This window comes from Sapajus apella, unplaced genomic scaffold (genome assembly GCF_009761245.1).
Source record: "Sapajus apella isolate SASKATOON/1434 unplaced genomic scaffold, GSC_monkey_1.0 scaffold41, whole genome shotgun sequence".
Taxonomy (NCBI): Eukaryota; Metazoa; Chordata; class Mammalia; order Primates; family Cebidae; genus Sapajus; species Sapajus apella.
Genome location: NW_022436981.1, coordinates 8431564 through 8503652, shown reverse-complemented (window position 1 = coordinate 8503652; position 72089 = coordinate 8431564). Strand labels below are relative to the sequence as shown.

The window sequence follows — 72089 nt, the reverse complement described above, 5'->3', positions numbered from 1 at the left end:
CTTTGGAGGTTCTGGGAGAGAACCTATTCCATGCATCTCTCCTAGCTTCTGGTGACTGTCATACCCTGGCTTGAAAACACAGCAGTTTAATTTCTGCCTCTGTCTTCTCACAGCTTCTCTTTTTGTGTCTCTGTGTATCTTCTTTTCTGTTTCTTTTAAGGATACCCACTATTGAATTCAGGGCCTACCCAAATCCCAGACGATCTCATCTTAAGATCCTTACCTTAATTATTTCCACAAGACTCTTTTTAAGAGAAAAAAAAAAAAAAAAAAAAAAAAAAAATCGGATCACCTTCACAGGTGCCAAAAGTTAAGACTTAAACATATATTTTGAAGGACAAAATTTAACCTGCTCCAGCTAAGGAATAAAACATATAAAGGTGCTTTTGCTTTCCCAGCTTTGGCTTTTTATGCAACTGTAACCAAAGCAATTTATGTCCCTCTTCTCTCACATACAAAATACAGAATAGGGTTCCTTTTTATTTTTCATTTCACGTGAGGTACTATGTTAATTAATGAAAAAATCCAGGCTCCTAGTAAACTAACATTTATAGCACTGAAACCAAACACTTTTTCATATATTAATTATATTAACCATCATAGCAATTCTAGGAGGCAAGTATAAAATGATACTTCCATTTTATAAATGAATAAACTAAGACACAGTCCCTTAAAGCCACGAGTAGTTAATAATTGAATTTAAAGTAAACTCACCTGTCTCTAATTACCCAGTACTTCTTACTTGAAGATTCATGCCTTTCCCTTCTTTTACTTGGGTACATTGGCATGCATAAACCTGGAATGTTAGGCCTCTGTTTTCATGATTTCATTACAACAACAACAACAAAAAGTAGCCTTTCTAGGAACTAAGGATTATCTCTGCTAAGCTGATGAATGCCAGACTTGCTTTGAGTAAAGACAAAGCTGGCACTCAAGGAAACAAATATGTAAGAAGAAATTTAAAAAGCATGGATGAAAGGATGGATGGTAGAGGGAAGAGAAGGAAAAGAGAAGGGAAGGGAAAGTAACTTAGCTTTAAATTACACATTATTTTTTATTTCTATTCAACTTATCCATCTTAAGAAACAGCATTGCCTTCCTTAGCTCAATTCTGTGTTATTTCGGATCTACAAAGCTGTGTCTCTTCACCTTGTTATCCTCTACAGAGGCTACTGCACTGACCTCTATATAGTAGAGTTTAGTATGTTGAAATTAATTGAATCATTTGCTCAGCCTTATAAAAATATGTACCAGCAAGACATAAAGTTTTATGAATCTTTCTCTAGGGTTTGGAATTTCTCTTTTGTTTAGAAAAACCATTGCTCTCTAAATCCATCATCTGACTATATATCTGAGATTTATACCTTTGAGAAAAGATCAGAAAGGCTGCTTTAGAGTAGACTACCTTATTACATATATCACATTTACTAAGATATATCTAGAAATAACGTTTGTTCATATGCAATTACATGAATATAACCAGGTGTAAATTGTAAAATACCTCTTTAGAGTCTTTGGTGACTCCATTCATTTTTGGTTTAGTGGTAATTCCACCACATTATCTAAAACACAAAGAATATTTTATTGTGAATACAGACCCTATACCCTTTATATTTTGACAGAAAATTATTCATACTAATGTGCTGTTTTACCTGTAGATTTGTGCTTTAAAAATCTTTATTTGTAATAGAGAACTGAAAAACTTTGCCTCACGTTAAGAGAATTTCTGGCATCAAGAATCAGGTAGAAGAGATATTTAGAGTGAAGGAAACCTTTTTTTGTCTCAAATTCATGTTAAATATCTAATTGAGTCCATTTAAACATAATCTTTTAGGGTCCCAAAATTAGCCTTCAGTCAGAAAAAAGTGGTATTACCAGCTGTTTCACTTACTTTCCCACTTGTTAATCTATTCTTTCCTTTATTTCTCCAATCTGTCCTATCTTGCTTTCTTCCCCATCCTCATATTCCCTTCCTACATTCCACATTTGGACAATCGTTTAACATATTCTTTGTCTTTTTATGCTGTTAAATCCTGGTGATTAAATGCCAGAAAACAGAAATCTTTCTAAAACTCAATGCCCTCTCTTCATCTTGTAGTACTACCCTTTACTTTATATATATATATATACCCTACCCCCAGAAACCAGAGAGTTGGAAACAAACTTACCATTCATCAGAAGACACCGGGTCATCAGGAACACTATAGAAGTAGCATTAGAATTGGGCCCCTTATATACCCCTTTAAAAATATGCTAATTCATATATACACAGCTTTTTAAAATATGTTAATTCATTCTTTCATGGACCACCTAAATTATTGTAGTCGAATTGATAAATGTGCATTTTCTATCATGATTTAGGGGACTCTGGTGTGGCAGGATATCCAATGGCAATTAGAAGACTTCCATAGGGTCAGGTTAAATCTCTTTAGTTGCTTATTGCTGAACAAGACTATTAACTTTCCTTAACAGCCCTGTGCTTAACTGATTCTAAGTAGTTCATAATATATTAGATAAATTGTTATGGGGAATTAAATAAAATATATGAAGGCACACTATAAGCTGTAAAAAAGCTAAACAAATTTAAACTATTGTTTTAATTATATTTTTCAACAAAAGATTTTTCTTCAAGTTCACTCAAGGACCCAATCAAATATGCAGTTCTGCAAATATCAATTAGAAGAAAAAACACAGTCTCAAATTGAATGATAAAATTTCAAGATACTAAAAGTTCACTGGATATCCTCTATGTATATCCTGGGACCCCTCATCTGAAAATGAAGATCTGGTTGGCTCAGTGATCTTTTTAAGTGAGGGAGAGGAAGAAGGAAATGGAGATCTATCTATATATTCAGAGAGATAGAGAGAGAGAGCGTGTGTGTGTCTTGGTTCCACTTACTAAATCTCTATCAAAAAGAAGAGGAGAGAAGGAGGAGAAAAAAGAAGACTATAAAACACAATATTCCTGCATCTGGCACTACTGACTAAACACTCTGAGGATTTCTTATAAAAGGGACCCAATTCTAATGCTACTTCTACAATGTTCCTGATGACCCAGTGTCTTCTGATGAATGTTAACTTTTAAGTTGCTTGGTTTTTTTTCTCCTAAACAAAGAGGCCAAATGCATTGCCAGTGCTTCGCTTTCTTTAATGCCACTATTATGCAGGGATTCACTCAGCACTAGGGGGATAACATGTGGGTGTTGAATACAAAGAGGCAGCAGATTTCAAATGCAGCCTCCAAAAAAACAAGGATGTCTCCACACTGCATGGCATGGAATGAAACTGTGTTTTGTCCAAAATTTAAAAGCCTGGCCTGTGGGTCCTTAGAGGAGAAAAAGACTTCCTGCAAAGGTAACATCTGGATTATCTCCTTGCTTCGGCTGCTACTGCTGTTTTTACCACCATTTTCTATATTCCCATTTATTTGCTGCAACTGTCAAATTTTAAGTTTTAAAACATTTTACTTTGCCCTCTTGCATGAAATAGTTGGAGGAAGGAAAAGCTTACGACTTTCAAACAGATATAGTCATCTTATTGTAAAAGGCCCCACCATTTCTTCCAGAAATTTTAATAAGCATATAGAAATAGCCAGCTGGCTAATCCTAGGAATATCCCTCCTCCCTGTTCATTTTATAGAAAGATCCTGTGGTCAGGAAATATAAAGCTTTCAACACATTGACCACAGCTAGGATTATAGTCTCATATGGTTGAGCTTTTTCCCACTGTCTTTTTCAGGGTGTTGCCAATATCCAGCCGTTCTCTCAGGGGTGTTGAAGTCACCTTCACCCTTCTCACCAGGGAGAACTTCAAGATTGACTGCACTAATGAGGGAGTCTGGAATTGAGACATTACATGTAAATCCATCACTGTGATTAAACTTAGCATGCACACTGTGTGTGCTTGGTAGTTTCAAAGAGCCTGGCTATTAAATGGCTTCATATTTTTATACCTTTTGGCACCCTCATAAAAGGACTTAAGGAAACAGAATTTTTCCTCCACTACTACAGCTGGACTAAGGCGAGTCTATGTTAAGAAGCTATAAAATAATTTGAAATGTCTTAGGTGCATAGATAAATCAAGTCAGTAGCTCTGCAGAATACTGTTAAATGTATAAAAACATATATATTAATAAAGTTATACATGTATGTAAAGACAGGTATATGGGGCAACACCTATTAAATTGCAAATAAAGTAAAACCTCATTAATTCAGACTCACTTAAATCGAAATTCCTGATCTACTGAAAGTCTGGCTAAGCAGAAGTTTGCCTTTACCATATCAATGGAAAAAAGACTTGCTGAAAAAATCCGTAGTGTAAATAAAGTTTACAGGGAGAGTATATAGACTGTTTAAGAGAATACACTGTTGTTAGCATCCTCAAGCACTTGAGGAGCATCCATTTACACACAGATAATTGAGAGTATAATTACAAAGCATTCTTAAGTATTAACCAAAGTAGATACTCTAAGGACCTCTAAAAGGAATCTTTAATTATTGCAGGTCCGCTTCTTTTACATACTTGAAAGAGGTAAAGCTTCATTCTTTGAAAAATATTCGATAGTTCAAATTTCTCACAAATGTGAGCACATCTTTCTCTAGCTAATGCAAATTAATAAGCTGTTAAAACATATATTATGATATAATACATTAATGTTCTAAATTTTTTGTTTTTCCTTTTCAAGTACTTTAGAAAAACTTGGTATTTGCGTATATATGTGATGCCTATGGATGCATACTTAAATTTATGGCAGCATGGGATGACAGAAAGAGCACTGAACTTATCAGCTCTCCTATTAGCTTGCAAGATGAGCTTGAATATCAACTTAAGCCTAAGCTTTCTCATCTGTAAAATCAAGAGAAGTGCTTTGGTAACCATCCTACATCTCAGACTTGGTACAAGGATCAAATCAGATGATGTTATTTAAACTAATCAAAGTACTTCATAAAGTGAAAGGCAAGTAAATTATAATTATTTTCTCTACATAATGGGGACTCATTTTTTGATTTAGAAGGAATTGAAGATGATGCATAGCATATTGAAATAACTAGATGTACATTTTATGTTCATTATTACCCAAAAAGTATACTGTGTTCTACTTGGAGTATAACTAAAATTGAAGCAATCTACGAACATCTACTCATTCTAGTTACCATTTAGAGTGCAGAGGTAGGCACTGAAACCATAAGAATTTTTTAGCAATTTGTAGAAATCTTTTTAGATTTTAAAAATCTTTGTAATTTAATGTGTCAAGTAAGTGGCATTTAAATGAAAATCTTACAAACATACAAGTTTTAGAAAACACAGAATGGGTCAGTCCTAAGGACAGATAAAACAGTATGCCCAAATGGAGACCTCTGCAGCTTGGTTCATCTGCCATCTTGTAGCCAATACCTAGCACAGTGGCTAGCACACAGGAAGCACTTAACAATTATTTTTTCTACTGTGATGCCTCTTGGTAAGCTATTAGCTAACCCTAGATAGATTTGCAAATGGAAGGACAATATACTTACCCTCAAGGACAAATTACTGTAAATTTCATAAGGATAAAGGACCAGGTCGGTCTTATTTTCTGATATAGCCCCAGATTGTAGAACTTGGTGATTGTTCAGTAGAATGTGTTGGGGATTTTTAAAAATAACTCATTTAATGAGCCAGCAACTCCTATAGGCTATGTCTTATGTAAGTTGACTAAGACTTGGTCTTCATATTCAAAGTTTATTATATGAAATAACCAGGCTGGGCGCGGTGGCTCACGCCTATAATCCTAGCACTTTGGGAGGCTGAGGGTGGCGGATCACCTGCGATCAGGAGTTTGAGACCAGCCGGGCCAAGACGGTGAAATCCCATCTCTACTAAAAATACAAAAATTAGCCAGGCATGTTGGTGGGGACCTGTAATCCCAGCTATTTGGGAGGTTGAGGTAGGAGAATTGCTTGAACCCAGGAGGCAGAGGTTGCAGTGAGCTGACATCGTGCCATTGTACTCTAGCCTGGACAACAGAATGAGACTCTATCTCAAAAGAAAAAAAAAAAAAAAAAAAAAGAAAGGAAGAAATAATCAGGGAGACAGAATTTTATAGAACTATGGGACAACAGAGTAAGTGTCAAATTATGAAATAAAGAGCTCTGAAACATATAGCACTGTTTTGCTATGCTAGTTGCACATTAGAATCATCTGGGGATTTTTTGAAGCAATATTAGTGTCCAGATCAAATAAAGCAGAGGATGGGGCTTGGGCGTTAGTATTTTTTTTTTTTTAACTAGGTGATTTTAATGTGCAACCAGCAACAGAATAGTTGATAGAGAAGTTAAAATGAAGTAATTATAACACATAAAGGAGTTAGGAAAGGACATTTTCTCAGGTGAAGCCTGTTTGTCTCTATGATTCATGAGTACAGAAAAAATGCCAAATTTTTCCCCTTCCAAATTTTCAACAGATCTCATCTAAATGGATTATGAAGACCAGTTCTTCCAATGTGCTGCTCTTCACAACCCTGTGAAGTTCTAAATCCCAAAGATTTAAAGTGGTATCAGAGAATATTAAAAGTCCTAGCTCACAACTTACTTGGGAACAAGATTCAATATCTGTATCAATTCAAGATATTGAATTGATCAAGATTCAATTCAACCTAGAGCAAGGTTAGAAAAAAAAAAAAAAAGGAGAACAAGGACCTTGTGGTTCTCAAGTGAATTAATATTTCATATATATCTAATTTTCTTCACTTCAAGAGTTCTTCACATGTGAGCAAACCCAAGGGTGTGGAGTTTCATGATTTAATCAGGGCTAGTATGACTTGAGAAGTCAAAGCATTATCTTTATCTGTCATAAGTTTCAATCATGTTCATACTTAGTTATGATAACTTACACTCACTTATTTATAACAATAAGCAAACAACTTGGTCCACCATATTGAGAAGGCAAACAACAGGGTTCTTTAACTTATTACCCTAACTTTCCAATACCAACCAAGTTGGAGGAAAAATTTTTCCCTCTTCTTGCAAGTAAGGCCAAAAATTGTGTACCAGAAGAGTATCCATTGTAAAAAATATGCTTTAAAAATAATGTACTCAGGAGTAAACAGACAATCTATAGAATGGGAGAAAATATTCACAAATATACATCCAAGAAAGATCCAATATTCAGAATCGATGAGGAACTTAAACAATTTAATAAGCAAAAAATAAATAGCCCCATTAAAACTTAGCAAAGGACATGAACAGATACTTCTCAAAGAAGACATACATGCAGCCAATGAACATATGAAAAAAATTCTCAATACCACTAATCATCAGGCACATGCAAATCAAAACCAAAATGAGATGTCATCTCATAGCAATCAGAATGGGTATTACGAAAAAGTAAAAAAATAACAGATGTTGGTGAGGCTATGGAGAAAAGGAAACACTTATACACTGTTGATGAGAATTTAAATTAGTTCAGCCTCCATGGAAAGCAGTTTGGAGATTTCTCAAAGAACTAAAAATAGAACTACCATTTGGTCAAGCAATCTCATTACTGGATACATACCCAAAGGAAAAATAAATCATTCTATGAAAAATACACATGTCCCTGTATGTTCATCACAGCACATTAATCACAATAGCAAAGACATGGAGTCAACATAGATACCTGTCAACGGTGATTGAATAAAGAAAATGTGGTACATATACACCATGGAATATTATGCAGCAATAAAAAAGAACAAAATCATGTCCTTTGCAACAATGTGGATGCACCTAGAGGCCATTATTCTAACTGAATTAACATAGAAACAGAAAACCAAATACACTTCATATTCTCACTTACAAGTGAGAGCTAAATATTGGGTATACATGTACATAAAGATGAGAACAGTAAACACTGAGGACTATAAGAGTGGGGACAGAGGGAATGCCGGGCATTGTAGCTCCTGGCTATCTATTACTTTTGATGAGTATAAGGTGGATCACTTGAGTTCAGGAGTTTGAGACCAGCATAGCCAACATGTGGAAGCCTGCCTCTACTAAAAATACAAAAATTACCCGGGTGTGGAGGAGGGTGCCTATAATCTTCACTACTCAGAAGGCTCAAGCAGGAGAATTGCTTGAACCCAGGAGGCAGAAGCTGCAGTGAGCTGAGATTGTACCACTGCACTTTAGCCTAGGTGACAGAGCAACACTCCACTTCAAAAAAAAAAAGGAGTGGGCAGGTAAAGGTTGAAAAACTTCCTGCTGGGAATTATGCTTACTATTTGGGTGATGGATTCAGTCATACCCTAAACCTCAACATTTTGCAATATACCTACATAACAAACCTGCACATTTAACCCATAATCTAAGATAAAAGTTGAAATTTTAAAAATAAAAAATTAAAAGTAAAAACTTCTAAGTTTAAAAATACTGTACTCCAGTCCAATGCGATCAGAATTTTTTAAGCTCTCTTTCTTCAAAACTATAGATATGTAGAAAAAAATTGACACTAATAACTAAAATAGAAACCTAAGCTCTAACATCTATTGTAGACGAAAGTGCACTTTGAAACTAAAGTTGTATTTGCAGTTCTGCCAAGAGTTACATGTATGAGGTTGGACAAGCCATTCTTTAATATCTTATAATGTTAAAAGAACCCTTTCCAAGGTAATGTTACATCCCATTTTAAATTCGACTTATTGATATTTTCCAAATACATCCAAAGCAAATGTATTAGTCTGTTCTCACATTGCTAATAAAGATATACCCAAGACTGGGTAATTTATAAAGGAAAGAGGTATAATGGACTCAGTTCACTATGGCTGAGGAGACCTCACAATCATGGCAGAAGGCAAAGGAGAAGTAAAGGCACATCTTACATTGCACAGGTAAGAGAGCTCATGCAGGAGGACTCCCCTTTATAAAACCGTCAGATGTTGTGACACTTATTCACCACCACCAGAACTGTATGGGGAAAACCACCCCCATGATTCAGTTATCTCTACCTGGCCCTGCCCTTGACACATGGGCATCATTACAATTCAAGGTGAGATTTGGGTGGAAACACAGCCAAACTATATCAGCAAGCAACTGAATATCCTGAGGTAAAAAAGTTTAACATCCCTCTAATGCTTTTGACATTTGTTTACAGATGCCAATATTAAAAATCACTTGAAATCTAGTTTCACCATGACCACCTTTGAACAGGAGCTTTTACAAGTCATTCTAAGTATCTTAGCACCCAGGCCGTTCTACCTGGCCAAGTTACAAAGAATCCTGGAAGATCATATGTATTGCTTTTTTTTTTGAGACAAGAGTATTATTATATTGCCCAGGCTGGTCTTGAACTCTTGAGCTCAAGCAACCCTCCTGCCTCAGCCTCCAGAGTATTTAGAATTATAGGGGTGTGTCACCATGCCCAGCTATATATTACTTTTGATGGGTATAGGTAGCCCGTGTGCACTTGGTTGGTCATCAGAAACCTTTCCCTACACAGCTATTACTCACCTAAATAAAAGAGCCATAGCTCCTGCACTCTATTTCTCTGCCTAAGTAAGGCTGTGTGTGGATAAAATGTTACTAGGCAGTGGAAGAAAACATTAAAAGGGTACTGTTATCATTGCAGTTTTAAGTTCCAACATACTTATTCAAGAACTATAAAGCAATGGATTAAAAGGATGCATGAGTAGAATGAATGACAGGACAGATCAGTCCTAGAGATACCATACTTTCAGGGCTGCCACCAATAGATCCAACAAGTGTATTCAATTCAACTATACACTTACAGACCTAACCAGAACCTGAGAAGACCACGGTTGCCTGTGTACATTGAGAAAAGGTGCTTCTACTCCCTCCATCCATATATATTTCATAAGTTCTTCTTTCATATTAATAGGACCTTAAATATTACCTATAGAGTCCACAAACCCCTTGCTATATGTCTTTGTGAGGCTAGCGGTGCTTATGGACCCAAAGACTTGTCAAGGAATCAGCTGGATAGAAAAGGAATATAACATGTGTTTGATTGGCATGATGAATTATATTATTAAAACAACCCAGGGTATGGATGATGGCAGGTCCAAAGGAGAATTAAAATCACCCACATCTTCCCTATAGCTGAGAAGGGCCGCAAAGGACTTAACTGATTGTAAGGTTAGACATTACATTTTCAAGTTCCCATCTGGAGGCATGTTTGTTTCTTGCTGTTTAAGTTTGCTCCCGAGTTCTTCAATGGCCTGTTTGAAAGGGTGCGACTGAAACAAATGCCTCTGTCTTAAGGACTTGAAAAAAAAAATCACTGAAAACAATGTAGGGATATAAATGTCTGTGCCCACAGCCAAGATAAAAAATGCAAAGTCTGGGCCACCTTGCCTTTAATTTTCTAACTGCTGTTTTGTAAGGCTGTGTCATGCTTCTCAGTTCAAACACGCTTTGGCTCTTTATTATTCATGGACCTTTTTCTCAGTCAGTGGTGTTGAATAATAAAACAGCCCAGGATCAAATGGGCCAATTCTCCATGCCTGACACCAACTGCTACTGTTCGCTGGGCTCTGCCAAGCGTTGCCTCTGATAATGAGTGGGATTTGGTTAAACAGTAAATTAATGAATAATGAAATATCCAGGTTGATCAGTTAGAGAGCACGCTTGCTTTGCCCTGGGCTAAACGCTTGGGGCAGAAATTACTCTCAAACGGCACTTGCCTGGCTGCTGGTCTGGATAACTATTTTACAGCCTATTGCTTGACAGAATGCTGGGGAGGGGGAGTCAGTGAGGGAGAGAAAAGGAAGGACAGTGTTATTAACAGCAAAAAAAAAAAAAAAAAGAAAGAAAGAAAGAAAAGAAAAGAAAAAAAGGAAAAAAAAAACGGGAGAGAGGAAGAATAACCTAGTTATCACCTTGTAGGTTTCCAAACTGCATGTGTAAGAACAAAGTCACAAATATGATCTGGAGAAGTCAGAGTTCCAAATCCCCAACACATGTTTAACATCAAGGAGAAATGATGAGTGGAAACAGTCATCTATGTGTGCACATATGTGATTAAATGTAGAATGATTCAACTGCAAACTCATGTTTCTGTATCCACGTTAAAGTGATGACATGCAGGGAAGCTATCCAGTATCCAGTTGACAGGAAAACTCCACCCTCATTTTAAGGTTTCACACTCTGGTTACTAGACACATCCCCTTCTACAAATTTTAAACATTAAAAATAGAATGGCTTTTCTAAATGACCTCCATTAGGAAAAAAGTTTCACTGCAATTGTGATTCCAAGAGATACATGTAGAAAGACAGAAAGAGATATTTTGTCACTTTTCCACCTAAACTTGACCCAAAAGTTTCAAATTGTTATGTAGTTTTCTGCATGCATATGTAATAGGTTTGCTTTGGATCATCAAAAATCCACAGCAGAGTGCCACAAGGACAACACGTACTGAGGAAATGCGCTATTTCACTCTTGACATTTATTTTGGAGATAAATTTCTCTAATTGGTTATCTCTGGAATATCTTATTCTTTCAGATCTTTGACCCTTTCAAATGGGCTTGAGATTAGTTGACTCTGCAGTTTTACACACTAAAGATTGAAACACTTTTCAAAAAATTGACAAACATGTAGTGAGTATTAGTGTTTGTCAAGGATGAGGTTTGGTTTGATTTTAGTTTGTTTTTAGGTAGATGAAAGAGGGAAGTGCCTTCACAAAATTGGAGAGAGTGAGAATGTATTCAGGAACCTAATTTAATAGTCTTCACATCTGAAAGTAAATCCCAAACAAGACTGAAGAGAGGCAGACTTTGTCTTCTGTTCCTGGTGTATAGGTGACATATGATAGGATTGTTTTTTAAATGCCCACAGATAATAAAGATGGGGAAGAAACGTATGAATTACCTAGAGCTTCAGAGTACATCATTAGTACACTCCATTCCTCAGGGCCTGAGAAGCAGCAAAGCTTAGTGGATGTTATTCCGCTAGTTTCATCCTGAAAAACAGTGTTATAGACAAGGATTTAACCTCTGCACACTGGCACCCAACTGCCCTTCCCCAAGAAAAAATAAAATGCTCTAATTGTCTTTATTACTTTCAGACATTGGCTCCAAACACAGATGTTCATTACTGAGAATTAAGGAAGGGTAAAAGGTCACAGGGACCAAGATCAGCTTAATCCTTCTGTAGATTATTTGACCCCATTGTCTTGAATGGTCTTCATCTTTGAGGAAGAAAAGAATATTTAGACTGAACATAAAGGTGAGCGCATCATTCAGGGGGCTCATTTCATGGGGCAGGCTCATGCCTGTGGTCCCCTCTCCTGCCTCCCTAAACATAGCAAAAGGAAAAGCCCCTGAAACAACCTATTTTTTAAAAGCCTTACTTTTGCCTGAGTCTTGATAGTTCCCCAACTTTAGAATTCCCTGGACAAAAGAATTCTATTGAAACAAGAGAAGCAAGAGCCTTAAAACCTAAGCAATGAAAAAAAAAAAAAAAACCAAAATAATTTATTCTGTTTAATACATGGGACTCTCATGGCAAAGAAATTTCACATTGGCAAACACTACTTTGTTGTAGTTGAGTTTTATTTAGTCCGGATATTGGGGCGTTCCCATGTTTTGATACTGTGTGTATAAGTGTAAGTAGCCCTAACTACAATCCCCCAAAAGGGCCTTTCACCTAGTCACTTTGCAAATCATGTATCAGAGAGGATAACATTTACACAAAATTCTTCCTGGTCCAAGATTGATGCTTTAATCGCAAAAGTTAGCACTGGCATTGTGTGTGTGTGTGTGTGTGTGTGTGTGTGTGTGTGTGTGTGTGTGTCTGTGTGTTTTATTTGTTTGGCAAGGACTAACTAATGGAGCACTGAGGTTTGATTTGGCTTTATACTTGTTTTCCTTGCTTTGACTGGTACTTTCTTAGCCATTTTGTACAACACCTACCTGACCCTTTTCAAACTTAGAACAAGCGGCTGACCATTGAAGTAAAATCCAATGCTGTGTAGAAACTGTCTTAAAAATCGTATTTTCTAAATCCGAGAAACTCGAGTTTGGAGTTGGACTCTCTTTGCCCAAGCAACCGCCACCAGCCTTCCTCGTAATCAGATGCTTCTGAGCTGCCGGGCATCTGATCAAGAGTCTGGACACTGAATTTCCAGTGTTCAGGACCATATGGTTCACATAGCAAGTGCTAGGGCTCAGTGGCTGGACTCGATCCGCCAACCAATTCTTCGCAGTAGACCTGTCTGGTTTGGAGAGTTTCCACCCTAGAGAAGACTTGCATGACTTGCATGTTCAGTCCCAGTCTCAGAGAAGCTCTGCTTTCCACTTCTCTGTACCCCACTGCTCAGGTGCCAGCTTTTCTCCAGCCATTTGATAAATGTCTGCACATTTCGGGACATTTGGCTGTTACGGAGAACAAACTGCGACACCCCTCCTTCCCCCAAATTCTACGCCTATGCGCTGTGGCCTTGCCCTCCTCTCAGTTAGGCAAATGGCTGGGTGAGCAGGCATTGGCTAATGACATCTGACAGCCACATCCTTGAAACGTTTGCTAGTATCTCCGCGAACAGGCACGTTCGGGACGTTAACTGGTCGAGTTACAGATGACTGCCAGAGCTGCCCTCCGTGCAGCCTGGGCAAGTCACGCTTTGTTAAGTCCACTGGCCATTATGCTGATTTAAAAAAAAAAAAAATTAAAGAGCATTTTTATGCAGAAGACTCTCTTGGTAGCAGGTGTGACCCCTCTTTGGGCCCTGAACGCCTCTCGCCTGAGTCAGCTCCAGAAGACTGCAGCCCTTCGGAGGGAAAAGAAAAAGCGAAGAGCAGGGTGGGCAGGAACCAATAGGTTTTCGAACAAGTGGGCGAAAAATCACTGACCTTGCTAGCTTGTGACCAGCGTGAAACGTGTTGAACCTGTGTGGGAAAACTGCTTCATCAATCTGAGTATACGCAGTTTACAAAAAAAATTAAAGGCTCCCCACGCTGCAGCCCCTTCAAACTCCAGTGCCCTGATCCCGAGGGCGCGCACCACAAACTCTAGCGGGCGAGCTGCGCGCCCTGGGCAGTACTGGCGGCTGGGGTTACGCCTGGGGGCGCCAGGGCGCGTGCGCCTGCGTGGGCATCCGCGCGTGCGCGTTTGTTGACACCCTGCCTGGCAACGCAGAGAGCGCGCCTAGACGCGGGCAGCGGGCGCAGCGTGCGTCGTCTCGACGCAGGCTGGAGCGGCGCACGCGCGATTCGTTAGCCCGCGGTTCTCGTGCCCAGAGCGGGTGTATTACCCAGTCTCCCAGCTGGTGTCGGCTATTGAGCTCTGGAAACCTGAGGGAAAGACAGTGGGAGCGCGCCAACATGTGACCTAGGGGAGGGGCATGGCGGGACCCAAGCGGAGAAAGTGGACCAGGGGAGACGTTTGACTGACCTCATCCTGAGGAAGCCCATGGGGTTATTTATGAGGCCTGATTTAAAGTAGTGGCTGCCAGGAAAGTGAAAAAGGAGCTCACCTCAAGCTATGAGAGGAGCTACAGTGGCAAGAATGCTGTTTATGACGATATAAATCACCGCGGATCGTGTGATAGGAAATATGGAAACTGCGAGTTTGGGATAGAAACAAGGAAACAAAGTCAAGAAGGAAAAATGAGTTTTCGCCCCCTTTTCTATCCACCCCCTCCGCTCGTGCGCAGTTCCTCCCTCCCCTGGGAGGCCGCGATCCCAGCGGGGAGAAACCGGAGGAGAGAGCATCCCCCATCCCCACAGCCCCCAGTCGCGGGTCGGGTCTGCCCGAGTCTTCCCCAAGTTTACGTGAGGATCGTTAGGGAGCCAGGGAATACATGTAAATAAACAATTTGGAAGATTTATGGGAAGGAGTTCAATTTTATAGGACTGTATTTATAGAGCAAGCGCTGGCTCCCTCATAAATAGATTAATGGGAAGCTAAAATTAATGGACTTGTGAACTGCAGGTTTATTTTCTGAGGCTTTGACATGACAGACAACCGCCCTCGAAGTCCACGCGTGGGAGGCAGCTTGTCTCGGGAAGCCGTGAGCGCCCTCGGGAAGGGACGCGTCCTACAGGGCCAACAACTCTCAGGTGGCCCCTAACTCCGGCGCCCGGGGTCCCTGGGGAGAGACCCTACGGAACTGTTACTTGCAAATGAAGAAAATGAATGTGGCTTCATTAAAAAAAAAAAAAAAAAAAAAAATCCGGTCTTCCTTCCAGCACTATTTTTAATCAAGTCCTTAAACCCGCTAACTCAGGCCGGCGGGTGCGTTCTGGGGCACCGTAAGCCGCCTATCGGATCTGATGGTCTCTTGGCAGTCAGCGGCGGCAGCGACCCCTCCTCCAGAGTCACCCAGGGTCCCCGCGCTGGGCTGGTCCATGAGCTAGAGGTTCTAACTAGTGCTCTTTCCTTACTCCCTCCACAGCCTCTTAACACGGTAACAAAGGGGCCGGGAGCTGTGACACTCAGTCCAGGGCTGTCTTATGAGGCAAAGCTGTCTCCAGCTTCCAATCCCTTTTCTTTCCTTTTCTGGTTCTTCTTGCCAGTTCTTTTCATGCTCCTCAAAATCTTGAGTTTTACTTGCTATAGATGATTGTCTCAGACCCTCTCCTTGCCAAATGGTGCTGGTGGGTTTGGGTAGCCTGGAGCTTACCTGTGGGATAATAGATTGCAGGTCGGTTTATCAAGGGCTGGTGCAAAACTTGGGAGGGAAAAAATTGCCATAGGATATGGAAATTACCCACCACCTGCTTTGTATAATCCCAGTGGTAACCAAGCCCCACCCTCTTTAAAGCAAATGAAAAGGACACTCAATGTAACGACTGAACCAGAGACTAAGACATATCTATTTTTTTTCTAGGTAGATGTATGTCCTCATAATCATATATCCCTTGGTTTTCTCTGTTTCCTTTTATTCCCCCCCACACACACACACACTTGTTTTTTGTTTGTTTTGCTTTTCTTTGAGTCCACTGTTTACAGTTCTAGCCATGATCTCCAGCTTTTAATTAATAGGACAGGAAAGCAAAATCTCACATACAGTGGATTCCACTGTTCCTTCTACCTTTCCCTACAGGGAAGTCCAATTGAAAAAGATTCACCTTTAAAAACAAAATTGGTATGAGAGGCATATTAACTGAAAACAAACTATATGCTAAGCACTCATATAATCTGGGATCATCAAGATTTAACATTTCCAATTCTCTTTAAATTCACATACAGGTTAATATTTCTGCTTTTTATAATTAAACTAGACAATATTAATGAAGTAGAGGAACTTAGGAAGTCCATATTTATTTTTACAGATAAAGACCTTGAGGCACAAAAAGGAACAGTGACTCATCCAAACTGTATAACATCGTGGATGATTTTGCTTTCCTGGCTTCAGGGAAGACACCTAAGCCTCGGAATAGAATACAGATTGAGATTATGTTTGATCACTGCAGCCCATTAGGGCCAGGCTGAAGCCTATTAACCCAGGTGTGAAAAGCTCTGACTTCTCTAGGCAGCCTCTGAGCCTAAAAGTCATCTTCCTAAGACATGTACACCTTTTTCCTCCTCTTGGTTGAGGAAAGTTTTTCCTCCTTTGTTTATGGAGGGCCTTGCGCTGCTAATGAGATCAGGGTTGGGTTCAATCCTGAAATGGGTGTTAACTCCTTCAGATCCCAAGTTGAGGGGTACAGGAGCCCACACCCAGTCCTGAAGCCTTCTCCTGTACTGTGCACCATCTCCTTCTTAGAACACCATACCAGAATGCCACTGTACGAGCAGTCGGAAGGGAGCATCATCTTTGACAGGGACCCAGAGTCCTTTAGTTACCTGGGAAGTAAATTCAACTCCTCAATTTGTAAAGGGCAAAATAAACCAAAAGATTCAGTTAACATTAGCTTTTATTGCAAATCTGGTTAGAAATAGGAGAGAAGAATGTGAATTTGGAATTTTAAAAAATCAAAAACACTTCCTAGTGAAAAAAAAAAGTGTTCATTCTTCTGAGAAGCAAAATTTATTCTATTTCTGTTGTAATGAAAACACTGTGGGTGCTTTGATGAGAGGTAACAGAAAAAAGCTTGTTGCTATAGTTTTCCTCTGTCTGTAGAGTTAAACACTGTCTACATTTAAGAAACTGAAGATGAAAACACAACAAAAACACAACAATCTTTTTATTTATGTAAATCGGATTAACACTGGACAATAAACCAATTTCTACCCATTACCGTAACAGCTTGTTTATAAAGAACAGAAAAATTCAGCTAGGATTCTACCTAGGGTCAAGCGGTTTTTTTTTTTTTTTTAACCACCCATTCACAGAGGTATAGATTCACAGATAAATAATCCCAAACTACTTGCTCGCCATATTTACACATTCCCATTAAATTAAGCATAAATAAATATATACAAACTTAACATGAATACCCTCCAGAGCTCTTCTCGTGAAGAGTCAATAGATTGATATTTCTTGATTGTGTGGCAAAAACAATGTTAGAGAATTAGAGACCAACTGAAAAGAGGAGTCGATTTTGGCATTTAAAGAAGGATAGTGTTCATTCCGTTAAAAAAAAATTTTTTTTTGATACTTTTTTTTTTTAAGCCAGTAATTTCACATACATCGGCAAAGGAGGGGAAACGCTGTTTGGGCTTTTGAGGCAACATCAGATGGTTTAAGGATATTTCCTTTCCACATAATGTATTACAAGTACAGGATATCAGTTGTGATGACAAATTATCTATAAACACTCTTAACTAGGAGCGCCTTGTAGCAGAGGAACAGTGTGTAGATAAGTTCGGGGTTTTGAGTTTTCCATTCGACCAAAATTTTCATAGGACATAAAATAATTGCTTGAGAGAAAGTGGCTTCCTTGGCCAAAGAAAACAATGCAGACAGGTCTTTGAAAGCCTCTTCCATTCCTTAAGGGGTGTGGAGGCCAGAAAGAAGGAAAGAAAACGCAGGGTAATTGGGGATGTGGGAGTGAAGGTGGCGGGAAGAGGAGGGAGAAAGTTACCTTCCCACTTTGGGGAAAAGGTAAAGATCTTTTTAGATGATGGGATCCTCACCCAAAGGTCACACTTCTTGCTCCCCAGAGACCCACAATAAGTGTAGGAGGTGGCAGGGTTGGGCAGAGAATGGTCTGGAGATCTTTGGAAGCTTTAAAAGAACTTGCGAAGTGGAAAGTGTGAAGGCAGCACTGCCACATCCTAACTCTTCCTGTCTTTCTCTATTTTGTTTTGGGACTGAGCATTTAGGAGTTGGCACTGGCAGGGGCCAAATGTCTGAAGAGTGCAGGGGTCAGGGAGAGAGGTGCAACTCACCTATTTGGTTTGAAAACAAAGCTCAAAGGGACTTGCCTTAAACGTTTCCCTCGACTTAAAAGGCAAACTATTGCGTTAATCCTACTGTTTATTGATTTATAGGCCCAAGGAAACCAAATCTTTTAATAACTCAATTATCAGATAAATGTAGCTGCCCTGGCTAACTAAAGCAAGGGGGCGGAGGACCTACATGAAAGGAGAAGTGAGGGAAGGAAAAAGGGTAGTGGGCTCACTCCAGCAACCGGGAGGCTGGGGGTGGGGCGCAAAAGGTTCTGTCTTGCTGGAGCAGGGAGGAACACACAAATGAGGGCGTAGGCCAATGAAGGTAGCCTGCCTTGCCAAGTAAGACAATTCCCATCCCATTTTCCCGCTTTAGGTTTGTGATGGTGGGGTGTTTCCGTACTGGCAGAGGTGGAGGAGGGGAAAGTTTCGGATTCCTTGGATATTTCTAGACCACTTTCCCTCCAGGAGCAGGCGCCCGGAGTGGTCGCTGGCAGCGCTGGGAGCCCTCCCCACCTGCAGCCCACAGGGCGCCGCCCCATTACCTACTGGAAAGTGGGGCTTTCTCGGTCGCCTTAGCCCTTAGGGTGAGACCGAGAGCGGGAAGGGCCCGCGCAGCCGGCAGCCCCTCCAGCGGCTGATTCTACGTCCTCAACACGACTGGGCGCCTGTGGCCCACACGCTCTCAGGACCTGCACAGTTAGAGCAAGGCGCGTCCATCGCGTCTCTCGCACGTCACACGCGTGGGGCGCGTTGCCCTGCAAGGAAAGGAGACGATCGTTTTCAGTGTGGTCTCTCCTGGCCTTGTGCAATTAGAACACATCTAATTCGAGCGGCCAGGCCCTCGGACGAAGGCGCAGGCCCCTGAGCTGGGAAAAGAGAGTGGTTACACTCTCCATAACGTCTAGTTCTTGGCCATTGTATTCCTCTCAACAGGTCTAGGGCTGGGCCCTGAAGATCAGAGGTGCCAAACGAAGCTAGGGGTTGGAGATGGGCTGCAATGTGGCCCCAACAGTTGCTTGGGCCCTTTTGGTGACATGAGACCAGCTTCTTAGCTTCCCCATCCTCTCTTAATAAAAACTGCCAAAGCACCCAGCAGGTTCCTAGAACCCCAACCTCCCAATCCTCCCCAGTCCCCACCCCCACGAAAGAAAACCGGGAGGGGTGCAAAATTGAAAATCCGGCAGAACTGAGTGGGTCCTAACTACAAATGCTATAGAACAACGTCTATATCGTTATCTTCAAGGGGTATTGTAAAGACCCTGTCTACTTTGCTAAATAGGTAAGTGTATCTACACTGTATTTAGAGACTTCTCTCATTCACCCCCATCCCGGGATAATTTCTCACAGCTTTTGGAAAGGTGCAGACAATGGATTCCACATCTTATTTCATGATAATGCTAAGATGGAGCCCAAGAAGGAAGCTGGGCTGCCAGAAGTGAGGAATATTAAATGCATGAAACTTTATCCACTGGGAATAGTCCCAGTGTATCCAGACGGTAAAAATCAAAGCTGAAATACATCTCCTTTCACTTTGCATTATTTTGCCATTATATGCCGAAACAAGTGCACGTCTGGGAGGGAAAAAATGCCTCATTCATAAAGCATCTTGTAAGAAAGCAATTGTTACAGAAATGTGAGAGCTTGTGCCACCCTCCTCCCACGTTCACTCGCAAAGCTGCTTTTTTCCTCGTTTAAACAGCAATCACCAAAGAACCCAGGTAAATCAAATCAATTTTAAATGCAGGGCAATACTATTAGAATATAGGGCTCTAAGAATCCTTACTCTTTTCCCTTAAAATTCATTTTGCAGCCCCCCTCCCCCCGCCACCCCCACCGGAATTCGAGTGTTGAGGAATGTTAGCATGTAGATTCAAAGCTGCTTCCATCATATTGGCCACTTTCTAAATTATTCCCTTTGAGCTTCTTTAAAGAAGTGCACCTGCAGAATTCTGACACACAGGCTTTGATTAAAAAGGGATCGGATTTTTTTTCTCTGTACCTTATAGATTGTGTAGGAAGCCCAAGTCCTCTTTGAAGAAGCTCATAAACCATGCGGGCAAAGCTTTGGAAAACAGAAGAGAATGAAATGGTACATACCCCTCCGAAGGAATTACATACTAATCAACGTATTCATATTGGGTGGTTATTTTTTTTTTTTTTACTATAGTTCATAAAATTGGTAGATGACACAAATATAACAAATGTGAGATTCTCTGTATGCAGATGCTGGCAAGGCTGGGAGATAGTAACATTTCTGAAAGGAACTGATGATGAGTCTGAATCAACTTATTGGTCCGGATTTTCCTCAGCCGCCAGAACCTGCTCGGCCGGCCGGCACCAAAAACTGCAGCCTCCGCCTAGTCTCCGCAGGCCTCCCTCCCCGCCCTCGCCCTCCCTAATTATGCAAGCAGCCGGGGAGCCGGGCCCGGTGAGTTAAGATCGCAGGGCGGGGCGGGGGGTAAAGAGAGGACTGAAACCAAGCAAAAGGGCCAACCACACTCATTTTCCTCCCAGAAGATTCCCGTAACAATGTGAGGAAGGGAGGGTGACGAGGAAAAGGGTGGCTGGGAGAAGGGTGAGGTGAGATGAAGGGCGGGGACTGCGAGAGAGTTTCCTAAAAAAATATTTAAAATTTAAAAGTTCGTGCGTCTCAGTCAACCAGCTCTCAAAGCACTGACACCAACGTTTCTCCGATTTTCTTCCAATAAGTTAGCGTTTTTCTCATGTTTAGTCTTATGTTTATTTTCCAAAGGGAAGGGGAAATCATGGTTTTCTTTTATTATCAGTATTACTAAGCTCGAAAGAACCGAAGTGGAAAATCCGGACGGTTGTCTCCAAGTGTATCTTGAAATAGACACTGAGAACCGATATTGTTGCTCCGTTGTACGCCTCAGTTTTTTTAAGTTATTTAGCTTTTTTAAAATTTTGATTGTATGTGTATTCTACCTAATATAATTCTTCCAAAGCCAATCCAATATTTTAAAGCTAAAATTAAATTTTTTGTCTGTTTTTTCCTTTTGTATTTAAAACATCTTTCCTTCTTTTTTTTAAATTTTTCATTTCCTGTGTTTCTCCTCCTTGTCGCCAGTTTTACTACCTGGGCCTTCCCCAGACGTGTGCCTGTTAGTGGTGGTGTTGTTCAAGAACATCTTGTCCATGCCTTTGAGCGCCTCGGTGAGATAGTTCTGCAGGGCCGTGAGCGCGGCACAAATGGCCGGGGCGCCGAAGCCGTGCGTGATGAGGCTGAAGTGCGTGAGGCAGCTCTGGATTCCCGGCTCCAGGATGGGGCTGGGTCGGCTGTTCCCGATCGGTGTCCGGTCCTGCGCCAGCAGATCCGTAAATTCTTTACAAAGTTGCCTGCAAAGGGGTGGGCGAGGCACAGAAAATCACCCTCAGTGTCGTTGTCATTGGCATTAGAAAGGAGACGCTCACACACGCCCTGAGGCGCGGGGTCACCGAAGAGCGAGGCTAATGTGGGCGATTCCGCTCTGTTTCCTTTCCCAGCGCTCTCCCTTCTCGAGCAGCTGGGACTGAAAGGAAAGCGGGGGTGGGGAGGTAATGCACCCCTTCCACCCCAAAGCCTTGCCTTCTCCTCCCCTTTGGCGTTTCCCCCTCCATCCCCGGACCGCGTGGACCCTGCTTTGGAAAATTCGCGAGGCTTTAGCGGTTGATTTGGAATATTTCATAAGGTTGAGCTGTTGAGCTCTTACCTGGCATTTCTTTTGAGCTCTTTCCCCCACGTCCCTCCCACCTCTCCAGCCTCTTGGTGATCAGGCGCAAAAAGCCCTGAAAGATTTAGGCCCCTCGGCCACAAGCCTGTCCCTGGCACTGAAGCAGATTGCTGGAGCCTTCCATAGCCCAAGGCAAGAAACTGTTTATTCTAGAGAATGCTGATTCCATTCAAAGCAAAAAACCTGTTTACCTGCAGTATTGGGGGAGGGAGATACTTTCTGCCTTTCCTCCCTTTCTTTCTTGTAAGTGTAGGCTACTGAAAATCTTTGTATAACCAGATTGTTGTCAATATAAAAGGATTCCCATATAGTTTAAATAAAACCTAAAGGTAGACTGTTAAGACACTGGGGAGGATAGATTTTTATTTGTTGAAGGTTTTTATTTCCTCAAGGCACCTACACTTTAGAGGAATCTCCCAGCCTTAGAAATCCTGCGTGCCTAACTATGGATTGAGCTTATTTGAGAAATTTTAATATAGGAGCTGGATGGCATGGTTTTAGCCCTGAAGGTCAAATGGCTGGCAGGCCAACACACAGCATCTCAAAGGCCACAGCTTTTCACAGATGGGCAGATTTCTCCTGTCCACCTGCCTCTACACAGGCTGTGGGTCTGTGGTGTTTAGAAAAAAGCGAACCCGGATGGGATGGCTTGACTGACACATATCTAGCCACACCTGGCCTAGCAAACAGGTAAACAGGACAGCTGACTGGACTCAAAGAACCCTGGGGCATCCTTTTTCCAGGGTTCTGGATTCTCCCTTTGAAATACATACATAAATCCCACAACCAAGAAGAAATAGGTAAGGGTTCTCACCAAAGTGGTACAGTTTTTAAGCTGTTAAAAGGTACACCTTAGAAACACCTGTGAGGTTCAAATACACACTTTGAGGCCCTCACCTTCACTAATTCCAATTTAGAAGATTTGAGGATAGCCCCGTACAGAAATATCTTGAAAAAGCTCACCAGCTAATTCTGATACTCCAGGTTAAAAAGCGCTGACCTAAGGGAAGCCACAGTGGTTGGACAGGGGGCAGTTATATGCATACCTTAGGGAAATGAGAGTCATTTGTGATCCTATCTGATTTATACAGTTTGGTTTTATTTTTTTCTTTAAAGTACCCTTCTTCCTTTATAAAGCACAACTGATCCCCACCACCAGCCACCAGCGCAAGGGGTAGGAGAACAATCTACTGACTATTATATTGCTTGATGAAAACCCTCTAAAAAGAGGGTGGATGCCAGGTTTTGATCACTGGAAGAGATGGGTAAAGTCTTTCCTTAAGTTTGCACTCATTATCAAAGTGCCAAAAAGGATATTCTGAACTGGGGAGAACAAATGCTTAGAGTCAAACATTTTAAATCTTCAAAGCCCAAACCAGGGTCTGTAAGCAATTAAAGTTCTGGGACATTAATATTTTTTGACCCTGCGGAAAGGGGCAATCAAATTCCAATCACGTCTCAAAAACATCTGGACAAATTTGAGCAAATGATTTTTCAGCCTTCCATATATTTCTTTAAATTACACTGTCAACGGGACAAACCGCGTCCTCGAGCACTAAATAAATGAGCGCCGCTGTTTGGGCCGCGCCTGCAAGAGAAACGTGCTGGTGCACGCAGCACCGCCCACTGCAGGCCTGAGCCGGCCGTAAAACACCAACAATATGACACCGAAGCCAAAGACAGGAGTAAATCAAATAAATAGAAAACCCACTGTAAAAGTTCAAATGAGCTCTAGACCTAAATTTAGCCAGAGATTTACTATTTTCCCCTCTGGAGTTGTAGTAAATTTTACAAGTCTGTGGAAGATGACAAACAGCAACGTTGGAAACGGAGTAATTAGAGCTGTGGGTAGAGATGGGTACACGTGGGTTTTATAGACACCCTGAACGAGCACACATGGCTGTTCGGCTATGACAGGGAGATAGATGTGAAACCCAGGCGGAAATATGCACCTCCAGATCCAGGGAAGAGCTGGAACAAGAACTCACCCAGAAAAGATCTGCCTGAGTGATAGAAAAGTACTGTAAGAAGCCTGGATTCGGATTAACAAAGCCATTTTCCGCAGAGAGAAGAGACCTGAGACCAACCTGTAGCCTGTCAACTCTGCCTGCCTTGCTTGCCACAGCCACAAATGCTACTTCGAGACAACCCTCTGAGTTCTTTCTCTGCTCCTCCCCACTGCTTCCTCCCAAGCCAAACCAGGAGGCCTAGCCAGCTGGGAGTGAGTTGAGAGCCCAGGATCTAAGACACTCACTTGGTAGCCAACAGCATATTCTTTCGGGAGTGCAGGTCACTCGGGTCTGTGTGCTGCCGGTTCAAATACTCAGAGACGGCTTTGGCAGGAAACTCCGTTTCGCAAATGTACCCAAAATCCCGAGCTAAGTGAACAGCTTCTCCTGAAAAAGACAACAGTGAAGGTAATAATCAGCACCCAATCCCTAAATATCTCAGGGCATGAGACATTCCCTCATCAACTTTGCTAGTATTTCCAGAGAAGGCCAGCTGTTGGAGCAGAAAGCAAAGGTGAGACAGATGCCTAAAGTAAAAATGATTCTCAGGCTGTAATTAAAATTGGTGGGACCAACTTTGCTCCTGCCTCTTTTTCCCGCCTCTCCCTGAGCCAAGTCCTAGCTAGACATCCCTTGAATAGCTATGGGGTCTTCCACACCCCACTCTTTTTGTCTTAAGGGAAAGATGTGCCAATAAATTCAAGATTCACCTTACAATTGGATCTAGATATTTGGCTGGATATTTAAGCCAGATTCCTCCTTCTTTTTAAAGCATCTGTCACACTTGCTTTAAATAAAATTTAAAAGTCACCATCATCTTGCTATAATTGTATTACAACAAATAAAAACAAGCCCATGTGTATACATGTTCACATATATTAAAGAACATATGTAAAATGTATATGGAAAGAGTATTTCTATCTGCAATGAAATAATAATTCTCCTTATCACTTTTCCTGCTAGTCAAGTTTAAGGTTTTTCCCCCTTTAGAGGTTCCTGTCATCATTCTCCTACTTTAGGACTTTTCACTGCACAAAGATTACACAACAGCTATAGAAAACTGGGGTATCTAAGGTATTACTCAGCTTATATAAAAGCCCCTTTTAAGTAAAGCATTATTACCTTTTAAAACACAGCCTTTGGGGTTCAAGGAAAGATCCCACACATGAAAAACAGATATGTTGAAACACCCCATGGCTACATTAATTTAAGGAGCATGACTTACTTTTAATCATTATTATCTTAATAACAAAAGACTTCAGGCATGCTGCTTACAAGGATTCACAAAACCAAAAACTGCTAAACAAATATTGGAATTTTAGTGGGGTTTCCAGTTTCCTCTCTTCTCCACTAAATCCCTTTCTTGAGCTAAGTTTACCTTGATTGCTTTTCAAAATGAGGACTATGATATTAGCAACTCCCTGAAGGGTAAAATGTGAAACTTCCAGGCTGAGAGTCAACCGCTAATAAGTGTGGTCTGGAAATTCAGTGACTCCGGAGGGTGTTTGGGCCAAGCAACTTTGCCTTTAAAATGTCCAAGTATAAGGCCTATAACTATGATGATTAATGGTTGCTGCTTAAATATTTTAAGATTCCATCTTCTGAAAACCAACTCTCTACAGGAGTGTCATAATGTCATACCCATACAAATGGAATTAAAAAACAAGACCTACAAGCTAGGTGCTAGAGAAAATTGTGCATCTTCTTCCATTAGGACCATCTAACTGTATTTCATATTACTTCCCACAAATTCAACTGCAGATCCTCTTGTTCCAGACTGTGTAGATGATTTTGTTTACAACATACTATAAATATCATCCCCAAACCCAAACTGATGAGCAAATTACAAGGTGCTTATTGCAATTATCACCCTTTAATTCACAATTGATGAATCTACATTGAAGATAATACCAGACTCCCTTACATATTTCCTCAGCCCCCCTCTCCAGTCTTCTCCTAGCCATCATTGGCCTTATTAAGCTATCAATATTTCAGTAACAATTTGTCCCAGGCAGTCTGCAGATTTGGCCCTAGGAGTGACAAAAGTTTTTAAATAACCATAAGGGGTCATGAATGCAATGTGTCTTCTACCTCTGACAATTCAAATCTGGGAAGGTGAAGGGGTATAGAATGAATTATTGCTTAAAGAGATACTCTTGCAAGAGTTCACACAGAGGATGTCCTGCACGTGGCAGCAGGGGTGGCCCCTGCTTTGGCTTGGAGGCTGTACCTTGAGCACTTTTCAGCGCACAGGAACTCTCATATACTTCCCCTGGCCTCTCTACAACTGCTGGCTTCCTCTAAGTAAAAGGACCTTTGAACCTCTCTCAAGCAGTCGCTTGACATCCAACTCATAAGGGCACAACAATCACAATGATTTCCAGTTAATCATGAAATGTGTAAAATGTCAGCCTCCAGCCGACAGTTAAGCTCGCCCACTTCGTGAAATGGCCACACGTCTTGCTTACCTTCCACCAGGGAGGTGAGTAACGTGACATTTGCTGCTTTGCGCCTGCCCGCGGGTAAATTCAAACCGATTTTTTCTAGCCTTTCTCGCAAAGATCTCCCCCCATTTTTCGATTTGGCTCTGAAATTGCAAGAATTAACATTCTGATTAACCTTAGAGTGTTCCTGAAACAAAGTTTAGACTTAGCAATCTAAAGCCCAGTGGAGCTTGAAGAGGTTTTAACTTGAGGTTAGCACATTTTTTCCCCTTCCTTTTGGTTATTTGCTGATAGTTTGCTGAGGTTTGCTTAATTTCTGCAATAGAGAGAATTTTTTTTAAACTGAGTTTTTGCTTTTTTTTTTTTATCTTGTGAGAAAAAAAAAAAAGATACCAGATGGGAATAATTAGGTGTAGGTTGTGGGTCTAGAGAAGGTAGAAGTTGCACACGCACGTGCGTGTTCCTTCCTTGTCATGAAGCCAGTGAGGTGAGCAGAAACTGGGCAAGCACAACCTTGCTGAAGAGGGAAAGAGCCCAGTGGCTGGGCGAGGAGAGGGCACTTGCTGAAACAGGTGGGCTTTGTGAGGAAGGGGTCAAGAGTTTCTATAAATGGTGTTATAAGGAGAAAGCAATATGAAATAGTGATGATCATAGTAACAGACTAACACCTTTGGAAGTGTACCTATGTGATGAGCACTTTATATTGATTATTTTACTTAATCTCAGCAAGTTTATATACACATGCTTAATGTTCAGGGGGTGACTGAAAACTTCACACTTGGAGGCTCAAAGCACTCACTTGAAAACAGAATCAAAGGAGGGCAGAGCAAGAGCATTCAAAATGAGAAAGTTCCTGGGTCACACCCTTAATTTTTCACAAGATTCTCTTTGTATGTGCTAAGGTCTGGACAAAAATACAAGTAAAAATTCCCAGTTACTTTAATCTCTTTTACTGTACTCTTGATACAATCACTTTTAGGAAAGAAAAAGACTGTCAACTCCCACAACGGGTTATCTTGAAGAGTTTCGTCTCATACAAAGTCACCTTCAGATCAGGGACACTGCCAAAGTGTTCAAGCATTGGCAAGGACTTTGGGGGAGGCCTTAAATCTTCTTAAGATAAAAGCCACATTCTCTCCCATTTCCATGAGGAGGAGTCAGTCTCTGGGCTGGAATACTGTGAAGCACCTGAATGGCTCCAAGGAATACCTCTAAATACTTCTAAAATGGTATTATTGCTATTATTGGTGGTGGTGTTATTGAAGGAGGGATGTCACAAATTTAGAAAAGAGTTGATCAAACTGGGTTACGGTGCATCATCAGGTTGAGAGACCAAATTAACTGGGTGCCAACTGCATTTTAAAACATGCAATAAAAGAGAAATAGTACACTGACGGTATGAAAAGAGTTGCTTCATGAAACTTATGTTTTAGGGGTGTGTGTGTGTGTGTGTGTGTGTGTGTGTGTGTGTGTGTGTGTGTTTTCTGCGTTGTACTCAGGCTAGAGAATGCCCCCGTCCCGCCAGATGTCCTAGGGGTGGGAGGGAGAGAGGCTCCAGGCGCAGGGCCAGGAAAGTAAAACGTTCCCGGGATGGCAAAATCTGCGGTAAAACCTACCGGGCTCCGGCAGGCCTGGCTTCAAGGGCGCCAGGGTTTGCGGGTGAGCACGTGTCGGCCGCAGCTCCTCTCAAGCGCTGCAGAAGCACTGCTCGGGCCTCCCAGTTGCCAGGCAACCGCGTTAGACTGCAGATTGGGATTTGCTGGAGCCTTCTCCTCCCCGTCCAATAAAAATTGGTGTTTTTTGTGGGGGGGTGAGGTGTTACCTTCTGAGGACTCCACCGAGGAGAGATGCATTGAGGCATTCAGGGGGCGACAGCCGTCTCTGAACTTCTCCCACAGTTACTTTGTACTTTGAAGTTGAACTGAGCAGAGACAAACGGCCTGGGACCGAGCAAAACACCTCGCCTGTGTTGACGGACATGCCTCCCAGGAAACCATCTTTATTCATCATTAGAGAAGTCACCGATTTGGGAGGCACCGGAACTAGAAAGAGAGAAAAAAATGCCATAAAGGTGACCAAGTTTTGATCCTGGTGACCTGCTGATAGAATGTGTCACTGTGTTAGGCCACAGGACAGATGCCAAGTGGAAAGCTGACGAAGGAAGTGTTTGTTCCACAGGGGCTGCAGTGCGTACAGGGCACCATAAACAAACATGGAAAAGCCGTCACTCCTCTGGAAACTTACTTCTTATGTAGACATATGAATGTCATTTGCTACAGTCCTGCTCACTACAAAAATCAAGAAATCAAACAACCCAGAGCTTGGGCTGTGCTGTGAACCAGGCAAATCCTATTTCATCATGTTGTAGCTCTGTGACCTAAGACACCTGATTGACTCTCTGAATCTCCTCAGTTCCCTTATCTGTCTCCTGAGGATCATAATGCCTATCTCATTTGGTGCTGAAGCCTGAAGGTGATTATCACCATGCAGTGATATAAAATGGTAATACCAGTGGAAACCCCTTCCTCCTTTCCTGTTGGACCCAAATCTATGGTCATCCCTAGAAAGGATCATCAGGGTAGGCCCCATCAGATGCCATGGCCAAGAAGAGACAAATAATACCATTGAGCCAAGGAGCTGGACCCAAAAGAGCTGCTCTTTAAAGTGGGTCCCATTCTTTCCTACATAATAACAACAGATTCATTTAGAAGTGAACCTAAATGCTCATCTCCAGTGAAAGCAATTCTTCAGTGACATGTATTTTGTTTGCAAATTAAAGCACTGGCTGTGATTGTTTGGAGCAGTTATGATTTACAACAGGTGCCCTGATCAATCAACCAATCACTCTAATTCACATGAGCGGCGGTCTTGCCTTGCCCCAGTTGTTTCATTTTGGCAAGCAATTGATAACAAACCACACTCAAGGTATGTTTTATGCAGAAGTTAATAAGAGTTGACAGCTGGTTGCCACTGCTATCCCTACCCTGGCACATTCAGCCTCTCCAGCCTGTATTTCTACTTAATTGTGTTTCAGTGTCACCTGCGTGTCAGAAAGAGGCTAGGCTTAGTGGAACCAGAAGGCTGGGAATGAGGAACAGCCAACATCCCAGTTCCCTGGTAGTATTGCCCCTTGGACTTCACTGCTACAGCCCATTTTCTTTCTGTAGGTTTTACAGGCCCCTGAACATGTGACTATACCTCCTGACTTTCCCTGTACCTTTGTTTCTCCCACTGGAATATGAAGCCTCCCAGTCTTCATGGTATTTGTTGATCACCAATCCAAAAGATCCATGGAAACATGCATCTTGTGTGAAAAAATAGGCTTCCACCCTTACCTATCTGATAAAGACTATCTCATTCTGTAATTGTGATGGGGGAAAGATATGCTGTTTCTATCATCTGGGGTCTAGAACCCTATATATCAAACAAGATGCATAACCTCCCTTGTATGGAACAGACTAACCAATATTGAGCATTTCTGGAAAAGTTTATTCTCTCTACCACAGATTCCAGTATTCAAATCTCCATAGTTGTTTAGAGACTCCTAAAAGCCAGGTTGGTCCCCAATCTTTTACTTACTATGAATTTCATAAGATCCTTTACAAACATCTTGGAAAAGAGCTTTCTTACAGGAGTGGATGAGGGGAATAAAGCATACCCTTCTACCACTACCTGGTAGGCATTTTAGGATCTATGGATCTGTCCACAGAGCCCAAGGTCTTGTTCCAGATGGATGAATGATGTTGATAACAGGGTAAATACTCTGCACTGTTATGGGGTGGAGACAGGGGATGTAAGAAGGAGTGCCTTTTTATTTCCCTCATTTTCTCACCAGTGAATCTGCTTCCCATTTAAAAATGAACCAATGAAAAAGTTGAAGTGTGAATGTTAATCAAATTTGAGTAAAATGTGGAGTTAAAGTCACTTAATAGACTTTATTTTAATAAAGTCTATTTTAATCGTCACGACAGTGATGATTTCCGTACTTCAGACTCATATTGTAGGCATTATAAATAAATAATTAACAATCATGAGGGCTGGCATTATGAAAACTTGAGAAAACTTTTTCCCAAAATATAGATGGCCCTTTGTAATTTTAACATGATATGAATTACACCAATACATTATATAAAAATCTCACCTCTATACTCAGCAACATATTTATCTCTAAATACTGTTTAGAATATTTTTAAATAACAACAACCAACTCCACTAAGCTGAAAATACTAAATTCAGTTCCTGCTTCCTACAGTGCATAACCAAATACCCACTGAGGACTGGAATCTTACCTACTTCTCCCATCCCAGAAGCTAAACCTCTGGAAAAGCCAGTCCTTTAAAGAAACGTTATAAACTGCCTCCTAATTTCACTATTGTTAATTGCCTGATTCACCTGACAAGAGCTATTTCCTTTGGGGAATGTATATTGCTCCCTGCCAAGGGTAGAGTACCTTTCTGCATATACATTATCACCTGCATACCCCCAATTCAATCAGCTTCTGTCAGTACACTGCCCTCTCTGGGAAGTGGTTTTTTTTCCCCTTGTAGTTCAAAGCACGGACAATGTGAGGAGATGTGCTTTAGATTGTATTTCCATTTTCTAATTTAAGTATCACAATTGTGTTCCCAGCCTCCTGTCCTCATTTTCTAAACCTCTCTCCTTAGTATTGGTTCCCTAGACTAGATCTGATACATTTCTTATCCCAACTTTCCTTTAGGTCCATAACTCCATCATCATCTACATTCCCTTCCACTTTCACACCTGCTTAGCTCACCTGATTAACCCCATATTTTATTCTCTTTGTCTTTTCCCTTCTGCTTTCTTCCAGCTTATCAATAAACCCAAAGCGCAACAGGGCCCGGTTGATTTGTTAGTAATTACGAGCACACTGTTCCTGCTCATGGAACCCAGAGATGACTGAGATAGGTTTAAAGCGACAGCAGGAAATAGTAAGGAAATGGGGCATAGCAAAACTCAGCGTGAAGCTTTCAGTTCTTTACATGTTTACAATTTTCTGCGCATACATTAAAAGTGTTTTTTTTTTCCTCTTCAGTTCCCAGTTGGGTGTCAAGGCCAGCTTCTGAATGTAACACCCACAAAACTCATTCCCTTCCCTTTTTTGCTGTGTTATGTTGGGGAGAAACAAAAAAGGCTAAAAACAGATCAATATTTTGTTACCATGGGTGGAGTTTTATTTAAGAGAGAGGAAAGAAAAATGATTAGAGAAATATTATTCATTAGTAAACCATAGAAGAGCTAAAGTGTTAATAGGCTAGCTTTTAATCTCTACTCTTTAAACTTATGTATGAAATTACAGTTTTGAGACCTCTGTGTTTGATTGGATCTGCTGGTGAGGAGAAGGGAAGAAGTGAACCTATCTTACAGATTCATGGTAAGTCTCGCTGAAAGGCACTCTTGACCTAAAGATGTAAATGACATTAGGAAACAACCAAGAGGCTTAGCGTTGATTCAAAGTGTCCCCTAAAAGTTAGCACTCTTCTCCTCACCAGCAGAGCACCCTTGCCTCACATTTGAACACCTTCTCATGTACCTGAGCATTAAATTGTAGTTTACTACTACAACACATATAAATGTGGGGACTAAAATCGTGGGAAGAAACATTAAATAATGTCCACAAAGAAAGAAGGGATATAAAAACAACTCAAACATCCAGTATTGGCATCTTGTAGGGACAGAATCTAAAAGGCTGGAAACCGAGTTGGGTGTCATCACTTACATGGTGGGTAGGACCTTGAGGAACTCATTTATTGTCTGTCTCAGTTTCAGCACTTGGGGTGTTGAAGAAGAATGTTTAACCTGCCTGACTTTGAAAGAGTGGCCGCAATGTTTCTCAGGGTCTCTAGCTGATAAATAACGATTGGGATCCAAGTCCACCTTGGAAATTTGAACTTCTTTTGAAAGGGAAACTCATACAGTTCAGACACTCTGACAGACTCTCAGAGCACTGTACCCTCTAGGTCAGAAGAATCCCAACAGAACCAATTGTAACAGAAATGTTGCAATGTCTTTATTTCCCAAGAAAGAAAATACACACCAATCAAAGTGTTTATGTGGGGAAGGGGCCAGAACTAACGGGAAAGAAAGTGTGAGAGAATGGAAGTTGAACTGAAACTAACCAAACAGGATATCCCTAAGACCAATGAAAATGCCCCACAGTCACAACATTTGAACCTTGGATTCTAGCCACACTAGCCTTTCCAAGAAATCCCAGCGTATTTTCTGCTGTCTAACGTGTTAAACAAATTGCATATTGGCCTCTAATTACACCAAAAACTTTCTTCTTAAAGTTTAGGTGAGCCTTTTGTTTTAGTTAAGCTATATGATGGTGGCAGTGATCATTTTATTAGCTGGGTACACCCTCTTTCTCCTCCCAACCCCCCAGATTCCTAATCTTAATGGAACTTAGAGTTAAGAATGATTTTTTAATGTCTCGTTGGATTTTTAGACTGTTAATGTACCGAATCCTTCTCATTATTACTTTATTGATTGCTCATTGACCAGCCCCCTTCAAATCGTATTAACCACCCTCTGCCGGTTTAGATTAGGAGAGTTTAAAAAGCACCTTTCATTACTCCCCCCCCTCCACTTCTGCCACGAAGTTGAGACTAGGCAGCTTAATGGGAGCTCTAATGGGGCAGCTAAGAGGAGAGGGGCCACGGTCCCTGCCGATTGCATTAATAGCTCAAAGGGGGCCAATACAGAAAATTAGCCGTAAACGAGCTCTGGAGATCTTCAAATGAAAGAGCCATTTATCACGCTGGCTACCTTCACTCCACTCGTTTGCTCTCTCTACTGGGAACAACTCATTTCCTCTTAACTAAATTACTTCAGAAATGTCAGCTAAGCCCAGATAGCAAACATAACAAGAGAGGGAGCCCATAATCTATGGGTGATACAAACACAGGTGAAAAATTAGACTGGTTACATTTTAGAAGGGGCCTTACCATAGCTGGGGGAAGAGACATAGAGACATGTATCATTTATGCCTAAGTCTTCTAGCTTCATAAACACAGGGGCAGATACCCCCAAGCCTAGACCACTTGCCAGTTTTTCCACTAATGAGGTAGGTTTGATTTTTGTTAAAAAATTCTGCCTAAAAGCCCATTAGAAAATATATTAAGAAACTGAGCCTTCTGCCAGGTGTTGAAATTTAGAATATTAAGTTCACAAGACTTTCTCACCTCTTTTACAAAATTAATCTCTTGGAAACATCTCTTATAACTGGGGGGATGGTGACCAAAGATGGGAGACTAGGGTGCAGGGAAGGAGCCAATGAATCCACCACAACTTTAAGTGGCTTACAGTGTGATAGAAAAGTAAATCAGCCTCGTATTCTTATTTTGCCTATGGCTCTCTAAAGAAAAAAAAACATGACTTTAGGATCTTTTCTTAATGTAATAAAGCAAACATGTCAAATATCAAATAATGGAATTGACCTACCATTGTATCATATTCATACCACACCCCCTGAATCAAAGTGACTGGAATGCTACTTAAATATTTTAAGCTGCACATTTTTTAAAAAGCTATACATTCTGGGGGACATAAAATGTACTCTGGTGTTTCCAAAAACAGATTCATCAACTTTAGTCATTATTCTCCTTTTTTTATTCCTGGAGACAACCTTGCACATAAATATTCACATTTCACTGACAAACATATACAAGCTCTGAAACCAAAGCCTCCCACATCTAAGAAAACCTTCAGCTCCGTTTTGCTAGGCAAGCTAAGTTACAAATATTTTTATTGGACTGGCTATTAATAACATTTCTGATTGGTCATCTGTTGGGCATGTTCCACTGCCAGCCCAAATGATGTTGCTAGGATACAGAACACCCAGCTAAGTGGTTCTAGCTTTCCATGAAAAGGGAGGAAGAACTAAAACAAACCGAAAAAGCCAATGAAGAAGCTCCTCCCCCACCCCACCCTAATCATCCAGCAATTAGCTGAAAAAGAAGACCCCAGAGAAAATGAGAAAAGTGAGCTGTCAGTCAGCACAGTTGCAAATCTAAGCACCAAGCTTGAGTATCCTAGCAAACCCAGAAGCAAGCATTAAAAGCTGAAACAATATTGTTTAAAGAAGAGAGAGAGAGAGAGAGGTTTGAAGCAACTATAAAGATAGTTTTACCCCAAACCTTACCATACTTCAGGATATTCATTCGGAAGCCAAATGGTATCATTTCAAGTATAGCTTCCCCCACCCACCTTTCAAAGCTACTCTGCCTGCCTTTGTAAAAGAAGACAATTTAGAATACCTCACCCTCTTCGGAATCCTTATTCCACAACCTTTCTACTATCCCATTTGAGTCTGGATGAATTACTTCCCAAAGCATTTTTTCTTTTAATTGTTTTTGTGAATCTCAAGTGGCTCAAGTGAATCATAAATGATTGAAAACTGGGGATTGTTGACACTAAACATAGGGACAGGCTTCTCTAGCATCCAAAAGGAAGGGGTTACAGTATTAAAATTCTATCTTCAAATGCCAGTTCCTGTGATAATTAAAGATTGTACTGTTTACACATTTAAGCTTCTAAATTTGTGGCATGTGAGTGACAGTTAGGCCTTTCAGCAGCCACACTAATTGCCAGGCATTCTCTCAGTGACTGTCAGAGAAGAGGAGAAAAAATTAAGCAGCTGCAATACGCCCAAAATGAGTTATTGTAATTACATTTAATTAGTTTAATTAGTTAATTATTTTGCTTACAGCTGTACAAGAGACTGCAAACATTTGTTAATATCACATGCCCTTTAACAGTATGGGGTGATTCCACAGTCACACTAAATCATGAATACATATGTAGGAAGATTTAGAAATGTGCATAGGCTGTCTCAGCTTCTCAGGATGCGCATATTTAGCAACACATTTGGCACAATGAAAAAAATAATAAAAGAAATAACTCATAAAACACAGAGAACTGGGAACAAAATGATCACCAAACAATCAAATACAAAAAGAAGAAAGAGCTATCTCAACAACATAGGATTTAGCTCAGCCAACTCCAGTTACCATTGAAATAATTACAGCACCTTCTTGAAACCAGTGTTTCCCAGCCACTTCCATACGTGATGATAGCTCAATTATTTAAGATGTATCGAGAATGGCTACCAAATATGCCATAAGAAAAATAGCAATAGTCTCCGTCCCTCTGTCTCACTCATCTGAGTTTGTGTCTGAGGTTTTCACTGTCCCTTGCCCAGTTTCCTTTTTCCCAACATGCCCTTTCCCCTAGTCTGACAGCCATTGTCCTATGATTGTGAGCAAACATTTATGTTTTGTCAAATAATGAATTCCCCCAAAGTGAAAACTCATCATAAAGACGTTAATGCATGAGAAAACTTTGCTTACTTTTTGGGGGAATAATCCATACCTTTTTTAATGACAGACTGGTCCAATAGATTCATGCCGCTGTTATTGGCATCTTCAACTGACTGTGAATATAAACACATCACGATTCAAATTGACTGGATATTAAAGAATTGCACAAATACATCATGTTATTCCAAACTGGAGTTTCTGTTATTTCCACTTATAATAATTCATAAAGGGCAGTTTTATTATTATTACTTCCAAATCGATATAGAAATGAAATGTACTCAAATTATAAATTCTTCCAATGGAAGAAGAGGAGAAAGGAAACTTTGAGAGACATCTGGGATGCAACATTGATTTAGTTATTATATAAAACATAGATATTACACAGACAGATAAACCTTTATATTATTTGCTCTTATGAATTGTAAAAATTTGGCAACAGCCAACAGATTTTCACCAATATTAGTAAGAGCAATTTCTGTTTTCCATTCTATCTCAGTGCATTTAACCCCAGAGCCATTTTACAAATACATAATAGTTTACATTATAGGATTTTAATTAAAGTCTGAGCAATTTGGAATGGAATGCAAACAGCAACACATAGGAACATGTTTGCAAGCCTCTAGGACTATACACCCATTACAGTCCATACACGTTCCTGTAAGCTATGAGCTTCTTGCTGCACAACGATAATCTCTTGGAGGAACCTGCACAATTTACCCTTCCTCCCAGCCCTGCTGATGCTGCTTCCCAGCAAGGAGCACACCTGTTAGGAAGGTAGTAACTACAGACAAGCAGACACACACAAAGGCCTGGATCCTCCCAGTCAGCACCTAGGTAATCGCAAGGAATGTTCATCTTCTGTGCCACAGTTTCATTCCAGAGAAGGAAACTTTCAACTCTGAGCACTGGCAGCACTCCTGAGAGGAAATAGCTGTTGGAGCAAGTTTCTTACTGTCAGAATACACATGAACAGAGTTCTAGCTGTGCATCCCAGGGTGTCCAAATGCAGTGGATTCCCTTTCTCTTCCCACCAACAAAATAAATGCTAGGTCTTGGTCTTTCTAAAATCTATAACTACTTTCTTGACCCTTCGAAACCTAAGTTGGGACCAAATTGTCACCCACTCTATAGAGAAGTAAAAAGCAAAGGGCTTGAGAGTGAGGAGGTGTTTTTACAGAACTCACACCCACTCATGCTGCATCCTCAGAGTGTGAGTTCATCACAAAAAAAAGACTGTCTACCCCAAACAAGCAACACTTTAGAAACGAGATGATCTAATCATAGAGGGGGCATGTTAATTTGTTTCTTTTCATTTTTAATAGTCACTCTTCTGTTCTCAGAAAGGTGGGCAAAATTGTTATTCTCCATAGGAACTATTTTCTTTGCTGCAACATGTCATGCCCATCTTCAGAAACAGTAAAAAGGTGTTTTAAAAATATTTCATGTAACTTGTTCATAACTCCTCAGAGGACCCTAACACACACAAACACACACGATTCATACCATCCTATGATCATGTGCCCACAGTGGCAATGTGTCTAGGCAGGACAGAAATTTCGCCTGTGCCTGTGGGCGGTCAGATCCTGACTTACACGGGCCTGGACCGGGGAGCTCCCACACCTTACCCTCACGTTTGTACGTAAATATGTATAAACGCCTCATCAGCGACGTGGGGTAGTTGTGGTAGTTAATGAGAAGGCTCTTGTCTGATTTTCTATCTAATTACGGCCGCCTGCTGGGTTTTTGTACAGGATATTCACGCAGCATGCTGGCGCTTAATCGTCACAGGGAGGATCGTAAAGATTTAATTAGGACTGCATGCGGAAGCACAGAAAAACAACTCAGACTCGTAATTACTATACTTCTTTAGTTAAAAGTGATACCAGGGGTTGGTTTAAGACACTTGGGTGTGTTTGAGTGTGTGTATGTGTTTGAGGGGGAGTTGATTTAACATCCTTATATGTTTATATTCATGGGTGGTAGAGGGATGGGAGGTAAAATAGCAAAGGTGGGAAGAAGAAAAGAGGTGTACATGGCAACTAAACAAATCTCAAACAAATTTCATTTCTCTCCCTCTGTCTCTTTGTGTTTTCTTGAGTTTTTAACACTTGTAGCCCAACCACACACACACACACAATGGGTGAAATGTAGCATACCCAGAACCCAAACAGCGATTTGCTAGTTTAATAGCCCCTGTGAGTAAATTGAAATAGAAATTGACAGGGTTTTATAGTTTCATTTTAAAAAAATATTAGAAGCATTTGGTTAATTAGCTCTCCTCCTTCTCTTCTCTCATGATGGGGGCTGTGGCCCTGAGTGTGTGCGTCTGTGTCACACAACAAAACCCTCGACCCATAGGCCAGGCAGCACCCTCAGGATCTGCCTGCTCCCTGTCTCGGGGGGTCTGGAACACACACGAGGTCCTTGAGATTGGAAGAAGTGACTTTAAGGTCCAGGTCTAGGCACTCTCTGGTCCTTTTAAAGACTGGACCAGTGCAGTCCACCCATTTGGTAGCTGCAGGGAGTGTTGAAATCCCGACCTGCTTGTGTAACTTTAACCCCCGCACTCCAGATCCCTAACTCGGAAGCGGATCCTTCTGTAGTGAGCAGAGGAATTGAAGCCTCTGGATTTGAAGCTCTGGTTCTGGAAGCACAACCCCCAATCTTTGTCACCTGCCATCTATCAGTCAACTTCACCCTGGTCTCAGGAGGTCTGTCATCACCGTGGAGACAGAGACTGTCCTTGTCTTTGCTGTTTTCCCTTTAGGGACAGGAGCGGGGTGTGTACTCTGAGATCCCTAGCACTATAGAGGTTGTCCCAAGAAGGTCCTGCGGGCCTCCCCACAGGTGACAGGATGGGATGAAGCAGGGGAGGAACAGGGCGGGGGGTCAGGTGAGTGAGGAGCTTGCCAGTGTCCCCCCCCCCCCCCCCCCCGCCCCGGGGTCTGCTGCCTGCTGTATTTCTCCTTTTGGCTCTCCACCTCTGCGGTTTATATTCCCAACAGCAGCAACTTGGTCCTGCGGTGCTCTGTTTACACAAACACTCTAAATCCTTTCCGACGCTTTGACAAGAGTATTCTCCCAAATGTGCACTGACCTGGTCCTCTTTTTCTCTCAGACTTTGCATTTCACCAAACATAAAAGCTCTCTCAATTCTGTCTTTAAAAACATTTAACTAAAGAAATCTGCTCCTTCTTTTGGGGGAAAAATTCCTGAGTTCCTTCACTGGAGTCACTGGGCATGTAGGGTGGGTGACAGCGCCGGCATTAGCATCACCAACAGTAATGGTGATGAGTTGGTCCACTTTCATTATCCAGCACATTGAACCATACTCAGAAAGGTTAATTTAAAAACTGCCCCCCACCCACACATTACCCCAATGCATTAAAAAAAACTATTAAATACTTCCTTTCTCATATGATATTCCAAAATGAGCAATATCTCTAAACAGGGACAGTCAAGCTCAGCTAAGTCAACAAAACCATCATCACTCTTATTACTATTGGTAAATATAGCCACAGATCAGGTAATTCTGCCTTTTAAAAAAAATAAATAACCGAATTTCTTTTAAAACAATAAATAATCATAGACCACACACAGACAGAATTTAATGCTGTCACCACATTTTAAGTGTTTTAAAATACTTTTTTTCAGCAAGATACAGAATACTCGTGCACCCTTTTGCCTTTCCATTTTATTTTCCTTTGCTTCAGAGTTATGTCAAAGGATGCATAATATATAAAACTATGCCAATGAAACTGAAGTGTCAACTACATACCTGTAAACTACACCTTTTCTGCAGACTAATTAACTTAGGGTGAAAAAGGAGACCTGCTTGGAATCACCCAAACAGCTTTTAGGAATCATTTCTTTGATGTTTCTTTGTTTAGTTTAACCAAGTATTCTCAACCAAATCAGGCTCCATTGTGTAGACTGCAGATGGGATAGTGGGTGGGTAGGGGGAGTGTTTTGAGCCTTTTGTTTTAAGAAATAAACACGTGATGCCTCTCTACTGGGATGATCGCAGTGGGGAAAGAAGAGTGTTAAAAGAGGGGGTGGCCGGGAGGGTGGAGAACATTGCTCTACAGTCATTTAATGCACGAAACGTGAAAAGATTTTCCAAAATGGTATCTACTGTCACAGACTCCCAAATTACGGCTTTCTGAGTTTCTCCTTCACATACATTCTATTTCTCAGATGAGGACTGCAATTTTATCTTGGAAAAAACTCTGTAGCTTATGGGACAGTCAAAGCAAGACCTGGCTTAGACGAACACAGCTCATTGTCATGCTTAGCAAAATCTTTGCGAATCCAGCAGGAACCTCTGGAGCATACAGAGGTCCCTGCACCTTCATGCTGGAGCGCTAGCCTCTAGGCACTCAGGTCTTTACCTGCCAAGTCAACAGGACAGCCCCGCTATGGGGTGTGTATGTTGGTAAATGTGGGGGTACCAAGCTTGCTTCCACAAAGCACTAGAGAATATGCAGGAGATAATAGCTGAGGCAGGATAAAAGCATTCGTCTTTATTCTAATAATCTTAAAGTATCAAAACACATACATATTTTTCTTCCTCAAGATTTAATTTCTCATGGTTCGGATTATCATAATTAGACCTCTGGAAATCGCCACTATAGAACCATACATACAGACACACATAAACAGTTCTAAATGACTAAGTCCTGTTCTAAACATGGGAACAAACTCCCCAAAAGGAGACCGAGCTGCCCTCTCCCGCCCCTCCCCTTCCCAAACATTCCTTATTCGTTGTCTTGTTTGTTTGTTTGTTTGTTTGTTTGTGGTTACCTGGACATCTTCCATTCCGGGATGGCCGAGGCCGTGCAGTGAGAGGCTGTCACCCATGCCGGCGTCCAGGCCGTGGTGCGCCGAATGCAGCAGCACGTCCGGCCGGCGGACCGAGTGGTAGTCCCTCCGGGGGTCAAGGCCCGAGAGCTGAGGCAAGGCGGCCCGAGGCTGGGGCAAGAGAGAGCCGGCTTCCGAACCCACTTCTTGCCGCTGCCGTTGCCCCCAGGGGTGCTGCTGGGGCTGGTGCAATGGGTTCAGGGAGTAGGGGTCGTTGACATGGGAGTAGGGGTCCTGGCTCTGGTGGTAGGGGAGCGGCTGGTAGGGGGGTGGGAAGTAGGGCGGCTGGAAGTCCGACGACGGGGTGTGGGACAGCGGCGGGGCGCTCGAGTAGGGTCCTTGGGACACCGAGCCCAGCTGAGAAAGCCGCGAGCTGTGGCTCGGGACGCCATCGTGCCGGTCCTGGGAGCGGAGAGAGGAAGAGACAGAGAGAGAGAGACAGAGAGAGAGAGAGAGAGAGAGAGAGAGACAGAGATAGTGGCAGAGAAAGACAGAGAGTGACAGAGAGGAAGAAAAAAATACAAGTGACAAATGGAGAAGCCCGGCTTTTGTACGCTCTTCCCGGGACAGGGAAGCAAGGATCTGAAACTTAAACCCCCAAGTTGATTCAGAGGGCCACATGATTTCAGCTATTTCAAATCCGAGGCTTGGGGAGAAAATGGGAAAGGCATCACCCACTTAACTATAACATTTTAGCTGCCTTTTGGGGAGTGCAAAGCAGGCAAAAGGCAGGAGTAGGAACAGTGCATATGGAGAGAGATTCTAAATGCCTTAATTAAAATTGTGGGGATCTTACATATGGTGTTTGCTCCTCTGGGTGTTTTTAACTATTTTTTTCTAACTCTTCTAGAGGTCCAAATTACAACAAACAAAACTTCATAGTATTTGCCATCCTGCTCCCCTGATTAAAAACCAACTTCTGCCTTCACTGGCAATGCAGTTAGCTAATCAGGAGCTTTTCACACAACCTGATCATTCCAGGAGCTCCAAGGAATCCGCCGGTCTGAGTTCCCAGTCACTCCTCCCTCCGCAGGAGGAATTAAATAACTTAAATAGCGTTTGATTGAAATGGATCTCATTCCAAATCATATCCTAAGCCCAGGCTGAATTAAGTTGAGTTTTGGTTCACAGGAGTTATTTCTAAGATTGCTTTTCTATATCTAATGCTGTTATACTCCAGGGTGTGAAAATGAAGGACCTGAAGTTGTTGTGGGGGGAAATAAAAGCCCAGACAACTTATTCGTGGTTCTATCTTGAGTGTGAACTAAGTGAAAGAAGAAGGGGGAGGTGTGTATATGAGGGAGGTGGGCTTTGTTTCTCCCTCTCCTCTGTGGAAATACCATGGTAAACTCCCCATGGTTCTTTTTGCAGAAATAGTCACCTAAATTTCCAAACTGCAATGGCAAATGAAAAGTTTTTCTTTTCGGCCTCTCCCCTCCCAGCTGACTCATGGAGCTCAGACGAGAACACACAATGCAGAGAGAAGCAGCTGCAGCCTCGTCCAATTATGGTGCTAAATTACCAAGCCAAAGGCGCTCAAAGGAAGACAGAGAGAGACAGAGTATGAGACACACACGCAGAGACGCAGAGACACAGAGACAGTGAGAGGAGGGAGCATGCAATTCTGGTAACACGTGAATCCAAACTCACCATGGATGAATAGGTGTGGACTAACATCTGGAAAAAAAAGCCTGGTTACTGCTCAAAATCAAACAATGATTTAAAAAAAAAAATTAAGGAGTCCAGCAGAGAAGCGAGCTGGACACAGGAGCTGAGCTTGAGGTGCTTCCAGGGCAAGCCATCAAAAAAAAAAAAAAAAAAAATTACCCCCCCCACCCCAACAAGATTGGCGATGACTGTCACACACAGACAGACTGTTCATCTGTCTCTTTGCTGTCTTTTTGGCCTCTTTTCTTCTGCCGTTCTTCGGGACTCCAGATGCAGTCCTCTTCCACCCGAAGCTGGGCTCAGACTGCTCGGGCGCCCCTTCCTCCCTCCGCTTGCCTACACCGCCTCATAATAATTGATATTCATGACTATTAATATTACACGAGTACTTTAAAGGGAGAATGGAGGACAAATGGAGCGTGAAGCAGCAGCGAGCGCAGAGCTCCCCTACTATTGTAAATGACGTTCATTCAGTGGAGAATTACTAGATGTAATCAGACGAGGGGGCTGGCAAAGGCAGACTGGGGAAAAAGTTTAGCAGGAAAGAGGCAGAACTTCAATTAACTGTGCCGGAGACACGAGTAAAGCAGCCCCTGCTCCTTTGGACAAGGCAGTGAGGAAAAGCAGAGCTGGGGGCTTGTATAGAATGGAGGTGTCCCCCTACCTGGAGAGAGATTTTCCTAATCGGAAGAATTGATCTCCCTGGGTGCTTTGTGTGCGGATTAAAAAAACAAAATAAAAAAAAATTGCTTCATCATTTGGAGGAGAGAGAAAAGAAATTGGTGGGCCTGGTTATTTACAGTGACTTTTGCAGACTTTTATGAAATGTGGAAGATTATGCTCATTTATTAAAGGACAGAGCGAGATGGGGGCTTTTCATCCCTTCTGCAGCCTTTTCCTGTTTAGTGCTCGCACAGTCTGCGATTTTTACCTCAATTTAAAACATACGCCATCAATCTTCAAATACACTAAACTTATCCTTTCCAGGCAAAGCCAGGGGCAACAGAAAACCTTTTGGGATGTTTCAGGAACCCGTTCAACTGGCCTGACTGCCATTTCTGTTAAAGTTCAACCTTAGTCCAGACTTAAATAGGCTCCTTACACCGAGCTGCGGATTCTGTTTTTTTTCAGCAGAAAATTAGGCGGACAGGAGTACCTGTAATATTCCCTTTCTCTCCCTGTCTCTCTTTCTCTCTCTCTCTCTCCCTCCCCCCTTTTCTCTTCTCTCTTCCCTCCTTCCACTACACCCCTCCCTCTTTCTCTCTCCCTCCCTCCTTTCTTCTCTCCCTCCCTCCATTTCCATTTAGCTACCTTACTTTCGGTAAAAAACGAATGTTACCCTGGTTACTTTTTAGAACCCACTGAAATGCCGCTACATATACCTTGAGCTGTTTTCACCATGGCCCCATCCCTGCTAATGTCATACCCATTTTGGGCGCTAATATTCTCTAGGACAGTTCCAGCGCCTTCGACTTTACCATTACCCTGCCTGTTCAGGAAAGAAAAGGAGGGCGAACCGAAACAATCCCCACCAGGCACGTAGGCGCGGCTCTTCGTTACAGTCGATACACAACCGCAAAGAGGAAAGGAAAACCCCGAGCATCATTCAGCAACAAGACGAATCTCTCTCCTCTCTTCTCTCTTTTGCTTTTCTCCCTCTCGTCTCTTCTCCTCTCCCCTCCACACCCGCACATACACACACACACCCCAGCTTTAGGATTCCGGACGGGCAGGAGCTGGGGGAGCCGGGCGCTGCCTGTGGACGCTCGTCGGAGCCCGAGTCCCGCAGGAGCTTGCCGGTTGCTCCCGTGAGTCGCCCACTATCTTAGAATCCTTGAGGGGGCTCCCCGCAAGACTTTCAGGAGTTGTCCGGATCCGGAGGGGTAGCGTGTCTTTCTCGGCGCTTTGGGGAGCCTCTGCGTCCCTCCACCTTTCGTCCTACCCAGCGGCCCGCGCCCGCCGCCCGAGAGTGTGCTGCTCTTCCTCCCTTTTCTCTCCAACTTTTCCTCTTAGCAATCTCCAGGGCCCGCTTCGCCCGCTTCCACTTCCCCTTTTCTAACTCCGCTTCGCCTTTCCTTTCGCCTTTCCGAAGCTTTTCTTTCCTCCCTCGACGTGTCCGCAGAGCCGTCGCTTCCTCCCTTCCTCTGGCAACCACTTTGGGGCTGTCCCTGCCCATTCCGCTTTAGAGCAAGGCTCCACGGGCTCCCCTGTCCCCAGCCCGGCCCTCCGCGTGCTCCGCGCCCCGCCCGGACGCCCACCTCGCCCGCCTCGCCAGAGAGTGGCGGAGCCACCCGGCCTCTGCGTCAGCCCTCGCCCGAGCAGGAAAAGGGCACTGGCGAGCGCGGCCCGGTCCCCGGAGGCGGCCGGCGTCCTCCCGGCTGGGCGCAACTTCTCCTGCCCTGGTAGAGTTGAGCTAGCCTCAGTGCCAGGGACCCGTGCGCACTGAACGTGGGCAGACATTTCCGTGAAAGATGCCCAAACAGGGGGCGGCCGCGATCTCTGTCGGACGCGCTGACACTCAAGGAAGCAAAACACAAAACAGAAAATAATAAACTGCTACGGCTCCTTCGATTTTGCTCTATCCATCCATAACTCCATCCGTCTACCTCTTTCTCGCTAATTCTCTGTCCTTTACTTGGATCCATTTGTATCAATTTTAGAAATTTTATTGAAAATAAAAATTAAAAGCCCGAGTCTGTTACAAATGAGGCTTGAAAACCCAATTTTCTTCCACACTCAAAACGAGGAAAGCCCCTGCCTTTATCAGAATCTCGATTTTCTCTGACAGCGTGCCCACATTCAGTAGCACCACATTCCCCATCAGACCTTAAAAAGGTGAGGTGGGGTGGGGGGAGGCGACGAAAAGAGAAAGAAAAATAAATTTTAAAACTCCTAAATTAAAGTTGCCAGATTTCAACCTTGAAGTCCCTTTTCGAATAGCGAAGTCTCCCCAAGCCAGCTTTTCTAAAAGTTAAAGAAAGCTGAGAAAACCGACTGGAAATCTACAAGTAAATAGCTTAAAAATATATATCAGTTGGGGTCTCAAGAAGCTCAAATTCTCTATCTGCAAAGCTCTAAGATGCATCTGGGGGTGTCGGCTCACCTCATAGATATCTTCGTACTTGACATTCTCCACGAGCTTCCAGAGCATGATGGCAGCCTGGTCTCTAGGAGGTGAGTGCATTCATGTGAGGAGCAGATGTCTGGCTTCTCAGGACTCCGCTGTCTGTAATGATCCATCTATAATTGGAAATGGGGGATACACACCAAATCCGACGCTCCTCTCCCATCGCAACTTATATCTGTTGTCTCAGACAATAGGCTGGACAAGTAAGCCTCAGCAAAGAGAAAAAACATTATTGCACATACAGGAATTAGATGCAACACACAGACATATATATTATAAAAATTATACACCCGTATTTACACCCAGACACCCACATATAGTTATATAAGCACCTCTGGGTCACATAGTCTGCAGACTCCAAATGTGCATTTGAGTTGTTCAGGGTGATTAATATAATAGGTACATTTAAAAACCTCTATATTGAAAATGACAAATCATTGTAGCCACTAACTGAAGTCTTTGCAATTCATAATGAAAAACCAGGGGCCATCAGTCCCCTATTTTCTATGTAGATTTTTAAAGGGGGACCATTACTAAGATTTTTAAACACAAAAGCTCCTTCCTATTCATGTATGTTCCAAAGAAGAGTATTTTGAAAGGCTGGATATGGGAGATTTTAAGGACTATCTCTCTGTGTTGATAGCTACATAACTTTTTTTTTTTTTTTAACTTTATCTCTGTCACCGTAGAACAAAAAAGCTAGCCACCATTGGTGACCATTTCTAATATTTTCTGGTTATTTTGCCTAAAACCTTTGGAAACTTAACTACACCTCAGTTTGTGCTGCTTGTTATTTTGATGTTGTTTGTGTGCATTTTCAACGGATTCCATGCACCATTCCTCTTGGCCGGAGTCTCCATTTTATCAAGTTTTTTCAGATGTTGAAAGCAACATAGGCACACATTCACACAAGGTTAATTTTGAACCTTCTTTGCAGAGGCAAAGGACATTTGCATCTGTTGTGTATGACTTGTAAGTGGTTTTAATCATGGAGAGTCAAGAAATGGCCACCTGAATCTTTGAGAAGGTTTAAGCAGATTGTCTTCAAAGAGATAGAAATATTTTAGGGCATGTGGAGTTTATTTGTTTTTTTGTTTTTTTTTTTTTTTTTGGTATATTTTTCTTAATAAGGTGATTCATATAGTTTTCTAAAAACATCATCAGCAACAAGCACAATATTAAACCGACTTCAAAAATGAATACCTTTTAAGGCACAGGGCTTCTGAATTTTATCATAAAATCAATACTCATTTGTTCCCCCTTTTCCCACCCCCTCTGTTTTTCTACTCCCTTTCAGGGTGCGGAAGTCTCCTCACAGCCGGAACAGACGCCCAGAAGAGGATCTCTGCCCCTGGGACAGAAGAGAAATAAATGCCAGGAGGGACCGAGGAGGGATGGGGCAATTTGGGGTGGAAGTTATTAAACCTGGTAAGAGTGAATCTGCAAAGGGTGATTGTCTTTAAATCCAAGACTGCTGTGTGCTGTTCTGTGTGAGCAGGAATGGACGCTCTTTGAGCAGAGGGCTCCGGACAACCGCGTTGGACGTCGATTAGACCAAAACCAAGGAGACCCTTCATGAAGTGCAGAATGAACAGTTCTGCAGATTTTTAATTTAATTTTTAAAGATAAGCCCAATGAAAAGAACACAAAGAAGGTGCTTCAGAAGGAACTTCAGAAATAAACCCTTTATTTCCGGTTCTAATTTATTTTTTTGTTCTGCCTTTCCTTTTTTCTTCTTCCTCCTTCTTGTTTTCCTTTTTCTTTCCTTAATTTCCCTTTTCCTTTCTTCCTTTTTCTCTCCATTCCTTTCCTCTCCTTTCAATATTAACCTTAAATCATACAGAATCTATACAGGTTTTTTCCCTAAGAGCATCAGCAAAGATTTTCTTCTGTGCCCCCAGAGCTAGTTAGGAGACAGGAAGGCATTCTTCCTAATCTTATTGTGTGATGGGACTTGAAACGGGTTCCACACCCCCTGACTCCTAGAACTAAAATCAGTGCCAGATCAATACTCTGAAAGATAAATATTATAGACTTGGAAATTCAGATTCTCCAGACGAAAGACATTTAATTAATGGAAATAATTGTTTTCTCCCTTTCAAATCAATAACTCTCTCATCTTTATTGCCTAAAGATCATTGTAACACAAAATGCATTTGGAAAAATCTTACTTTTTTTCTCCAAATGCTTTTAACACCTTTTAATCTCTTTTTGGTATATTACTGCCTAGCCTAAAATAAATAAACTCTGAGGTTTAGCAAAATAAAACCTGCAAGAGATTTTTATATACAAATTTAATATATATATATACAATACATTATGTTAGTATAACTATTTTGTAGGCTTATATATGAATAATTTCACACTTTTCATATGTAATTTTATTTTATGCTCGTATTAGGTATTTTTTAAAGTGGAAATATCTTGAGAGATTTGGTTAAAATTTAAGTTCTTTAGGAAACCTGAAAAATAAATCTGGTATCATTAAGAATTAGGAATAAACCTAAAAATATACATATAGAGAAATACCTTCAAAATACATAGCGATAATTAAAACCGTATTTAATTTCTTAACGTGGGCGTTATTCGAAAAATCCTAGAAATTGCAAGGTAAACCGTTCCCATGAAGCGTTCCCTGTCATTGAACGGGCAACAGCGCCCTCTGTCGGAATGTTGTAGAAGCAAACCCTGCAAGGCCCCTGGATTTCTTTTTCGGCAAAGGTTTCTTTCCGTTCTTGAAAACCTGTTATTGAGAGGAACACTTTGAAAGTTCACTTTTTATGATATTTACTAATTTTAGAAACAATTTTCCCAGCATATGAAAAGTTCAAACGCCTCCAGAAAGGCACAATAAGAACTCATTCACTACGGAGAAAATTTTTCTCGACTTGAATCTGCCTCTCTTGCTTTTTGTTAGAAAAAGATTCCCGTAAGAACTCAATAAATGGAAACACAAAGACAAAACAAACTCTGGATTCGAAAGGGAATAAACGAGTAAAATATGCGTTTTCATAGTTATTTTGTCTTGCCCTATGCCCATACTTCTTTTTCAGGATACGCACATGCTCCCCTAGGTGGAACCGCGCTTGAGACATCCCAGATAGTTAACACTCGTGCTTTCCTCTATCATGTATGTTTATTTCAGTTTAAAACAGCAAAGAAAAGAGTTATTCATACCCTCTTTTTTTAGCCTCATATAGAGGAAATATTATTCAGTAAGTGTCGGAGTGTATAATTAAAAGCAAATGCACCCAGCGTGAAGCCCTCTGCTGGTGATTTTCGAAGTAGGTTTAGGATTTTTTTTTTTTAATGTAACAGAAAAATATCATTATTAAAGCAAAGTCAACTAGGAGCATTTTCATGTCTTCTTTCATCGTTCTTCTAAAAATCTAATTATGAAGTATCTAAATGTATTTGGTTTTCTTCCTTCCACTAACCTTCACCTTTGCACCTGTGGGTTAAGACTTCATGAGTTACTTTCCTATGCAGATGCCCGCTGTACCACCTTTTCTTTTTCCATTACACAATCTCCCTGGGTTTCCCTTTTCCATCACCTAACACAAAAAAATAAGAAAGTTAGAAAAGTCAAGAATTAGAATTATTGTGTCAAGTTTGCAACCTGGCCTTTCTCATTCTAAGTGGTATGGCAAGCTACTTAATAGCCTGAGGTTCAGTCGCTGAACTACAAAATGGAAATGATTGTGAAAGTTTATTAAAATGATATCTGTGGGATAATATATGTGGTACTCTTGCTTCAAAAACAATTTAACTTCTTATCATTGTCTCAAAACACTTAGCTGGGGGTCCAGAAAGCGGAGGCTTCTAACAGCTAGGGATTTGCAGTAAGCTCCTGGTTAGAAAGTGGAGGTGGGAAACCCAACATAGGTCTTCAGACTATGTATTCAGCACTTCGCCCACAGTCTCATGATGCTGTCGTCCTTCTTTTCTTCTGAAGTTAAGAAGACAGTATTTTTGGATCATTGAGTATTTCCCGGGTTATTTTTATAGTCCTGGATTTATAAATAGGCAAAGGAAAGAAGAAATGAAGGAAACACTGTCTTAATTCAGCATCCTCAGATATTGCCCCACCTCTTACCCATCAGAAGCATTATTGTCCACTGAGTTGAATAATAAGACATGACATCCATATAACAGATCTTGATAAGATAAAAAAGCTAAAACATGACAGCTCCATTTTTTTATTGTTGCAGTCTGGCTACTTATTTTCCTACCATGTTTCTATCTTGAAACTTTCTGGTGATTATGTTTTTTGGAAATATTCGATATGTTTTTATTATCAATTTGGAAAATAAATACTGTTAAATGTCTAAAACTACAATTTAAGCACCTGCTTTCAGATTTCTAGGACTTTGATACCATATAGGTTTCAGTGACTTGCTATGAGGAAGCAAAATAGGAGGGACTAATGTTTGCACAAAAGTGTTTTTAAAAAATGAAATGTAGGTGGGTTTATCTTTAGATTGACTCTTCATAATTATCCAGATTGAGGCAAGCTCTAAAAATTTTTTTCTTACTTTAATAATACTATTTAATTGATGGTACATTTGTAAATTTGTAAAAGATACTGAGTTGAAATCACTTGTGAGAATAAAAAATAGCTGTAACTGTTAAAACTCCTTTTTTCTCTGGGACTTTTGAGAAGCAATAGTAATTTTATTATATATTTTAGATGTGCTGAAGCTCTTAATCTTTTCTGTTTAACTGTGGGGGCATGAAGTGGCCAACGGGACAGTTTTGAAATTTCTATCTCTTGGAGATAAAGAGGTTAAAGAACGGAAGAAGAGGGGCTGAAGTAAATGATGCAAACAGCCATACAACAATTGTTTTCAACACCAATGGGTATTTCACTTACAAAATGTGAGAGGTGTGTGTCTCCTCTGCCATGACTAATGCAGGGGGACAGGTATTTTCATCATTGTGGATGTTTTCCATATTATTGCTTTAAGAAGGAGCAATATTGAAGGGTGAGAATGCTAAACAATTTGGTTTCAAAATGCAACCAGTAGACCAGTACACATCTGTGAGAAAAAAAAAATTTGCAAATAAAGACTTTGAAAGATGTAGAGCAGAAACATAACCTTTAAAGCATGAATAAACACATACAATGTATAGCATCAGAGCTGAAGTGTCTCATAAGTGCAAGGGACATCTGGGAAGAAATTAGCATTATATTGGAACTATGTCCTAAAATTCACAATTTGCATTTTAATAAAAATAGGGAATGATCTTCATTTTATGCCTCTTTTTTATTTCTTTAACATAAGATGATTTTTTCACTTACCAGTTATGTTCTCTTGGGCAAGTGATTTGACCTTTCCAGTCTCAATTTTCTCATCAATAAAATGAGGAGAATTTGGCCAGACACGGTGGCTCACGCCTGCAATCCCAGCACTTTGGGAGGCAGAGGCGGGTGGATCACCTGAGGTCAGGAATTCAAGATTAACCTGGCCAACATGGTGAAACCCCATCTCTACTAAAAATACAAAATTACCCAGGAATGGTAGCACACGCCTGTAATCCCAGTTACTTGGGAGGCTGAGGCAGAAGAATCTCTTGAACCTAGGAGGTGGAGTTGCAATGAGCTGAGACCGTGCCACTGCACTCCAGCCTAGGTGACAAGAGTGAAACTCGGTCTCAAAAATTTTTTTTTAAATTTAAAAAAGGAGAATTTAGTAGGTGGTGTTCAAACCTCTTCCTTAGAAATGTACATTATGAAACTTAAAAGTATCAAGTAGTAATTAATGAACATTTTTATTTTAAATATTACTTTTTGAGACAGGATCTCACTCTGTTATCCAGGCTGGAGTGTAGTAGCATGATCATATGAACACTGCAGCATCACCTTCCTGGGTTCAAGCAATCTTCCTACCTCATCCTTCCCAGTAACTGGACTACAGGTGCATGCCACCACACCTAGCTAGGTTTTATTTTTGTAGAAACAAGGTCTTGCTATGTTGCCTGGGCCAGTCTTGAAGTCTTGACCTTAAGCAGTCCTACCTCAGTTTCCCAAAGCACTGAGATTACAGATGTGAGCCACTGGGACCAGCCAAAAAAATTTAAATAAAAGTGTTCTTTCTGATCATGTTGCAGCAAATCTCACTTTTCTGAAACCCTCTGTGAGAGAGTTTAGAATAACTAGCCCCAATCTTTTGATAAATGCTAATCACAAACATTTTTTAGGAATATGATTTAGAAGAAAGCAAACAAGGAAAGGGTAAGAAAATAGTGTATTAATTTGTTCAGGCTGCTATAAAAAAACACCTTCCAGCTGTGGCAGGAAGCAAGATAACCATTTGTTCCTATTAATTATGCTGTCATTAGGACAGAATATAAGACAGTTTTAAATTCTTAATCTTATGTGTTGTGTTTCTGATCATGTTCTCTCTTTCTCTCCTTTTTTTTTGTTTGTTTGCAATTAAAATAAGTTCTTATGTATGGCCAAAAAGAATACCTTAGAATGGGTAATTTATAAACAGCATCATTTTGTTGCTCAGTTCTGGAGGTTGGGAAGACCAAGATCAGTGAACCAGTAGATTGAGTGTTTGATAAGGACCTGCTTCAGTAGATAGTGACTTCTATGTGTCTTCACATGATGGAAAGGCAAAAGGAACAAACAAGCTCTCTCAGGCTTCTTCTTCTTTTTTTGTTTTATAGACGGAGTCTCACTCTGTCACCCAGGCTGGAGTGCAGTGACGTGATCTCACCTCACTGCAACCTCCACCTCCCGGGTTCAAGTTATTCTCCTGCCTCAGCCACCCTGAGTAGCTGGGACTACAGGTGGCTGCCACTACGACTAGCTATTTTTTGCATTTTTTTTAGTAGAGTCAGGTTTTCTCCATGTTAGCCAGGTTGGTCTCGAACTCCCGACCTTAGGTGATCTGCCTGCCTTGGTGTCCCAAAGTGTTGGAATTATAGGCATGAGCCACTGCTCCCGGCCCTCAGGCTTCTTTTATAAGGGCATTAATCTCATTCACCAGGACTCTGCCCTCTTGACCTTGTCACCTCCCAAAGGCCTCATATCTTAATGCCAACACATTAAGAATTGGATTTCAGCATACAAATTCTGGAGGGACACAAACATTCAGACTGTTGATATAGCTTGAGGGAAAAGAATTTTATTTTAATAGCTAGTACTTAATAGCACTTTGAAAAAGTCAAGGATGTATGTCTACAAGAATTACATCTAAAGCACTAAAAGAAGTTGCAGTTATAATCTTGAAATTATGGTTAGTAATCCTTGATAAAGTATGCAGAGTGGAACAAATGTCCAATAGCAAAGGCTGGAAAACATTTCATTCTTCAGAAAGGGCAATACTAAGGCTGGGCTCAGTGTCTCACGCCTATAATTCCAGCACTATGGGAGGCTGAGGCAAGCAAATCACCTAAGGTCAGGCATTCGAGACCAGCTAGGCCAACATGGTGAAACCCCGTCTCTTCTAAAAATACAAAAATTAGTCAAGTGAGGTGGTGCATGCCTGTAATTCCAGCCACTTGGGAGCCTGAGGCATGAGGGTCGCTCAAACCCAACAGGTGGAGGTTGCAGTGAGCCAAGATTATGCCACTGAACTCCAGCCTGGGTGACAAAGTGAGTCTCAATCAAAAAAAACAAAAAGGGTGATAAAAGGATAATACTAGATGGATACTAGAAAGTGCAGATGGGGAATCATGCTATTGTTTCCCCAAAACATGATAGTTTAGTTTGTCAAAGTGCAGTTCATCAATTATGTAAGGGAATGAAGAAATCTCTTCGAACTAGCATGGATTCAAGAAGAACAGATCATTCCATATGTTCTCATTTTCTTTTGCTAAAAATTTACTAGACTGAATATTGGAGACACAGTGTATCTGGAGCTCATGAAGATATTCCAAAGGTTTTGCATTGGCTCCCTTATTTGGGCTGACTGATGATATGGTATTTGGAGACAGTCTTGCCTTCTGATGAAGGATATGAGCTGCAGAGACGGACAGATATGTGTGAATTCCAGATCTGCTACTTACTTTCTTGGACATTAAGAAAATTACCTAACCCCCTGAGCCTCAATTGCTTTGTATGATACATATTTCCTTATTAAACATACTTCCTACATGAAATAGATGCATGGCAATACCATTGCATGGGAATGGTCATGATTATTAATTATGATAATATATAAAAAATGCTTATCGTGACCTCTAGTATAAGGAAACCACTCAATATGCTGTATCTACTGTTTCCATCTCAGATTTGCAGTTATTTGAATAATTATCTCCCAAAGAGATAATTAATAAAAGCCAAGTTGAGACACTAGCTTTAATAGTTTGGCACAGGACTTTGTCCTTAGTCTTATTCTTTCACATTAAAAAAAAAAATAGACTTGGAAGAATAATTATAAGACATGTTAGTTACTTTTTAGGTGCTAAACATCGAGGAAAATAGTACACTGGAATACAAATGAGGATTCACAAATATTTTAACAGGCAGATACTCTGGAACAAATCCCGAAAGCTGTAATTTAGCAAAGATAAAAGTAACAAAAATATGAGCAAGAAGTGGGGGCCTCAGAGACTGACAGAGGAAGACATGAAAATATCCACAGTTCCTTTACCAATCAGGGTCCTTATGGTTTCTGGACTGTAGTAAACACATCAGCATTATGCCCAACAACTTACTGAAACTGACAAATCTATAGAGTAACTGAAATTCCAGGTTGCATTACTAAACCTGGTTTAAGTACAGAGAAGTTGCAATCCTACAGTTTTTCATGTGGGTAAAACTGCATTTCAGGACTTGTGTCCAATTGGGGTGGCTCACTCTATGACTATCACTGGTAAACTAAAATGTCTCAGAAAGCAATCAGTCTAGGTATAGTGGCTGTAATCTCAGCACTTTGGGAGGTTGAGGCAGGAGCATTGCTTGAGCCCAGGAGTTCAAGGCCAGCCTAGGCAACATAGTCACACTTTGTTTTTACAAAAAATAAAGAAAACTTAGCTGGTGTGGTGGCCTGTGCCTGTAGTCCCAACTACTCAGCAGGCTGAGCCTGAAGGATCACTCGAGCTCAAGAGATGGAGGTTGCAGTGAGTCAAAACTGCACCATTGCGCTCCAGCCTGGGTGACAGAATAAGACCCTGTATCAAAACAAAAACAAGAAAGCAATCAGATTAAAGAAAGTCCTGAAAATCATGCTAAGGGAGAAAGAGTTGAGAAAACTAAATTTTTATACTAACACAGAGAAAACTGGGAATGTGAATGCTGTCTTTCAATATTTGATAATGGTCTTGGGGAAGGAAAATTAGACTGAGGGAAAAGTTGGCATTTGTCTTGTTCCCTGCTATATTGCCAATGTATAGCAAAGTGGCTGGCTGAAATGTGCTCAAAGCATTTTAGGCAAAATAATTCTGATTTGCTCTATAGATGCAGGATAAGATCAATAGAGGGATGCTACTAGGAGGCAGATCTAACTCAGTATGAGAAAAAAATTCTAAAAATTTCAAGCACTAAAAAAGGCAACTTTGACTATGGTAAACCGTCAGTCACCGTAGGATGCAGACAGAGCCTGTACGACCTCAGTCTAGAATGGAGTAATGCTAGAGCAGGAGGTCTATCTATAAAACACTGGACAGGAGGTCCTTTGCAACACCAAGATGTTAGGATTCTACTACAGGTGCTCAGCTTGATATTGCATTGTGAGTTCAGCAGATTAATCATTGTAAAGGACTGCCATTGAGAAATACATGTAGAAGATTCCATTATTTACGCATCTGTAAAAGTGTTATCTGGTTGGGGAATTGTACACATTTACTGAGCCCATATTTCCATGTAATGCATATGTTATCTGATTTCTATTAGTAGAAACAACATCACAGTAATTATACTCAATAGCTTCATTGGTCTGTCAGTCTCTGATTGTTTTACTTTTGTCATTATCACTTTTTTCCATATTTAATAGGATTTATGTGGGTGGCTTTATAGAATGAAGAAGAGCAAATTTATTTATTTAGGGTATGGATGACAGGCCTTTTAGACTTTTATTTGCAATAATTTTGGGGAAACATTTGTTTGATCCCTAAAAGAAATAAAAGCTTTACAGAACATTTCTCCAATGAACACACTCAAAGCCAGGCTGTCTTTGAGGAAGTTTCAAAAAGCTTTAAGTGATTTAAATAAGCACACAAGTAAAGAGAAGCAATCCTTTCCAAGTCCCTCCTTAGTTGCAAAGGAATGCAAAAACTCTTTATAAAACTTTCACTAATATTTATAAAGAAAGTATGAAGAATGCTCTTTTCCTGCTGTATTATAAAATATTTTCATTAACCCCATCATCACAACCCAAATTAAATTTAAAAAATATTTTAAGACCCAACTAAACATGAGCAGTCAGTTTGTCATTCTCTTTCTTACTGGTTGTCTTGATAATTTTGGACAATACATGAAATATGATGTTTTCAACATAAGAACTATTTGAAACTTTCAGCATGTTGAAACTGCGACTTGTGTTAGATCATATTTGTAGCTCTTGATGTCGTTGTAGGGCCCATTCTTTCAATATTTATCAATATTGAATATTGATACTTATCACATTTTTAATGCATTATGTATGAATAAAGGTAAATCAAGAAGTAAATTGCTCAGAAGTAACATGCTGTCTTAGTAAAGGAAACAAAATGTTATATGATAAGAAGTCTGAGATCTATACAATAAAACTACATTAAGTAGTATTTTAGTTGGTTAGTTAGAGCCTTTAGTAATTTACCACATTCAATTTGGTGCCTGGATACTCTAGTGCTGACAAATTTTGCTTAGAAGGTTTAAAAATAAAAATTGTGAATAGGGATTAGTAAATTAAATGCATATATATGTGTGTGTGTGTATATATATATATATATATATATATATCAGTGTATTAGTCTATTTTTATGTTGCTGATAAAGACATATCTGAGACTGGGTAATTTATAAAGAAAAAGAAGTTTGATGTACTCATAGTTCCACATGTCTGGAGAGGCCTCACAATCATGGCAGAAGGTGAAACACACATCTTACATGGCAGCAGGGAAGAGAGAAAAGAGAACTAAGTGAAAGGGGAAACCCTTTATAAAACCGTGAGATCTTGTGAGACTTATTCACCAACATGAGAACAGTATGAGGGAAATCGCCGTCATGATTCAACTATCTCCCACCTTATTCCTCTCACAACAAATGGGAATCATAAGAGCCACAATTCAAGATGAGATTTTGGTGGGGACACAGACAAACCATATCAATAGGGGTTTCTATTTGCTTCATATCAGGCTCTGAGACTCTAGATTCTGCATTTCTTAAGAGAAACTTTTCCATATTCTGCTAGTGGTGACTTTCTCCCATGAAGTCTCACTCTGAGCATTTCTAAATCTTGCTTTATACACTTGCCAAGGGAAGCCTATCTCCAGGGTCACATCTTTTACCACCTTCTTAGGTTTCGGCTCTTGGCCCAAGGAAAGCAAACAGCATTGGACTATGAACCAATGAGAAGGCTAGCCCTGGCCTGGACTCCAATGCATTATCTAGACTTTGCTTGTCTTTTATCTCAGAATCCAGGAGCTAGATGCTGTGGCTGAGTGTTCAAACATATTGAATGACAGCTTTTCTAAGCCTCTCTTCTGTGAAAATACAGCTCAGGGAGAGAGCTGAATCGGACAACTAGTCATTTGGCGATACTAGAAATGATCTAGGATGTACAGCTTTACTTGGTAGCAACTTTTTTGATTTTCACAAATCCCTAATGAAAGTCTGACTATGGTTTCTCTTTACCTGGTGTCTTGGGGCAATGGGTATTTCTTATTAATGACCTTGATGTCGTTTTTGCAAATACTTTTCATTTCAGTTCTAACTATAGGGACAGTAGTAGACAATGATGAACACAATTTAGAGAATATGATGACAGTGGCTCCAAAGTGACCTTCTACCCAAGTGACTCAAATTTTTTTAAAAAAGATAACTTTGGCTAAAAGTAGAGACCAGAGTTCCAGGGCCCTCCAAGTCACATGAGACCTGAAGAGAAGCAGCATAGCAGCTCTAGTCCTTTATCTAAATATTATCTAGTGCTTTAAACTGTTGTTTCCAACCAACGTTTATTTTTTTCTTCAGTGGAGGAAAAGCACCATTTCTTTTGGAGTGATTATGATATTAATAAACTCTATACCATCAACTAATATTTGAGAATAAATACAGTTGCTCCTATGTGAAATGGTCATATTACAGACACTTCAATTAAATTAGCAAGTTGTGGATTTAACTGGGTAGAAAGACACAAAGGACCACCATCATTACCTCTGCCCTTTACTCCGCATTTATTTTATTTATGCTGATTAGGATTCTACTTGTTTTGACAACTAACAACACACTGCTTTACTTTTTATTATGGGCTCTACTACTCTTGAAATCGCTTCCCTGTCTCTAGTAGCCTAACAATATTAAATAATAGCTCCTACCTATTGAGGCCTCACCAAATCTCTTGCCCTGAAGGAAGCACAGTACTTTAGCTCATTTAATTTCATCTTCACAGGGTCTAAGAAAAATGCACTGTTATTTAAGTTTTTCAGATGAGGAAACCAGGCCCCAAAGGGATTAAGTAACTTTCATCAATCTTTATATAACTTTTAAACGACAGAAATTGGATTTCAGCCTAAATTTGACTGCAAACCTGTCTCCTTAGCCACGTAACCTTTCTGTGGGATTTACCAAGACCCAGATTCAGCTTTACTCTGACTTCCACAGGTCCATGGTTTGGACAATGGCAAAACCAGATTACATATAAGAGAGACAGAAGGAAAAAGCAGAATAAAAGGAGGAGGAAAGAGAAATCAAAAGAGGAAAGCAAAGAAAGATGAATGGAGAAAGAGTAAAATTTCAAAGAAAGAGAAGTAAACAGTCACAACATGTAGTAGGTTGCTGATTTTCTGAATAGTGGAACTCAACATGCAGGTGGGTAATCTTGATCCTCTAAGGATATATGAAAATGTCTGCGGACATTTAAAATTCTCGGTTGGCCTGGAGAGTGCTGCTGCTTCTGGCATTTAGTGGGCAGAGGCCAACAATGCTGATAAACATTAACCAATGCATGGAATAGCTTCTACAAAGAGGAATTATCAACAAGTCAACAGTACTGAGGTTGAGAAACCCTGGTCTAGGGCTTGCTTGTCCAACCTCCCCTAGCTAACACCAATCACTAAAAAAGGACATTTTGGAGAGATGAATGAAGAGATCTTCATTGTCTAGGATGCAAAAAAAACGTGAAAGAGGATTTAGTACTGGTAATTTCTTTTGTTTCCCTGCAGTATCTGAGAAAACATTCTATAATGCAGTTTTAGAGTGGTACATTTCATATTTTAATATAAATTGAAGATGTTATTCAATGTAAATTGCAATTTAAAGTGAGTGAACTCTAAGGAAGCAGAATGGGGTGGAATAATCAGTTCTAACTCTTCTGTGTGAGGACTTTAGAATCCCAGTGTTGGAATGGAGAGGACCATAAGGAACCATTATACCAAGCCTGTTATTTTACACAGGAGAGAGTTAGGGCTCAGAAAAATGAAGCAACTGCCTGAGGTCATAGATGGCTGGGTTAAGACAAAACCCCAGTTCTTCAACCTTCTAATTCTTAGTTCCTTCCCTCTACCAAATTTGGTTCTCCAATTTACTACTAACACTCACCATCAGAAATGACTTAAGCATCTTTTTCTTTAATTTATCAGGTCTATTGGTTAAAAGCACACAAGATAAGGTCCAGGTGTGATGGCTCACGCCTGTAATTCCAGCACTTTGGGAGGCCAGTGGGGGTGGATTATGAGGTCAGGAGATTGAGACCATCCTGGCCAACACGATGAAACCCCATCTCTACTAAAAATACAAAAAAACAAAAACAAAAACAAAAGCCAGGCGTGTTGGCACGTGCTTGTAATCCCTGCTACTCGGGAGGCTGAAGCAGGAGGATCACTTGAACTCGGGAGGCGGAGGTTGTGGTGAGTCACAATCATGCCATTGCACTCCAGCCAGGGCAACAAGAGTGAAACTCCATCTCAAAAAAAACCAAAAAAACAAAAACAAACAGACAAACAAAAACACACACACACACAAGATGCAAGCACAAAACCTGGCACACACACACACATAACAACTTACAGCTTCTTTTAAAAGTTTTGTAATAGTTAATACAATATCTCCTCTTTCTTCTGAGGAGAGAAATGTGAGAGAAATGATAAGTACTGTGTTTGATTAAATCAGATTATAATTTTGCCATGATGATAGTTGCTAAGCCTTTATAACTCACAGTAGTAGTAACACTTTGATTTCACTGTTCCTCTTCATTTAATGAAGTTTTCAAATATGCCTTTCTCATCAGTGTAACTTAAGTATGGAAGAATAAAACACAATAATTAAAATCAGATGCTGTACATGAATGAACTATGCATTAACATACAAACATTTATTAGGTGCCAACTGCATGTATTGAGCACCTTAGAGTGTGACAGTGACAGCTAACCCTTAATGCTTCTCTGTGCCAGGCAATGGTATAGGTGTATGCGTTATGTGTATTAACTCACGTACTGTACTAACCACTGTAGGATCTGGAGATGACAAGAAACTAACGTCCAACTCCTCCGTCTTTTGGGAATACGTATTTAGTTAGAGAAACAATGCATATGAGGCTGATATCCACTAGTACACAGAAATGTCTGATCAAGCCTAAAAGGAAAATGAATAGGAGAAAAAGATAGTACTAGTAAGAGCATGAGTTAATCAGACAGGGTTTCTGGGAGAGGGTGGCTATACAACTAAAACTGAAAGGTAGCAGAGGTGAGGGAAAACACAGAGAGGCGCGGGGGAGTGGGTGTCAGGCACTGTCGAAGTATAAAGAACTCTCTCCCAACTGCAACTGAGAAACCATATTAATGATTTTGTAATATGTGTTTGACTAATTGCTATTTTTCATAGTTATATTCTAAGGCAAAGTTCTAAAACCAATTAAATGACTCAAGATGAATTGAATTCAACTTGACCACCTGAACACATGAGACCTGAAGCCTTTATCTGCAAGCCAGAGGGGAAGCTCCCAGAACCGGGAGGGGGTCCAAGCAGAGGATCTGCGGTTCTTCCTCAGTGGGAAAATGAATGTTATTTTTCCCTCCAGGCTGGTTCTGAGGAGTTAGCTCACACATCCAGAAGGTATCTAGTAGTCTGTCTCTTCAGCTAGCCAACAATTTCATTTGGTGGGAAATAAAAACAACAACAACAAACCACTGTTTGCTTTCCTGGGTAACTGGAACGGTGCATAGACTAATGGATTATTTGGCTCACTGATGTAGTCAAGTGTTTCTTGTTCAGAGGTGCAATTCACTCAAATATTATGTATAGAGTGAGATGATAAAGAAGCAACAGTAAAACTATCTTTGTTTAATATCAATTAATTATTCTAAAATAATATTTTAGAGAAATTGTAATAAAACCCTAAAGCCTAGATATAAAAATTTCATATGTGGTTGACTGCAGATATGTTAAAAATATATTCTACTATTTAAATTTACAAGGAAAAAGCAACACCATTAAAAAGTGGGCAAAGGATGGGAACAGATGCTTCTCAAATGAAGACACATATGCAACCAACAAATATACAAATAGAAGCCCAACATCGCTGGTCATTAGAGAAATGCGAATCAAAACCACAGTGAGATACCATCTCATGCCAAATCATGGTGATTATTAAAAAGTCAAGAAACAATAGATGCTGGCAAGATTGCAGAGAAATAGGAAAGTTTTTACATTGTTGGCGAGAATGTAAATTAGTTCAACCATTGTGGAAGACGGTGTGACAATTCCTCAAAGATCTAGAACTAGAAATACCATTTGACCCAGCAATTCCTCTATTGGATATAAATCATTCTATTACAAAGATACATGCATGTGTATGTTCATTGCAGCAGTATTCACAACAGCAAAGATATGGAATTAACCCAAATGCACATTAATGATAGACTAGATAAAGAAAATGTGATACATATACACCATGGAATACTATGCAGCCATGAAAATGAATGAGATTGTGTCCTTTGCAGGGACATGGATGGAACTGGAAGCCATTATCCTCAGCAAACTAACACAGGAATAGAAAACCAAATGCCACATGTTCTCACTCATAAGCGGGAGCTGAATAATGAGAACACATGGATGCAGGGCAGGGGAACAACACACAGTGGGGCCTGGCAGTGGGTAGAATGTGGGGGGATGGAAAATATTAGGAAAATAGCTAATGCATGTGGGGCTTAATACCTAGGTGATGGGTTGATAGGTGCAGCAAACTACCATGGCACATGTTTACCTATGTAACAAACCTGTCCTCTCTGCACATGTACCCTGGAAACTTAAAAGTATATGCATACATATATATGTGTGTGTGTGTGTGTGTGTGTGTGTGTGTATGTATATATCTATTTATATATAAAATATATTACATATTCTACTGATTAATCAGAACAATTTTGGGGAGAGGGTCTACATATAGCTGAACAAATCCAGGAGAGGCTTGCTTGTAATTGTTGCTTTGTAGAGAAAATGGAAAGAATGGCATGGTTAAGGGACTATCTTGAGTCCGTTCAGGAAGTGGCATAATTTGTAGCATTAGGGAATGGACTACGATGTTTTCAAGGCAAATCTGACTCTATTTTTACTTACTGATATATGTTGGCTGTTGGCTTTTATCTCTTTGGTTTTTTTTTTTTTTTAGTAGGTCTCAGTTGCCCCATTCATTGGATCATTATTAATGTAATCTTTAAAAGAACGTTATTAGAAGTTGTTGACATTGCCTGTCCATAGGATTTGAGGTCAGGAAGAAATTATATTAGAAATCATACTTTAAAAGTTTTATATAATCTGTAATTAAAATCAGATGTTCCAGATTAACCTCTGTTATAAAATGAAACAAATATAAATGAAATATGGTGAACAAAGATAAATAAGGAATTCTGATAAATAAAACATGATTCTTTTCATTACTTAGGTAGGTTGAGTTTCATGATGAATGGGGAATGGCTCTGAAAATTTAAATTTTGGCATAGTTTGCTGTTAGACCATGGGAAAATATTAGCTTTCATTTTCTATGCAAATAATGGCAATACTATACTTTGGGCACTCATGGGAAAAGAGACAAGATTCATTTTAACAAATACTTTAAACTCTTTCTTTTAATCTTTTGATCAGAGGGAAGAAACACGAAGCACCTTTAGGAGGTGGTTTAAAAATAGCATAATGAGCAATGTTCTCTCTTTCAAAATCTGGAACATTGGATGGGAACTAAGTTTCTCCTTTAGGTCACTGGGTTTCGTTTTTATATACAAAGAAACAGTGAGAACATAACTGGCTAGATACAAAAAGTGGAGGAAATTATGGAAACCTAGAAACCCAGATATGATCATGATAATAGGGAAAAAAATATTTGGCATCATTCTGTCTATAGCACTCACCTTTTTCTTGCAAACAATCTAGATCTTGAAGTAAACAAGATGGTTTAATTTGGTGCCTGTAATAGAATCATACGTGGTTCATCACTCAATTACAACAGATAGATAGTGTAAGGGAAAAATCTTTTTGCTTGAATAGTTATAGCATATTACAAGAAATAAACATGAAATTAGATTCAGTTATGCATTTTTGGTAGGGGTAGCAAGAGAATTATGTGTTCTCATTGCATCATGTCAGGAGGCAAATTATATAAATTTGTGCCATTGCTGGTGATATTAATGTTGATTGCTTCCTTAGCATAGTGTCTGCTAGGTAACTCCATTGTAAAGCCATTCTTTTTCCTTTGTGGGGAGAGAGAACAGAACTATACGATTTCAGAGATACATCACGAAATACCTGTTAATAATCATAAAAGGAAAATTTAGAAACTATTCTATGTTGAAGAAGATTAAAGAGATAACAACTGAATGCAAGATGTAATCTGATATTTTCTTTTGCTGTAAAATATATTATTGGCATATTTGGAGAAATCTAAATAAGTTTGTAAATTATAAGTAGTATTTTATCAGTACTATGTTTCTGATTTTAAAAATTGGGTGTGGCTATGTAAAAAATATCTTTGCATTTAGGAAACACACACTGAAATATTTTGGGGTAAAGGAGAATTATGTCTATGATTTATTCTCAAGTGGATATATAAAGCAATTTAGGTAGAATGTTAATATTTAAAGAATCTAAGTGAGGTGTATGTTAACACACACTTCAGCAATTTATTAGTCCAAAGAAAAGGCCCAGTTCTGACAGCTGGTTCTTGTTTTGATTTCTTGTCTAATCCTGGGAAAAATACTTAGATCCTGTTCTTTATCACCCTCACCATTTTTCACTTTGTTCTGCTCCCATTTGTAATAAATTTATATTCAGACTTTGAAATTCCATTTCTTTATAGCCTTAGTGAATTCAGTTTTACTAAGAATAAACCCTGCTGAAAGACTGTCTTTTCCAGCCTCTGACGGTCATATAGTCACATAACCAGTGAACCATAAGTACAGTGTGGTGCAAGACTTTAGGAAGCCTGTTCAAAGGGAGCAACCCATCTGAGACAGGTACATTTAGTTCTTTGTCTCTTTCTCATTCCTCTTGTCTGCAGTGTAGGTATGATGATGCCATGTATTGAAACTTAAATATGGAAGCTTGTGTTCAGATAGTGGAGCCAAAGGACAGACAGAGGCCTGGACTACTGATGAGTGGAGTCACTGCACGAACCTTGTACTGCCTGCCCCTGTACTTCTTTTATGTAAGAGAGAAATAAACCTTTTTTCAGGCAAGCCATTTTGATTTTGGATTTTCTGTTAAACCTATTAACTAATTGACCACATTACTCTGAGAGTCTTAATACAGTAAGATAGTTTCTCCAGCCACCTACTACGTTTAGGTATCAAATGTATATTAATTTTATTTTCCCAGTCTTCCAGGTTTGTCATGCCTTGTGGAATGACCATGACTGAAGACCAAGCTATTTTTCCTTAGCCTGAAAGAAGAAAGTTGAATCAAAACTTTTGCTTTACTTTTAGGGTCTTCCCAAATAGGTAGAGATGGAGGATCCAGTGGTGTGGTTGTGACAGGTTTCTTCTGGTATACAGAGCATACACACATTTCTCCCTTTCTCCCAAGACTTTAGGATTTGGCTAGGTCCAGAAAGGGAAGGCTTCTAATCATTGCAAGAGGCTGACAATGTCAGGACATGCTTATTCATAAGAGAAATTTATAGCAGAAAATCAGCATTAGTATAGACTAACCTAAGACAGGGTTGTCAGCATCTCTCTTTCATGCTTGAGACCTCCGCTAGCTCTCTGCTACATCAAAACTTCTCTTAGGACTTTAAAGCCTCCCGCGTGTTTTCCCATGCCTTTTACTTGGCTAATTATTTCTCCCATTCCTTATTAAGCAGCCCTCATCTTTGCACACCAGTTACATCATTTCAACTCCCATCTCTAGACTTTTCTTACTCTGCCTAATCTTACTATTACTTGGGAATCAGTTCAAGTTTTACCTTTTTCTTCAATCAGCCTCTCATTACTCAAGTCCTCATTGAGTCAACAGCATAAAGCTTAGTAATTAATCATTACTGTATGTTTCACAGCACAGCCATTTCCTTGGGCAAGACTGAGACTTCTTTGAGGCTCATCCTCAGTATATCTCATGGATGTCTCATGTTTTGTGTATGTGGTTTTCTATATCTATGTTATTTTATCAAATTTCAATCCACCTAAATGTGGCAAATAAAATGTATTTTTTTTTAATTTTAGGTTTTTAATTATTATATATTTAATTATTATACATAATAGGTGTATGTATGTATGGGGTACATGTTGTTTTTGATATAGGCATACAATGTGTAATAATGATATCGGGTAATTGGGGTGTCTATCACCTCTAGCATTTATTTCTTTGTTTGAGAAACATTTCAGTCTTACCACCTTCGTTACTTTAAAATATGCAATAAATTATCATTGACTGTAGTTAGTTACCCTGTTGGATGATCAAATACTAGACTTTATTCATTCTAACTACATTTTCGCACCCATTAACCATTCCCATTTATCCCCACTCTCCCTCATCCCACTACCAAGAACCCTCATGGGCTAAACCTCACTTTGAATCTGGCCTGCCCTGCAGCAGTGTGATCATAGCTTACTGCAGCCTTGAACTCCTGGACTCAGTGATCCTTCTGCCTCAGCCTCTTAAGTATCTAGGACTACAAGTGCAGGCCACCACACCAGGCTAATTTTTTATTTTTATTTTTTGTAGAGATGAGGTCTTGCTATGTTGCCCAGGTCGTTCTTGAACTCCCAGTCTCAAGTGCTCTTCCCACCTTGGCATCCCAAAGTTCTGGGATTATAGAAATGAGCCACTGCAGCCAGCTTGTTTTCTTTTTAAACAATCATTTAATTGGAAGGAAAGCTGTGAAGTCAAAATAAGTAAAATGGGTAACAGGAAATAAGTTAGATAAAGATTAGGACCCAACTCTTCTTGTTTCCTAGATATTTATCTTCCTAATAAGCAACACAAGTTAGAATGTAAGCTCAATGAGGGCACAGTCTTTAGGTTTGTTGTTGTTTTTATTGGTATATCCCCAGTATCTAGAAGAGTATATGGCCCTCGTAGGTCCTCAATACATATTTATTGAATAACTAAATGAGGGCTTTTGAGGCTTGACAATAAATTTTGTCCTTTATTGTAAAAGATCATAGATATATAAACTGATTTTCTCCTATCTTCAAGAAAGTGTCTTACAGTTAGATAGAAGGAATAAGATCTAGTGTGCCATTGCAAACTAAAATTAACCACAGTATGTACATTAACAATTCATCATTATTGATAGATGGTGGAACTCCTAGATGGAAATATTTACAGGGGTAGGAATTCAATGCATTTTTTTAAAAAAAGATATCACATGTAGCTGAAATGTACCGATTAGTGCTGTGGAAGCTGACCTGAAGTTAACTGGAAATCCGCTCAAATTTTCCAACTTAATATCATACACTCCTGTTTTATCAGAGAGTTTATGAGTGAACTGTTTAATTTTGTGGCTGATAAACAATGTGTGATAATGACATCTTCCCATTTGCTGTTTACTTATACAGGTAGAAGCAGCAGGCACATAAAGAAAGATCTGATGAATACTTTATCATTTGGAGAAACCACATCAAACATTTGAGGCAACCAAGGGTGTAAACATTCTGTAACTGAGGTCACATTATGGAATGGTTAAGGGGCTAATAGGGACTGAAGACATTGTGATGGGATGGGAGACGGAAACAAAAGACATCTTTCCTAATACCATTGAAACTGTAGGGAGGGCAACTTGTGTTGCTCAAGAAAACTCTATGATCAGGAATGACAACTGTAATACACTGTGGTCTCTGGGAATATTTACAGGGGTAAGAATTCAGTGCATTTTTCTACTGCTTCTAAATAATGATCCATGATAATACATTGATTTTCAACTATTCTGTGCATTTTGGACATGTAGATTCTCGGTCCAGAATTAAGTAGATATTGGGATTGCCCCATTAGATAATGCGTGAGAGTGGGAGGTAGAAAAATCTCACTCTAACCCTCACTCTGGTTGTGTACACAATTTCAGTCCTGTAGGGAAGGGAGAAGCCATCTTAGGACTTCATCAAACATACCTGGCCTTGGATAGGTGAGATAAAAGAAAACCCGGGAAAGCCACGGGAAAGAAAAGGGTATTCAGTGAAGAAAAGAGTACTTTTGTCTCCTTTCCAAAGCTCCATAGGTACTCCATTTTCTCCCAGTTGGTCACATTTTTATAGGCCTCCACCTTCCTGTCAATTAGCCTTCTGGTCTCCTGTCCCTCCATCCTTTCATTAGCCTGGACTCTGGTAGTACTTGAGCTATCTGAAGGAGGTGGGTGTGCTTTTCCATGCTTATTTCAACCCTGATTCATTTTCTCAGCAGACTGGCCAGAGAGAAGTCCTTGAAACCCACTAATCCTACAAAGTCCTGACGCAACCTTATTCTGTGTGATTAGCTCATCCCAGATGAGTTGTTCTTTAGGAGTGAAGTGCCTAGTTATTTCTATGGAGATTTTTGCCAGTGTCAGAAATAAATTTTTATGTTAAATCTAAATATGCAGCAATAAATAAATTAAGAAATGTGATCAAAACCAACAGTCTTTGGCACACATGTGTACATAACGATAAATACTGCTTTGCAATTCAGAAGCATCATCTAGCCTACACAGATTCCATTTTTACCAAGAAGGCAAAAGGTAAAAGAGAAAGAGAGTGAGAGAGAGAGAGAGAGAGAGAGAGAGAGAGAGCTAGAAGAGAGAGAGCTGTAGAGAGAGAGGGGAAGACAGAAACATACTTTGGGGATGGGGGTGGGAGTGGAAGCAGAAAATAAAGAATCAAACTCAATCCTGAGAATGTTGGCTGAAGATGTGTAATATGCCTTTTTCTGTGTTCAGCCATAGTTTTCTGCCCTAAGATAGTAGTTTTCAAACTTTAGGATACTTTGCTTTAATAAGGAATATGAATTTAATATAATGTCTAAGTCTCCACCTTCAGAGATACTGATTCAGTTGATTCAATAAATCAGGAGTAGAGTCTAAGAATTTTCCTTTTAATAAAGACTTCAGAAAATTCAGATTCAGGTGGTCCTGTGAAACTTTTTAGGGGGTGGTATGTGTGTATGAAATTTTCTTTTGAATAAATGTGACCATACTAGAAATTCAGGGTTTATTACTTGGACAAAGGAAAAAATAAAGCATGTATGAGTCATGGACGGGAATTGGAAATCTTCTTTATCTGTGAACTGCCATGATATCTAATAATCTAATAGGGAAGAGATACTATAGTTATTTTTCTGTTGTGCTTTTTCAACCGATGTATGAGATTTTATGAGGTTTATCATCATCTGAGCTCACATAAAAGGCAGTCTAGAGTTTCTCACAAAACTTTCCAGAAGTGAGGCTAATCAGATAGCAAGGTATATTAGGAGAAAACACAGCATGATAGCAGTGACAACCCCATTTGACCATGAGGAGCTCCGGGGTCCGGTTTTGGTGCTTCTTTGGGTAAACATCTGAAGTTCTTTGGGTATCATGATTCTTGCCTCTAAAATGAAGGGTGTGGGGAAGATGGCTTTTTGGTTCACTTCTAGAGCTGAATTCTGCAGAAAGACTTTGTGTTTGCCTTTTGGAGTAACTCATTGCTGTCACAAACTGGATAAAGGTCAGGTAGTCCATGAGTACCAAGTTGTTAAGGCATAAAATACTATCAACAATTTTATTTGGTACCTTCTAGGTACCAGGATCTCTGCTTTATGTTTTATATGCATAATCCCCAACCCTTCCCTGAATACAGCTTGGTTTCTCTACTATCACTTTATGTATTAGGAAAATATGATTCGGGGAAGATAGGCAGCACAATGTAAGGTTTAAGAATAAGAGTTCTAGAGCAGCTAGACCTGGGCCTGAATTCTGACTCCACCTCTCAGTAACTATATGATTATGTATGTAAAAGTTGCTGAACATTCTCCATGACTTAGTTTTCTCATTTGTAAAATGTGAATTATAACAGTTTTTCTCTCATGGGGTTGCCATATATGGTACATGTTATGCAAGTGTTTGCTCTGACAGTTATTAAATATTTTGTTAGAGCTGAGATTTGAATCCAAATCTGTTTGGATGTGAAACCCATGCTAGTTCTTAGCCCAGTGATTGAAACAACATTGCTGAGCCAGTGTTTGGGTCCAAATAAAGATTCAGTGAGTCAAGATGCATCATTTAGACTCAAAAATGAATGTCAAAAGTAACTGGCAAGGAAGAATACAACATGTTCCCAAACTGGTACCAATTAAAATTTTAAGCCATTATATTTCACATAAACCTTCTGGAAACTTTGAATTAAATCCATGATTCAAATAAAGTTATGAGATTAAACATTACATCCATATTGTAAGAAAATTCACATACACACACACACATGCACACACATACAAAATAACACACACTGTTTATTTGTCACCCTCAATATGCTAGTACAGTTGGAGCAAAAATTTCTACTTTAAAGATAAGTGAACTAAAGCACAGAGCAGAGCAATCATTTGCTGAATGTTGGATTAAGTGCTCTCATAGACTTTACAGTACAGAAGGGCTCATAAGTGGACAGAGAAATGTAATAAACAATTATGATATTATGATAAGGTCTTCAGTTACCCATCCATCTATTCCTTCTTTATCTGACACCAGTTTTCCTGTGTGCTAACTTAGATCCTTCCCTTTACTGAGAAGCTTCATTTTATTAATTATCTGCACATTAGTTAAGATCAATCCTTCCATATTCTCTAGTCATTAAATGCTTGTCATTTTAAAAGCAGTGTCTTTTCATTTTGCAGGTTTGTAGAAGTTCAACTTAGTCCTATAAACAGATCTAATATAGTTGTAGAATACAGAGAACCAATCTTGCCTCTGAATAATATTCTTAATCTATAGATTGATTTATTAATCTACCTATTGATATATCAATCAATCATCTGGTACATTGGCCGGTAGGTGATAACTAATTGTTGAACAAATATGGGAGAAACTTTCCTTCACTTGCTCCAGCAATCCTGTTGATGAATGATAACTCACCTCATCTTCCAGCAGAGGGCAGTAGAATACACTCTGTAGCACCAAGGCTCTGGGAAATACTGGTGCTGTTTTTAAAGTACGATATCCAGACATGTGTGAAGATAGAGAATGAGGGGACAGTTTTTGGTGAAAGATGTTATATCTTCAACCAAAAAGAAACGAAAAGAGCTGTTATATTAATTCTTGTTATAAAATATTTTTCATTGTAATATTTTTCTTCTTCAGGGAATCAGTAGTTGGTGTGTGATTCAAAACTGCTCATCACTAGAGAAGCCTAGACTTTGCAATTGCCTTTGTTAATTCCTTCTGTATTTAAACAATATCTATACTGTATTTTCTTTGTAGAATGAGTTATAGGTAATGTAAATATGACCCCGTGATTATTAGTGTATTTAATAAGGTAAATGCTTTTTGTTTTTTTTTTTCTAGAGCCGAATTTTGCAGAAAGACATTGTGGTAGCCCTTTTAAGTAATTCACTGCTGTTACAAACTGGATGAATTTCAGGTAGTCTGTAAGTACCAAGTTGTTAAGGCATAAAATACTAGCAACAATTTTGTTAGTAGTTATTAAAATATGTTATAGTTGGATAAATCTGTGTCCTATAATTATTAGATTAACTATTGAATAAACATCCTAAAAGTAACTTTAAAGAAACATTATTGAGGCAGAGATCTTTTTCTAGAGTTCCACCTGCATAGATATTTTTTTTCAAACCTTGTTTGCTTATGGCATACTTGTAAACATGTTACGATATGCGGAGAATTGTCTCAGTATTTAGTCTTTGATTTCACCACCTGCTTGATCATATTTAATATGCAGACACTCACATGTACACATCTCTATAATCCACAACATCCACACTGTCCTTGTTCCTCCTTTTATTATGGTTATCTCTGTCTGTGCTGAGTTTCCATCTGGAGGACAGGAAGTAAAGGAAGTAAGAAAATCTCACAGGGAAGGGAATAAAATTCACTGGGCTAGGTGGGGAGGTGGAGGGGAGGGGAGGGGAGGGGGGTACAGTGGGTAGGGGGGAGGATGGGGAGGGATAACACCAGGAAACATTCCTGATGTAGGTGATGTGGGGGGATATGGCATGTATGTACATGTATGTACTTATGCAACAATCCTGCAGGATGCAGGATGTGCACATGTACCCCAGAGCCCAAAGTACAATTAAAAAAAAAAAGAAAATCTAAATGCTCCCCCAGATGACAACTCCTTGAGATATTCCATTATTGGAGACTGTCAGGTAATGCTGGCTACTTGTAACTCAGCTGCATCCCAGCCATGATGAAGGTGAAACTGGAATTTGAGGAAACAGTAGGTTGAGAAGAAGAATGGGCCACAATAGAAGAGTTAGAGTTTTCTGAGCAAAGTGATATATGCAGTCATTTTTAATAGTTGTCCTGTATAAGATTTCAAGTCCATATCATCCCAAATACTGTTTTTGTTGGTTTGTTTGTTTTTGTTTTTTTTATTTTGTGAAGCATCTATGTTGCATTTCATCTCTGGTTCACTTCAACTCAAAATTTTCTAAATAGCTCCTCGTATGTGAGTGTTTGAATGGTTTGATATAACAATCTTTATCATTACATCAACAGCTTTTGTTGCTGTCCCAAGCATTATTGATGACCTACTCTGTGTCAGGTACCCCAATTCCACAGAGACAGGAAATAAAGCACTAAACGAATAAGTGAGGTAATTTCAGATAGTGATAAGTGCTGTGAAGAAAAATAAATAAATATAATGCAGAGGTAGTAGAAGAGGAGTGTGCTCTGACTAAACCTAATCTTGGTTTAGATGCTAGTTTTAGTTGGTACTTAGGTGGTACGAGATATCAGAGAATGCTTACCAAAGTATGTGATATGTAAACTGAGACCTGAAGGATTCACAGATGTGAGAGGTAAAGGGGAAGATGGTGGATGAAGAGCATTCCAGGCAGAGAGAAGAGTATTTGCAAGATCTAGATGGTATGACTTGTCCTGTCAGGTTGCTGAAAATGACCCAGATCTGCC

At 40.2% G+C, this 72089-nt stretch overlaps 1 protein-coding gene across 3 annotated transcripts; it reads right to left on the bottom strand.

Moving 5' to 3' along the window:
- Positions 1-17076: 17076 nt before the first annotated feature.
- Positions 17077-45699, bottom strand: TFAP2B (transcription factor AP-2 beta). Of its 3 annotated transcripts, XR_004275596.1 has the most exons (9): positions 45398-45699; positions 42277-42303; positions 40570-41028; positions 35819-35879; positions 28251-28470; positions 26453-26571; positions 24230-24371; positions 20244-21601; positions 17077-18999 (listed from the first exon to the last, which is right to left on the bottom strand). XR_004275596.1 is itself a non-coding variant. In XM_032299659.1 (8 exons), exons 1-8 carry the CDS (start codon positions 45476-45478, stop codon positions 21301-21303), a joined length of 1410 nt encoding a protein of 469 aa, XP_032155550.1. In that variant the 5' UTR covers positions 45479-45699; the 3' UTR covers positions 17077-21300. The 3 variants fall into 3 exon arrangements, 2 of the variants coding, with proteins under 2 accessions (XP_032155550.1, XP_032155551.1); XM_032299659.1 differs by having other exon boundaries at positions 17077-21601; XM_032299660.1 differs by lacking the exon at positions 42277-42303 and having other exon boundaries at positions 17077-21601.
- Positions 45700-72089: the final 26390 nt, after the last annotated feature.

What these genes read in the sequence shown, in the direction of transcription:
- TFAP2B (XM_032299659.1), bottom strand. Translation starts at nt 45,478, where the DNA reads ATGCACTCACCTCCTAGAGACCAGGCTGCCATCATGCTCTGGAAGCTC. An exon ending in CTCGGTGGAGTCCTCAGAAG is followed by an intron (nt 26,572 to 28,250) that starts GTAACACCTCAC and finishes TTGCAATTTCAG; the next exon opens with AGCCAAATCGAAAAATGGGG. An exon ending in AATATGCTGTTGGCTACCAA is followed by an intron (nt 21,602 to 24,229) that starts GTGAGTGTCTTA and finishes ACCCCTTTGCAG; the next exon opens with GCAACTTTGTAAAGAATTTA.